Source organism: Pseudonaja textilis, chromosome Z (assembly GCF_049901715.1).
Source record: "Pseudonaja textilis isolate UNSWEBS1 chromosome Z, rPseTex1.2, whole genome shotgun sequence".
Classification (NCBI taxonomy): domain Eukaryota; kingdom Metazoa; phylum Chordata; class Lepidosauria; order Squamata; family Elapidae; genus Pseudonaja; species Pseudonaja textilis.
This window is the reverse complement of record NC_142008.1, coordinates 124,916,925-124,977,872: the sequence shown is the minus strand read 5'-3', so window position 1 is coordinate 124,977,872 and position 60,948 is coordinate 124,916,925. Positions and strand designations below refer to the sequence as shown.

General features: G+C 45.9%; 2 protein-coding genes across 4 annotated transcripts in view; both read left to right on the top strand.

Annotated features, from left to right (window-relative positions):
* Positions 1-3,048: 3,048 nt before the first annotated feature.
* Positions 3,049-19,426, top strand: SHBG (sex hormone binding globulin). The gene is made up of 9 exons (XM_087916433.1): positions 3,049-3,647; positions 3,852-4,022; positions 9,359-9,474; positions 12,299-12,488; positions 13,464-13,625; positions 15,854-16,022; positions 16,181-16,326; positions 17,698-17,920; positions 18,752-19,426. The coding sequence occupies exons 1-9, from the start codon at positions 3,564-3,566 to the stop codon at positions 18,916-18,918; spliced, it is 1,428 nt and encodes a 475-aa protein (XP_087772559.1). The 5' UTR covers positions 3,049-3,563; the 3' UTR covers positions 18,919-19,426.
* A 34,566-nt stretch (positions 19,427-53,992) lies between these two features.
* Positions 53,993-60,948, top strand: part of ATP1B2 (ATPase Na+/K+ transporting subunit beta 2) — a 9,318-nt gene continuing 2,362 nt past the window's right edge. The window contains exons 1-5 of one of the 3 annotated variants that reach the window (XM_087916438.1): positions 53,993-54,195; positions 55,437-55,493; positions 55,659-55,679; positions 57,192-57,221; positions 57,932-58,030. In XM_087916438.1, the coding sequence (XP_087772564.1) occupies positions 54,019-54,195; positions 55,437-55,493; positions 55,659-55,679; positions 57,192-57,221; positions 57,932-58,030 (384 nt within the window). In that variant the 5' untranslated portion in view covers positions 53,993-54,018. Of the gene's footprint in view, positions 54,196-55,436; positions 55,494-55,658; positions 55,680-57,188; positions 57,222-57,931; positions 58,031-60,948 lie in introns of all 3 variants that reach the window. The other 2 variants (XM_087916437.1, XM_087916439.1) reach the window with 2 other exon arrangements.

The following is a 60,948-nucleotide window of genomic DNA, read 5'->3' as shown; positions in this document are numbered from 1 at the left end:
AAACTGAATATCATGTATGTATGTATGTATGTATGTATGTATGTATGTATGTATGGTATTCAGCTTTGTTCGGGTATTTTCCCACGTCCTTGTATAATTTTAATAAATTTTATTGAAAATAAACATTTTAAAAGTCTTGAACGTGGTGGACTTTCTTTGACATACATACCTGTCTTTACATTATTATTCTAGAAAAAAAATCATTAAGCAATGTAAGCATTCATACACACACACACATATATATTATACACATATGTACATTTGATCTTTGTGTCATTTTATATCTTAATCATTGTGTTGCATTTCAATTACCTCTTAAATTCTAATTTACATTTTATAGACTTCCTTTCATATCCCTCCATTGTTCCATACTTTATAATATTCTGATACGTCTCGTTCTTTCAATTCTAATGTCAGACTGCCTAGTTCAGCACATTGAGAAATCTTGTCTATTATTGCTACGTCATTTGGAATTTCTTTTGACTTCCAAGTTTGGGCAAGTAATAATCTCGCTGCTGTAATTACATGGATAATTAGGTAGGTATCTGCTTTACTAAAATTTTCTTTTATTATTCCTAATGGGAACATCTCTGGTGCAAAGTTAATTTTTAAACCCCAACATTTCTTCCAGCCACGTCCGGATTTTGTGCCAAAATTCTTGTGTTTTCTTGCAGTCCTGCCACATGTGGTAATAGGTACCCCGTACTTTCAAACATTTCCAGCATGTGGGTGATTGAGAACCATACATTTTGGCTAGCCTAGCCGGTGGTAATATATCTTGGAAGTCAGGGAAGTGGTGGGGAAAAAAGGAAGGGGCTGGGGAATTCTGGGAATTGAAGTCCACAGGTCTTAATCAAGTTTGGAGACCCCTGATGTATAGAATCTAGTGGAATCACTGGAAAATGGCATCTTTTGGCACTGTTTTTTCCCCAAATGGTTTTCATTAACTTTATAGCAGGGTTTCCAACCTTGGCCACTTTGAAGACTTCAACTCCCAGAATTCCCCAGCAGCCAAAATTTTCCCAGGATTCAGCATGGATAGAGGACAAGAACAAGTGTGATTTAGACTACCTCTATCGCAATTTTGGATAATTTTCTTAATAGAGGGTGGGTATGCAATAAACATAATATATCTTGATGTTCAACAAAGTGAGAAAAAAAATAAAATAAGAAGACCCGGCTGGGGAATTCTAAGGTTGTCAAGTTTGGAGACTTGTGAAATGACAACCTGTGCTGGCATTATCTCTGCTTTGTGGGCAACGCAAAGTTGGGTTAACTTTGCGTTGCCCACAAAGCAGAGATAATGCCAAGTTGGCACGCCCATAATATATTGCGGGGGCCATGCAATGCCACGCAGGGCGTACCGCAACGCTACGAAGAACAGACAACTGCACAAAGATACTCTCGGCCACACCTGAGTTTCAGCATTGTTTCTGCAGTAGAGGCAGTCCTCGACTTACGACCGTTCATTGAGCGGCCGTTCAGACGAGTGGCGTGGTGGCCTAGAGGCGGCTCTCTTGTCTCGCGAACAGGAGGCTGTGAGTTTGAATCCTAAGTAAAAGCATTTCTCTCTCTGGGCACAATGAGAATTATATCTGCCAAACAAAAAACTCCGTACCGGCAACAGGAAGGGCATCCGGCCAGTAAAACACTCTGCTAACTCCGTTGCCCAGGCTCCACTCCACAAGGGATAATGGTGATGATTGAGGGGAAAAAGTCACTGAAAAAAGTGACTTACGACCTTTTTTCACACTTACAACCGTTACAGTATCCCCGTGGTCCCAATTCAGATGCTTGGGAACTGGCTCATATTTACGACCGTCGCAGTATCCCAGGGTCACAGAAGACGCCTGGCCGCCAAGAGCTTTGGATCCAGGTCTTAGGTGGCCCCAAAGAAGGTCCGCTCTAAGTGACTGGTTGTAAGTCGAGGACTAACCATAATGCCAGCAAAAAAACGCTTCGTGCTTCGTTATAGGTAGTCCTCAACTTACGGCTGTTCATTTAGTGACGGATGTTAAAAACGCCACCGAAAGGAAAAAAAAAAAAGCAATGTAGGATGGTTTTTTTCCACACAGGCTGCGGCCTTTTCCACGGTCCCGGAATCCAAATCCAAGACGCTTGGCGACTGACTCATATTTACGGCAGTCTCCTTGGGCGGCTGCCCGACGCGCAACGTCCACCCGGGAATCCGGATTCGTTAGAACAGCCTTGATACTCACTGAACAGCGGCAGCGATTCACTTAACAACGGGCAGCAAGGAAGGTCTTCGAAGCAGACGTTCGAAGTGCCCCCTCCTGACCCATGTCTGCCCAGGGGAAGGGGCCACCCTGAGGCACATAGACCACACCAGCTGTGCCCCCTGGCAGCCTTTCTCTCCCCCCTATATGACCTGGGCCCCCAGCTCCTCCTCCCCATCAGTTTCCTTAGCCCCCAACTATCCTGGGCCCTGGATGGACTCCAGTTTTGTTCAGGTTTTTTTTGGGGGGGGGGAGCTGTCACCCCAAAGCTTTGAATTGGGGAGCTGCTCAAAATCCCCCCCAATCTATAAGCTTGTGACTGGAATTGGAGGGTGTCAAGCTTTGCTGGGTGGGGGGCCAGCCACCCCAGCTGGTCACCAAATAGCTTTATTTAATTTCCTAGAGGAGATTTTTTTTGGGGGGGTGGTGTCAGAAATGGGGGAGGGGTTTAGGGTTAGGGATACGGCGGGGAGGACGTGGCAGCGGGCGATGGGGAAAAACGAAGCTAGGAAGTTTGCTGACGCAGAATGGCGGAAAAAACGGGGGCTTCACCCCCTCCGGTGGGCATTCTGCGGGGGGTCCCCGATCTGTGTGCCCACCTCCCCTCCCCCAAGGAAGGGGAGAATCGGGCCCTTCCCTGGCAGGATGAGGCTGCCCTTCCCGAAAGCTGCGCCTGGCTGCCAAATTACTTGCACAACATCTGCACATCCGCCAAAGACCTTTGCGGGGGGAGATTGGGGAGGGGAAAAGGGGGAGTAACTTCCTGCTTTTCCTCCTTAATTGGTGAGGAGGGATTTCTCCCAGCCGCTTCCCACGAGGCTGCTTGAGATTAGGGAGGATAAAAAAACCAACAGAAGGCGCTCGGGAGGTCATCTAGCCCAACCCCACGGTCCTGTTCCTCTTCCCCCGCCCCCTCCCTGGCTCCCACCAAACCCAGGCAAGGTTTTTAAACCATTCCCTGGCCTTGTTTGGGGAACAGCATTTTTTGGAATTAGCCAAAAAATAATAATAATAATAATCCTCAACTTTAGATCGTTGAGGGACGTATGACCGTTTCTCACACTTACGACCTTGGCAGCGTTTCCCCAGGGTGTTGTGGGAGCTTCCTCCGGCTTTCATGAAGAAGAGATTGGACCGCCATCTATCTGTTCAGAAAGGGTGTTGATAGGGTCTCGCGCTTGGGTGGGAGGGTGGGGGTTGGACTAGATGACCTCCAAGGTCCTTCCCAGCTCTGTCAATCGATGCTGAGCAACTAGTTCATATTTAACGACGGCGGCAACTGGGATCCCCTTTTTTGCGACCACCTGCACAAGCAGCGTTTGCTGGATGTCCGCCCTTACCCGCTTAACGACGGCAGCCATTCAACTCAAACAACTGTGGCGGAAGATGAAAAAAACAGAAATTTTGGTCGTAAGTCGAGTCAAACCTGGTGGGGAAGAAAAACATGGGTGGAAGCCTTGGGGGGGCAGGGGGTCTCCAGGGTGGGAGGGCGCTGGCCTGCAGCCTGGCCAGACTTGGGGGAGGGGGGGGAACAAGTCTGCCCCTGGCCATCTCTGTCTTGCTGCGGGGGAGGGAGGTGGGGGGCTTGACCTTTGGACAGTTTTATGCCAACAGTGTCCGAAAATTTGGATTTTGACCCGGGCCGCTTCCAGTCCTGTTCAGAGTTTCTCCACCAACCCAACCATGTTCCCAGTGGCTGCCTGGCTGGTTTTACTGGTGGTCCCTAACCCCGCCTGGGCCACGGGGAACCGGATCCAGGAGACAGCGGAGGTGGACCTTTCGAAGGTGAGTCAGGCCAGCAAAATTCCAGAGTGGGAAGGGGACCCACCCCCAGAGGTCATCTAGTCCAACCCTCTCCCCCCCCTTGAGGCGGAGTCCCTTTGCTATTACGGGTTGCAGGGGGCGGAGAAGCTTCAGGCCTCGGGGTTGCTTTTGGTGGAATAAAAAGCTTCGTGTGATCCAGTTTGTGCCAGATCCTGGTCCTCTCTGTTCTGGGCGCAGTTTAATACTCTAAAGCAGAAATCCCCAACCTCAGCCACTTTAAGACTTGTGGACTTCGACTCCCAGAATTCCCCATTCAACTAGTCTGTTTTTTTCACCTCCTGCTCCCTAGAGTGGAGAGATTGCAGAGGAAGGGATGACAAGAGAGTAAGCAGGCATAAAGAGTTGAAGTCTTAGCGAAGCTGGCGGGGGAATTGTGGGAGTTGGAGTCCACCAGTCATTAATCAGGAGTCTCCAACCTTGGCAACTTTAAGACTGGTAGACTTCAACTCCCAGAATTCCCCATTCATCCATGCCTGTTTTTTTTCTCTCCTAATTCCTAGAGTGGAGAGATTGCAGAGGAACGGATGACAAGAGAGTAAGCAGGCGGACTGCAGAGGAAGGGATGACAAGAGAGAAAGCAGGCAGATTGCAGAGGAAGGGATGACAAGAGAGAAAGCAGGCAGAATGCAGAGGAAGGGATGACAAGAGAGAAAGCCGGCAGATTGCAGAGGAAGGGATGACAAGAGAGAAAGCCGGCAGATTGCAGAGGAAGGGATGACAAGAGAGAAAGCAGGCAGATTGCAGAGGAAGGGATGACAAGAGAGAAAGCAGGCAGAATGCAGAGGAAGGGATGACAAGAGAGAAAGCCGGCAGATTGCAGAGGAAGGGATGACAAGAGAGAAAGCCAGCAGATTGCAGAGGAAGGGATGACAAGAGAGAAAGCAGGCAGAATGCAGAGGAAGGGATGACAAGAGAGAAAGCAGGCAGAATGCAGAGAAAGGGATGACAAGAGAGAAAGCAGGCATATTGCAGAGGAAGGGATGACAAGAGAGAAAGCAGGCAGAATGCAGAGGAAGGGATGACGAGAGAAAGTAGGCAGATTGTAGAGAAAGGGATGACAAGAGAGTAAGCAGGCAGATTGCAGAGGAACGGATGACAAGAGAGGAATCAGGCAGAATGCAGAGAAAGGGATGACGAGAGAAAGAAGGCAGATTGTAGAGAAAGGGATGACAAGAGAGTAAGCAGGCAGATTGAAGAGGAAGGGATGACAAGAGAGAAAGTGGGAAGATTGCAGAGGAAGGGATGACAAGAGAGAAAGCAGGCAGATTGTAGAGAAAGGGATGACAAGAGAGAAAGAAGGCAGATTGCAGAGAAAAGGATGACAAGAGAGAAAGCAGGCAGATTGCAGAGGAAGCGATGACAAGAGAGAAAGCAGGTAGAATGCAGAGAAAGGATGACAAGAGAGAAAGAAGGCAGATTGCAGAGGAAGGGATGACAAGAGAGTAAGCAGGCAGATTGCAGAGGAAGGGATGACAAGAGAGAAAGTGGGAAGATTGCAGAGGAAGGGATGACAAGAGAGAAAGCAGGCAGATTGTAGAGAAAGGGATGACAAGAGAGTAAGCAGGCAGATTGTAGAGAAAAGGATGATGAGAGAGTAAGCAGGCAGATTGCAGAGGAAGGGATGACAAGAGAGAAAGAAGGCAGAATGCAGAGGAAGGGATGACAAGAGAGAAAGTGGGAAGATTGCAGAGGAAGGGATGACAAGAGAGAAAGCAGGCAGATTGTAGAGAAAGGGATGACAAGAGAGTAAGCAGGCAGATTGCAGAGGAAGGGATGACAAGAGAGAAAGCAGGCAGAATGCAGAGGAAGGGATGACGAGAGAGAAAGAAGGCAGATTGCAGAGGAAGGGATGACAAGAGGAAGCAGGCAGATTGCAGAGAAAGGGATGACAAGAGAGAAAGCAGGCAGATTGCAGAGGAAGGGATGACAAGAGAGTAAGCAGGCAGAATGCAGAGGAAGGGATGACAAGAGAGAAAGTGGGAAGATTGCAGAGGAAGGGATGACAAGAGAGAAAGTGGGAAGATTGCAGAGGAAGGGATGACAAGAGAGGAAGCAGGCAGATTGCAGAGGAAGGGATGACAAGAGAGGAAGCAGGCAGAATGCAGAGGAAGGGATGACAAGAGAGAAAGTGGGAAGATTGTAGAGAAAGGGATGACAAGAGAGTAAGCAGGCAGATTGCAGAGGAAGGGATGACAAGAGAGAAAGCAGGCAGAATGCAGAGAAAGGGATGACAAGAGAGAAAGAAGGCAGATTGCAGAGGAAGGGATGACGAGAGACAAAGCAGGCAGATTGCAGAGGAAGGGATGACAAGAGAGTAAGCAGAAGGCAGATTGCAGAGAAAGGGATGACGAGAGAGTAAGCAGGCAGATTGCAGAGGAAGGGATGACAAGAGAGGAAGCAGGCAGAATGCAGAGGAAGGGATGAGAAGAGAGAAAGCAGGCATATTGCAGAGGAAGGGATGACAAGAGAGGAATCAGGCAGAATGCAGAGAAAGGGATGACAAGAGAGAAAGAAGGCAGATTGTAGAGAAAGGGATGACAAGAGAGTAAGCAGGCAGATTGCAGAGGAAGGGATGACAAGAGAGTAAGCAGGCAGATTGCAGAGGAAGGGATGACAAGAGAGGAAGCAGGCAGATTGCAGAGGAAGGGATGACAAGAGAGAAAGCAGGCAGAATGCAGAGAAAGGGATGACAAGAGAGAAAGAAGGCAGATTGCAGAGAAAAGGATGACAAGAGAGAAAGCAGGCAGATTGCAGAGGAAGCGATGACAAGAGAGAAAGCAGGTAGAATGCAGAGAAAGGGATGACAAGAGAGAAAGAAGGCAGATTGCAGAGGAAGGGATGACAAGAGAGTAAGCAGGCAGATTGCAGAGGAAGGGATGACAAGAGAGAAAGTGGGAAGATTGCAGAGGAAGGGATGACAAGAGAGAAAGCAGGCAGATTGTAGAGAAAGGGATGACAAGAGAGTAAGCAGGCAGATTGTAGAGAAAAGGATGATGAGAGAGTAAGCAGGCAGATTGCAGAGGAAGGGATGACAAGAGAGAAAGAAGGCAGAATGCAGAAGAAGGGATGACAAGAGAGAAAGTGGGAAGATTGCAGAGGAAGGGATGACAAGAGAGAAAGCAGGCAGTTTGTAGAGAAAGGGATGACAAGAGAGTAAGCAGGCAGATTGCAGAGGAAGGGATGACAAGAGAGAAAGCAGGCAGAATGCAGAGGAAGGGATGACGAGAGAGAAAGAAGGCAGATTGCAGAGGAAGGGATGACAAGAGGAAGCAGGCAGATTGCAGAGAAAGGGATGACAAGAGAGAAAGCAGGCAGATTGCAGAGGAAGGGATGACAAGAGAGTAAGCAGGCAGAATGCAGAGGAAGGGATGACAAGAGAGAAAGTGGGAAGATTGCAGAGGAAGGGATGACAAGAGAGAAAGCGGGCAGATTGCAGAGGAAGGGATGACAAGAGAGGAAGCAGGCAGATTGCAGAGGAAGGGATGACAAGAGAGGAAGCAGGCAGATTGCAGAGGAAGGGATGACAAGAGAGGAAGCAGGCAGAATGCAGAGAAAGGGATGACAAGAGAGAAAGCAGGCAGATTGCAGAGGAAGGGATGACGAGAGACAAAGCAGGCAGATTGCAGAGGAAGGGATGACAAGAGAGTAAGCAGAAGGCAGATTGCAGAGAAAGGGATGACGAGTGAGTAAGCAGGCAGATTGCAGAGGAAGGGATGACAAGAGAGGAAGCAGGCAGAATGCAGAGGAAGGGATGAGAAGAGAGAAAGCAGGCATATTGCAGAGGAAGGGATGACAAGAGAGGAATCAGGCAGAATGCAGAGAAAGGGATGACAAGAGAGAAAGAAGGCAGATTGTAGAGAAAGGGATGACAAGAGAGTAAGCAGGCAGATTGCAGAGGAAGGGATGACAAGAGAGTAAGCAGGCAGATTGCAGAGGAAGGGATGACAAGAGAGGAAGCAGGCAGAATGCAGAGGAAGGGATGACAAGAGAGGAAGCAGGCAGAATGCAGAGGAAGGGATGACAAGAGGAAGCAGGCAGATTGCAGAGGAAGGGATGACAAGAGAGGAATCAGGCAGATTGCAGAGGAAGGGATAACGAGAGAGAAAGAAGGCAGATTGCAGAGGAAGGGATGACAAGAGGAAGCAGGCAGATTGCAGATGAAGGGATGACAAGAGAGGAAGCAGGCAGAATGCAGAGGAAGGGATGAGGAGAGAAAGCAGGCAGATTGTAGAGAAAGGGATGACAAGAGAGTAAGCAGGCAGATTGTAGAGAAAGGGATGACAAGAGAGTAAGCAGGCAGATTGCAGAGGAAGGGATGACAAGAGAGAAAGTGGGAAGATTGCAGAGGAAGGGATGACAAGAGAGGAAGCAGGCAGAGAGAGTTGAAGTCTTAGCGAAGCTGGCTGGGGGAATTCTGGGAGTTGGAGTCCTCCAGGCTTAAGGGGGCCAAGTTTGGGGATCCCCTGCTCTAAAGAATGGCCAATGTTAACATTAGAAGTGCAGGCTGCAGTTCAACAGGGGAGGCCCGGAGGCACTGCAATGAGCTCTTAAGTCCCCGTTCGTGCCTGCAAAAGTGCTCTCATTGGTTTCGGTAACCATTTGTCTAACCGGGAATCGGGTCTCCTGCTGAAGCTAGAAAGAGGGGTGGACTAGATTAGAGGTCCTTCGAGGTCCTTCCACCCCCGTTCTTGTGTTAGTGGAAACGTTTGGTTCCAGGAGTTGTGGGAGGTTTTTAAGAAGAGGCTGGGCGGCCATTTTGTCTGAAGTGGTAGAGGGTCTCCTGTTTGGGCGGGGGTGGGGGTGGACTAGAAGACCTCCAGCAACTCGGCAGGCCTCAAACACCTGATGAGTTAAGTTCAGGGTCTCGCTGCGCGGGATCCAGGCAGCCGGGATTTTCCGAGGGGCGCGAAACCCCCCCTCCCCCTTTGCGCGCGCGTCTCCCTTGAGTCTCCACGGTTGCAAAGAAAGAAAGAAAGAAAGAAAGAAAACGGAGCCAGCGAGTCCTCCGCCCGGGGTTTGGGAGGATGGGAGGTCATCCAGTCGTTCCCCACGCCCGGTGTGTGGAAATTGCGGGCTTTCCCCCGCCCGCGAAGCAATGAATGCAAGGAAGCGCCGCTCCCTTTCCACGGAGCAAGGCTGCCCCCGCGTGGCTCAAAGCCTCTTCCCACCTGCGATTTTCCTGCCCCCGCCCCTAGCGGCGCGCTCGGGTACTGCTAGCTAGAGGGGTTTTGCTTGCTGCCCTCTGGCGGCCGTGCGAGGCTTGGTGGCTGGCGATCCTTTTCTTTCTCCTCCACCAGCTGGGCGCCTGTTTCCGAAGTTCTGCTGTGGAAACCGGGGGGCTGAACCTGGGGCAAAGGTGGGGAGACCCCTCCCCAACCGCCACGCTACTCATTGACTTGCGGACGGTAACCAGGTAAGGAAGATGGGGGTGGGGTGGACAGGGGGCGGAGCTCAGAGTCTTCTTTCCTCTTCCCCCCCTTCCAAGGAATCGCGCGAAGGCTTGCTAGGATGCCGCGCAAGGCTGCCAACCCGAGCTCGCGAGGCGAAAGGACACGAGTTTGTGCCGATGGGGGTCGCAGAGCAGCTGGGGGTGGGGGCGGTAGGGTCTCTAGAAGGGGTTGAAGAAGCCCCTGCAGGAGAGAAGCGGTGCGGCCGGGTGGGGGGTGGGGAGAGAAAGAGAGAGAAAAGGAGAGAAAATGGGAGGGAGGGAGAGAGAAAAAAGAAAGAAAGAGAAAGGGAGCCAGGGAGAAAAAGAGAGGAAGGGAAAAAGGGGAAGTTATGCAAGAGAAAGGGAAGGGGAGAGAGAGAAAGAAAGGGAAAGCGAGAAAGAGAAAGGGAGGGAGTGAAAGAGAGAAAGGAGGGGAGAGAAAAAGAAAGAGAGAAAAAGGAGGAAGAGAGAAAGAGAGAGAAAGGGAGGGAGAGAGAAAAAAGAAAGAAAGAGAAAGGGAGCCAGGGAGAAAAAGAGAGGAAGGGAAAAAGGGGAAGTTATGCAAGAGAAAGGGAAGGGGAGAGAGAGAAAGAAAGGGAAAGCGAGAAAGAGAAAGGGAGGGAGTGAAAGAGAGAAAGGGAGGGGAGAGAAAAAGAAAGAGAGAAAAAGGGAGGAAGAGAGAAAGAGAGAGAAAGGGAGGGAGAGAGAAAAAGAAAGAAAGAGAAAGGGAGCCAGGGAGAAAAAGAGAGGAAGGGAAAAAGGGAAGTATGCAAGAGAAAGGGAAGGGGAGAGAGAGAAAGAAAGGGAAAGCGAGAAAGAGAAAGGGAGGGAGTGAAAGAGAGAAAGGGAGGGGAGAGAAAAAGAAAGAGAGAAAAAGGGAGGAAGAGAGAAAGAGAGAGAAAGGGAGGGAGAGAGAAAAAGAAAAAGAGAAAGGGAGGCAAGGAGAAAAAGGAAGAGAAAAGGGGAGTTGATGAAAGAGAGAGAAAGGGAGAGGAAAAGAGAGAAAGGGAAAGCAAGAAAGAGAAGGGGGAGAGAAAGAAAGGAAGGAAGAGAGAGAAAGAGAAAAGAGAGGGGAAGAGAAAGGGAGATAGAGAATGGAGAGAAAGAGGGAGGGAGCAAAAGAGAAAGGGAGGGTGAAAGAGATTGAAAGAATGTGGAAGAGAAAGAAAGGGAGGGAGAAAAAGAGAGAAAGAGAGGGGAAGAGAAAGAAGGAAAGAGAGGAAGGGAAAGAGAAAAAGGGAAAGAGGGAGAGAAAAAGAAAGAGGAAGGAAAAAGAGAGGAAAAGAAAAAAGGGAGGGGGAGAGGGAGAAGGAAAGAGAAAGAAAAAAGAGGAAAAGAAAGAGAAAGAGAGGGAAAATGCTAGCATGGGGAATATAATGGTCAGACGAAGTGGAGCTATAAAGGGAATATGAGGCTCGCCCAGAACTGCAATCAGAGAAAGTGCCTCGCAGCCGACACCCTCCCTAGTCTGACCCAAATACAAGGAGGGGCACATTCAGACATACATGCGAGATCCCGCTGCAATCACCTTACAAGAAAAGTGGTTTTGAATGCGGCACTTTGCTTTCCAGATCTGGTCTACCTTGTGTGTTTTTTTCTGTCTGAGAAAAAAGAGAAAGAAAAGAGAGAAAAAGAAAGAAACAGAAAGAAAAGAGAAAGAGAAAGGAGGGAAAGAGAAAAAGAGACAGATAGACCAAAACAGAGGAAAAAGAGAAAGTCAGAAAGAAAGAAGAGAAAGAGAAAAGAAAAAGAGAGAAAGAAAAGAGAAAGGAGAGAAAGAGAAAAGAGACTGAAAGAAAAGAGAAAGAGAAAGGAGAGAAAGAGAAAAAGAGACAGATAGACAAAAACTGAGAAAAAGAGAGAGTCAGAAAGAAAGAAGAGAAAGAGAAAAAAAGAGAAAAGAGAAAGAGAAAGGAGAGAAAGAGAAAAAGAGACAGAAAGAAAAGAGGAAGAGAAAGGAGAGAAAGAGAAAAAGACAGACAAAAACAGAGAAAAAGAGTCAGAAAGAAAGAAGAGAAAGAGAAAAGAAAAAGACAGAAACAAAGACAGAGAAAGAGAAACAGAGAGAAAAAGAAAGAGAAAGAAAAAAGAGAAAAGGAGAAAAAGAAAATGCGAAAAAGAATGATAGAAGGAAAGAGAAAAAGAAAGCTAGATAAAAGGGAAAAGGAGAAAAAGAACAAGAAAAGAAAAAGAGACAGACAAAGATAGAGAAAAAGAGAAAGAGAGAGAGAGAAAAAGAGACAGAAAAAAGAAAGAAAGAAAAAGTGAAAAAGAATGATAGAAAGAAAAAGAGAAAAAGAAAGGGAGAGAGAGAAAGAGAAAAGAAAACACTGCACAGACACAGAAAAAGAGAAAGGTACAGAGAGAAAAAGAAAGAAAAGAAAGGGAGAAGGAAAAAGTGGAAAAATGATAGAGAGAAAGAGAAAGGGAGAGAAAGAGGAAAGAGAAAATAGAAAGAGACAGACAGACAAAGACAGAAAATGGGAAAGACGGAGAGAAAAAGAGAGAGACAGAGAAAAAGAGAAAGGGGGAGAAAGCAAAAGTGAAAAAGAGAAATGGAGAGAAAGAAAGAGTGAGAAAAGAGAGACAGACAAAGACACAGAAAAAGAGAAAGACATAGAGAGAAAAGGAAAGAGAAAGAGACAGAAAAAAAAAAGAGAAAAAGTGGAGAAAAAGAGAGAGGGAGGTGTGGATGGTGATCACCCTGCCCCAACCCCCTGTGCCGTGCCTTCCCCATCCAGGAGGGGTCTGCAGCAAGACTGCCCCACCGATTTCTCCCGCTGAGACCCTCCTGTTCCTCCCCACCCAGTGCAGCTTCCTCCTTCGACTTCCGGACCTTTGACCCAGAAGGGGTGATCTTCTATGGGGACACCAGTCCTGGCAATGACTGGTTCGTCCTCGCTTTGCGTCAGGGGAAACCGATCATGCAGATCCATAACACCCTCACCAACATCACCGTCTCCGGGGGGCGGCACCTCGATGATGGCCAGTGGCATCGGGTAAGATGGGGTGGCTGGGTGATAGGCGGTCCTCGGCTTACGGCCACCCTCGAGACCAGAATTGCCGTTGCTAAGCGAGGAAGGTCATTGAGCGACGTGGCGCCTTGTTTTTCACCCCTGTCGTTGATTGAGTAGCCGCCGGCGTTAAGTGAATCGTGCGGCCATTAAGCAGATCCATTGACCTTGCTTGTCGCAAAAGGGAATCCACGTGACCTCCGGGATACGGCGACTGTCATAAATGTGAGGCAGTTGCCAAGAGTCTGAATTTCAGCCACGTGATCCCAGGGATGCTGCAACGGTCGTAAGTGCAAAACATGATCGAAGTCTTTTTTTTTTCCCAGTGCCATTGTAGCTCACTAAAGGAAAGAAAGGAAGAGGAAGAGAAAAGGGGAGGGGGCAAAAGAGAAAGGGAGGGTGAGAGAGATTGAAAGAATGTGAGAGAGAGAAAGAAAGAGAAAGGGAGGGAGGGAAAGAGAGAGGAAAAAAGAGAGAGGAAGTGAGGGAGAGATAAAAAGAAAGGAAGGAAGGGAAATGAGAGAAAAAGAAAAAGGGAGGGAGCAAAAGAGAGAAAGGGAGGAGAGAGAAAGAGACAGAAAGAAAAGAGAGAAAGAGGAAGGGAGGGAGAGGAGGAGAAAAAGTGAGAGGAAAGAGAGATAGAAAGGGATGGAGATAAAAAGAAAGGGAGGAAGGGAAAAAGAGAAAAAGAAAAAACGTAACAGTCACTAAACGAACATCAGTCAAAAGCTATTCTCATATATTTGCTTGCATCTTGTGTCAGGGAGTTCCGCAGGCTGATGAGGCATTGAAATGGAGCTGGTCGTAAGTCGAGGACTACCTATCAGCTAAAGGAGAGCGCCCCCTGCCCCACCTCTATGTTGGCCACGTCCTCTTGTTGGCGGGGGGTATCCCCCGGTTCTTTCTGACCTTCCTGTTCCTCTATTCCCGTACACGATTTCTCTTGTGACCTCCGGACAGATCACGGTGAAGAATGAAGGACACTTTGTGATGTTGTTGGTCGACGGAGACGACCAACTCACCCTAAGCCACGTCTCCCACCCGATCGCGAACCAGCCCACCCCTCAGATGCGCATCGGAGTAGGCGGCTTGTTCATCTTGCCAAACGAATTGCTGGTCCCGGTAAGACGGATTCGTCTCCTTCTCCTGGTAGCCGTGCCCCAAGACCGAACAACGGCCTAAGATCCCCGGTGGATTCCTTCTCCCGTGGTTTCATCAACCCGCTCTTTCCTCTAAACCGGTGTATCTCGAGCTTGGGAGCCTTTTAAGAAGGGTGGACTTCAACTCCCAGAATTCTCCAACCAGCCACGCCTGGTTTCTTTTCCCCTCTTATCCTTTAAAAAGCAGAGAGATTGCAGAGAAAAGGATTATAAAAGAGTCAACAGGCCACCTCAAAAGGGATGCATTAGTGCCAGGAAACTCTGGGAGTCGAAATCTACACTTCTTAAAGCTTCCAAAATTGAGGAAACACTACTCTAAAGTAATCTGAAACACTTAATTTTCACCCTCTCTCGGTTTTATTCGCACAACAGCCCTGCAAGGTAGGAGAGGGAGAATAAGAATAACAGAAAAGGAGGATTTGAATTTGGGCCCGGCTCAGTCGAAACATGTAGCTTGAGAAATAGGCCCATCTAAAGCTTTGGGGTAGGGGTATTTGAATCATGGCTTGTTTGAGCCGTGGTTTGAGCCATTCAACCTGGTCACCGGACATAAAGCATCATTCATGAGCCACGGTGTCTGGATTTGTCCCATTGTGCTATACTAGAATTTACTTGCAACTAATAGAAGAGGGGAGAGGAGAGGATAATAAACCACAGAATAGAATGAAAGAGAATAGAACAGAACAATAAAATCCAGAATAGTAACAGAACAAAATAGAATAATAAACAGAACAGAATAGAATAGAATAAGAGAGAAGAGAAGATAATAATAAAATCCAGAATAGAATAGAATAGAATAGAATAGAATAGAATAGAATAGAATAGAATAGAATAGAATAGAATAATAAAATACAGAGTAGAATAGAATCGTGATGATCCGGGGCATAGCACAAAGGCAACACAGTCAAATTAGCAATAAGAGTCCCTTTACTATCTCCAATTTTGCCCCCAATGTCCAGGTTACGTTCGGCTGGAGAACAAACTCTCCCAGGAACAGCCTTTGGCTGCAGAAAATTAAGTCCAAAAACAAAGTACATACAAACCGTAACTAAAAATCCCCACAAACCACGCTGCAGTAATTAACTGGACAAGAATAGAATACAACAGAACAGAATAGAATAATAAAATACTGAATAGGAATAGAATACAACGGAACAGAATAATAAAATACAGAACAGAATAATAAAATACAGAACAGAATAAAATACAGAATAGGAATAAAATACAAGAGAACAGAACAGAATAATAAAATACAGAACAGAACAGAATAATAAAATACAGAATAGGAATAAAATACAACAGAACAGAATAATAAAATACAGAACAGAATAATAAAATACAGAATAGGAATAAAATACAACAACAGAATAATAAAATACAGAACAGAATAATAAAATACAGAATAGGAATAAAATACAACAGAACAGAATAATAAAATACAGAATAGGAATAAAATACAACAGAACAGAATAATAAAATACAGAACCGAATAATAAAATACTGAATAGGAATAGAATGCAACGGAACAGAATAATAAAATACAGAACAAAATAAAATACAGAATAGGAATAAAATACAACAGAACAGAACAGAATAATAAAATACAGAACAGAACAGAATAATAAAATACAGAATAGGAATAAAATACACAACAGAACAGAATAATAAAATACAGAACAGAATAATAAAATACAGAATAGGAATAAAATACAACAGAACAGAATAATAAAATACAGAATAGGAATAAAATACAACAGAACAGAATAATAAAATACAGAACAGAATAATAAAATACTGAATAGGAATAAAATACAACAGAACAGAACAGATCCTCATCTTGCAACTGGCCTTGACTTACAATTGCTCAAAGTGACAACAAGCCACAAAAATCACAGTTGTAGAATGGGGCTCGGTCCCACGATTGGCCCGTTTTATGACTATCGTGACTTATGACCACGACTGGCAGGCTCTCTTGCCTTATGGCCGTAAACCAAGGACCCCCTGTCGAACCACGATTAATCATCTAACCACAGCGCCAGGATCTCCCTGCCACCCGTTCCCTCCCCCAAATGCCACCCCACCCCCAATTTCAACAAGTCTTTTTGTCTTTCCGCTTGCTGTCCCCCTCCCCTCCCCCACGGTCCTGCCACCCCCACACACACCCCCACCGGCGACTGACGGGCGCTGCAGCTGAACCCGGCCCTGGACGGCTGCATCAGGCGCTGGGACTGGCTGAACACGAGCCAAGAGTGGCAAGAAGGGGCATCCGTGCACGACCGCGACGCCAAGGCCTGTTTCACCACTGTCCAGCGCGGCAGCTTCTTCCGTGGCAATGGAGTGGCCGTCTTTGCGCTGTCAGGTACGGGGGTGGGCACCGCAGGCCGCAGAGTCCCTAGATCGGGAGGGCAGGGTCCCTCGACGCCCGGTGAGGGCGATGCCCCTATCCCACCGAGGGGTCGGCAATCGGTTTGCCGCAGCCGCCCCAAAAGGTGCCCGCCACGCCCTCCTGTCTTGCAGGCCTGCCCAGCGGTCTCAGCCCCACTGATGGCAGTTGGCTGCTCTCCGTGCAGCTACGGATCAGGGCCGGCCCCCAGCTGAGTTCCCTGGTGGCCGTTTTGGGGTTCAAAGAGCGCCTGGTCCTGCGCCTGGCACTACAGCACACGGTGAGAAGGGATGGGGCAGAGACATCCTCGTCTGAGATGGCTGAGACCAGGAACACACACGGATACAACACACACACACACACACACACACACCTACCTTTGCTGGGTGGTGGTGGAGGGGAGGCCTGGATGGCTATTGGGGTGCCCGCCAGATGGGTTGGCCCAGGAATGTCTGCCAGGAGAGGCGAAAAAGTCAAGATGGCAGCCGCAACCTGGTCGGGAAAGCTCCCGGCCTTCTCTGCCTTTAGAAGAAAGGGAGGGATGGAAAAATGGATGGAAGGATGGATAAACGGATGGAGGGATGGAAGGAAGGATGGATGGACGGATGGATGGACGGATGGAAGGATAAAACAAAGGATGGAATGAAGGAAGGAAAGAAAGAAAAAGAGAAAGAAAAGGAAAGATAAATGGAAGTTTGGAATGGATGGATGAAAGTGGAAGGAAGGATAGAAGGAGAGATGGATGAAGCGATGGATGGAAGGATGGAAAGATGGATGGATGGAAGGAAGGAAGAAAAGAAAGAAAAAGAAAGATGGATGAAAGGTTGGATGAATAAATGGAAGAACGGATGGATGGAAGGGGAAGGAAGGGCAGAAAGATAGATGAAAGATGGATGGATGGAAGGATGGAATGAAGGAAGGAAAGAAAGAAAAAGATGAATGAAAGGTTGGAGGGATAAATGGAAGAATGGATGGATGGAAGTGGAAGGAAGGATAGAAGGAGAGATGGATGGAGCGATGGAAGGATGGATGGATGGAAGGAAGGAAGGATAGATGGATGGATGGATGGAATGAAGGATAGATGGAAGGAAGGAAGGAAAGATGAATGAAAAGGTTGAATGAATAAATGGAACAACGGATGGATGGAAGGGGAAGGAAGGGCAGAAAGACAGATGAAAGGAAAGATGGAAGGATGAAATGAAGGATGGAATGAAGGAAGGAAAGAAAGAAAAAAGATGAATGAAAGGTTGGAGGAATAAATGGAAGAATGAATGGATGGAAGTGGAAGGAAGGATAGAAGGAGAGATGGATGGATGAAATGAAGGATGGATGGGTGGAAGGAAGGAAGGAAGGAAAGATGAATGAAAATGGAAGAACAGATGGAAGGGGAAGGAAGGACAGAAAGATAGATGAATGGAAGAGATGGATGGAATGATGGAAGGAAAAATGAATGTATGGAAGGATAGAAGGAAGGAGGAAAGGATGGGATGATGGAGGGATGGATGCTTGAGACAATCCTCAGCCAAGGTCTGAGTGCAGGGCATCATGGACCTGGGAGTACCAAGGACCCCTTCCTGAGAGGGGGGAGCCATAGAAGATGCACTCACCCCCTCACCTCCTAACCTGGTTTGTGGTTTCTCCTCCCATCCAGGATCTGAAGGCCGAGCTAAGTAACCAGACCACCCTCCTTCTCCCTCTCCCTGAAGGGGGCTGCCTGGACAGCCCCCTCCTCCTCCACCTCACCCCTTCCTCCTTCACGCTGCGCCTGGGCGACACCGAGATCTCCAAGCCCACCCCCAAGGCTGAGTTCGAGAGCCTGAAACAGCTCTGGCTGAGCAACATGGGAAAGCTGGTCATTGGGGAGAATCTGGTACGTCTCGCCTGGAGGTGGTGATGGGGGTTAGCCTGACCTTAATAACACCTGCTTTTAAAAAAAGGGGGGTGTAGGTAGGGCACCCCGAGTGGCTTGAATACAGAGGTGGTATTCAGGCGGTTTGGAGCGGTTCGTACGATCCGGTAGTGGAAATTTTGACTGGTTTGGACAACCGGCAAATACCGCTTCTGGCTGGCCCCTCCTTCCAGGAGCCCCTCCCGCACCCCGTTTTGGCTCCCAGGTAAAGTGCAGGGAGGCCTACTAGGCCCAAATCAAGGCGTGGCATGTTTTTGCTCTCGGGAGGCCTATAGTCTACTCCTAAATCATCTTAAATAGTGATCTGCGGTAAAAGATAATCTCACCCTGCCTCTCTCCGATCTTGTGGCGTGGACTTCCCCAGGCTGACGATGGCATTGACGTTTACCCTCGGGTAGGTTTCGAATACAGGTCGTCGGAGGGATACGGCTCAGGCCAACGTTTCCGAGGCTAGGCGAGACCGTCGTTAAGCGAAGTTTGGTCCCCTTTTATGGCCTTTCTTGCCACTGTTGTTAAGTGAATCGCTGCCGTGGTGAAGTTGGTTACCGCGGTCGCTGAATGAATCTGGCTTCCCCGCTGACGTCGCTTTGTCAGAAGTGTCGCAAATAAAAGGGATGGAGGTGACCCCGGGACCGTTATAAATAGGAAGCAGTTGCACGCACGCATTTGAATTTTGGTAGCATCTTGTGGCTGGGAGTTCCACAGGCGAACGAGGCATTGAAATGCAGCCGGATTTATATTCGAGTGGGTGTCTATTATTCCTGACTCCTTTTTTAAACGTCTTTTATTTCAGGAGAGGAAAAATCTCAGGAGGGTCATTTCTTCCAGGGCTGCCTCAGCGCGATCCGGGTTCAAGGCCACGAACTGGACTTCGATGAGGCTCAGTACCGGAGCGATTCCATCTCAGCGCACAGCTGCCCCGGAAGCGTGGAAGGCAAAGTCGATGGAGACGATGGGCACTAAAAGGAGGGCGGTGCTACTGCATGTTCGCACACACCTGGGCACCTGTGTCCTTCATCTCCCAGAATCCCCCAGCCAGCATATCAGTTTCCCATTGAATTCTAATATATCAGTTTTCTGTTTAATTGTCACACCGTCTAGCTTACTTTCAATTTGTTATTAATTTAGCTTGTTGTGGGTTATTTTTTTCCACTTTTCTGATGTCATGGTATATCACATCGACCGCATTCTTACCGTCTATTCAGAAAGCGATCCAATCAGCTTGAAAATGGGTGGACTTCAACTCCCAGAATCCCCCAGCCCCCCTATCAGTTTCCCATTGAATTCTAATATATCAGTTTTCTGTTTAATTGTCACACCATCTAGCTTACTTTCAATTTGTTATTAATTTAGCTTGCCGTGGGTTATTTTTTTTCCGTTTTTCTGAAGTCAACGTATAGTACGTCGACTGCATTCCCCCCATCTATGAAGAAAGCTACCCAATCAAAAAATACAAAATGGTCCAGCCACATTTATTCTTGTCCTATCCGTGCTGTGTTCTGGGGAACGCTGGCAGTTGATATCCACCTGTCTTAAGTTTTCCACGGCTGAGAAATCTTAGTTCAAGCTGATCCGGGTTTGAAGGCCTGCCACCAAGCTGGTGTGAGTAGATTTCTCGTAACCTGTAGTAGCACCGTCTGCATTCACGTTTCCTGGAAAAGATATATATCATCATCGTAATAAGTGCAGAGAAAGTCGCAGACTTTGTTGCAACTAATAAAAACCCTTTAAAAAAATTATATGGAAAGCACAATTTGTAAAGGATAGATGAGGAAAAGGATGGATGGATGAATAGTTGAGGTGGATAGGTGGAGGGAGGAAAGGATGATTAGATAGATGATTGGATGGATGGATGGATGGATATAGATGACAGACGGATGATGATAGATGAGGAATGGGTGGATGGATGGGTAGATGAGATAGATGGATAGATAGATAGAGGATGGATAGATAGATGGCAGACAGAGACAGATAGAGGTACAGATTAACAGTTGGAAGGGACCTTGTAGGTCATCTAGTCCAACCCCCCCCGCCCAAGCAGATAGATAGATGGATGGATGGATGGATGGATAGATAGATAGATAGATAGATAGATAGATAGATAGATAGATAGATAGATAGATAGAGGATGGATAGATAGATGGCAGACAGAGACAGATAGAGGTACAGATTAACAGTTGGAAGGGTCCTTGTAGGTCATCTAGTCCAACCTCCCCCTGCCCAAGCAGAGATAGATAGATAGATAGATAGATAGATAGATAGATAGATAGATAGATAGATAGATAGATGGCAGACAGAGACAGATAGAGGTACAGATTAACAGTTGGAAGGGACCTTGTAGATCATCTAGCCCAACCCCCTGCCCAAGAGATAGATAGATAGAGAGAGAGATCGTAGAATCCTAGGGCTGGAAGGCACGTTGGTGGTCATCTAGTCCAACCCCTTGTCCAAGGCAACAGTCCTTATGCCATTCTGGACAAATGCTCATCCAATCCTTTTGACAGAGCACCCGCCGTTCTAGGAGCCAAGCCGTTCCACTGGTTTCCCCATTAATTTTTATTTTTTTTACCCCAGAAGAGAAACCTCCCTTTGTGAGGATCTTAAACCAGGGCTGGAGCAGGGGGGGGGGGTGGGGGATTTTGCGTCACTCACTCAGCCTCCTTCCCTGCGTCAAGAGAGGGCTCCCACGTGGCCTCCCCCTCCCCACCTCTCTCCTTCCCTGCTCTTAACCAGAAGTGACTTGGCCTGATTTGCAGGATATACGAATACCAACGCACACACACACACACACACACACACACACACAAAGAAGGTGCAGTGAGGGATGAAGTCACAAGCTCTTTAAGGACACGAGACTAGAAGTGCGCTAGCCTGCTCTAAAATAATCCATGTCCTCGCGTAGAAGAAGAGGAGGGGGAAAGCGGTGGCCAGCCCTAGAGATGGCATACCCCAGGCCGTGGCCTCTTGCACATTTGCGCGTCCTGGGAAGTGTCCAGTATGTGCTACCTCGCCTCTGCCCACGGCCCCGTCTTGTGGGCCCAGCCTGGCAGAGACAACGACACACCATCAGTGCTGAAAAGCATCCCAGGCAGGCTTGAATTTCTCCCTTCGTTGTGGGGCGGGGGGAGGGGGGGGAACAAACGCACACACCCAATTTTGGTGCATGAAACCTGGTTTCAAACCCAAGACAGCAGCACCACCTTTTAATGTTTCACGTATGAATCCTAAAAGGCTGCTTCCAACTAATTAGCTCCGACAAGAAAGAGCCTTGCCAAGTTTTGGCGAGGCTGCCCAAAAACAACAGATAAGAAATAGTTCACAACACAAAAGAGAGTCTTCAAATACCAACTGGAATGTCCACGAGGCTGAGTTTCAAAACGTCTTTGCTTCCTGCAAAGAAGGTTCGCTTCACAGCTGGCTTTTATCTTCGTGAAGGAGGGGCCATTACCTTGCAGCCTTACTCCCGAGTTGCCTGTGCTGTTGTAGCTGCTCTTTCCTGCAAGCAACCCTGCACGCACTTGGCACAGGCTCCTCGGGAACCTCCTCATCACTGCTGCCAGCCCCCACAATCTCTGAAGGCAGCAGTCCACTCCCTGGTGGTCCTGGCCCCTCACCTGAGTCTTCGCTCTCCTCAGCCGTCTGCACCTGCTGCCAGCTAACCACACCAGTGCAAGAGATTTTGTGCCAGAGGCCAGTTGTTCCTTGCACACTCCTGCAAACGTGACCAGGCCGTCGTGTGAAAAAGCCTTATTCCATCCAATGGGGGGTGGGGGAAATATTTTTAGATAACACCCTGCAGATTGGAGAGAATTCAATTTTGGAACCAGCCGGCTGATCTTATCCATCTTTTTAAAACCGCTCGGTTCCTTTAAACACAAACAAATAAATAAACAAACAAAGTGGATTATGTTTCTTTGCAACCTAAAAATCGAGGAAAGCTAGAAAGTTTCTTTGCAATGTAAAAATAGAGGAAAGCTAGAAAAAAAATCAGGAAGAAAAAGTAATAAAGGGAGAGACGAATTTATTATTATTATTTTTTCATTTGTTGGTTCAACAAATTTATTATTATTATTTTTTCATTTGTTGGTTCAATTTATATGCCATCTATCTTGCCAAGAGGCGACTCTAGGCAGCTTACATAGTAGTCCTCCCCATTTAGTGGCTCTTCAAAGTTACAACGGCAGTGAAAACGACTATTGCTGCGTTTCAACAGGGAAGCCAGATTCACTTAACAACCGGGTGACTAACTTAACGTTGGTTCGTTAAAAAACTATGTGGTTGGGCTTAGTTTTTGAGGAGAAAAATAAGAAGGAAAAATTCTGCCTCTCAGCTCTGGCTAGTGTCCTGTCAGTGTGTGAGAGAGTTGAGGGCTGTTTGGAAACCGAAACAGTATTTGCTGTGTAAGCAAGAAGGAGACAGCAAGGAGCCCAGGCGTGGCTTAGCTCAACTGTTCTGGACTAAAGCTGGTTGGCTGCTGTGAAACTGAAACTCCTCTGCTTGTGTTTTGCATTTGGAAGAGATTTCTTTCCAGGTGGAGAAGGGGAGTAGAACTCCTTAGCATCAGAGCGCGTTAATACTGTTAATAATATAGGAGGGTCATTTTGAAGAATTCTTTCTTAGGGAGCCCCTAGAAGCCAAGCGGAACATACATGCCAAATTTCAAATTTGTAGGTTTGATGGTTCTGGAGATCTCGTGATGATGCGTGAGGGGCATTTCGCTTTTATTTAGATATATCTGAATTCCTACTAGGATAAATTCATTTTTCCATCCAGGTTTCAAAAGAAAAATTTGCATCCTGGTTCTTTAAGCCAGTGGTCGTCAACCAGTGCGACAAATTTCACAAAGACTCACTTCTGGCAGAGTTTGGGAGAGAGAAAAAGAAAGAATTGTGCGGCTTCTGCTGCTTTCCTTGCATGAAGCCAAAAGTCTCTCTCTCTCTCTCCCTCCCCCTGAGAATGGAGACGGTATCCTGCGATCCCAAATAAAGAATGATTAATCACTAGGAAAACGGGGTGGGGAATTTTCCTGCAGAGCTTTTTTGGGGGAATTTTCCCAGGGTCTCTGGTCTTCAGGATTTAAAATGATGAGTTTGGTGGTCCCTGAGGTCCAAAAGGTTGGTGACCCCTGCTTTAAGTGACTAAATAATATATATATGTATTAATCAGTCTATTGGATTCATTATTAACTGCATTTAGAGAAATGCAAACATTTGGCTATCTTACCAAGAAGTAATTGCAATTTATTTATTAGGTTAATTATATTGGTATATATTAATTATATTGGTATATATTGTCTGAGCAGGGGGTTGGACTAGAAGATCTCAAAGGTCCCTTCCAACTCTGTTATGCTATGTTTTTTGTTTGATGTTCTACGTCAGTTGCTCCTGCTGGATTCCATGAATTTGGGTGAGGGCCAACCAAGGAATCCCCGCCAGCTGCCCGTCCTTTCATCTATTTTTCATGTTAGTGGCTAGAAAAAGGTGATTGTATGTCGCCTCCCTTTTCAAGGTGGAAATCTAACATCTGCGATTTCCCAACTGTGACTGTGTAACCAGAATCCGGAACCTGGTAAATATTTGATGGCTCATCTCTATAAGAGAGACGTAAGGAGAGCGACTGGATTATTTTCATCAATGACAAGAAAGGTTGGAAAGGAAATGAATAGAATGGAATAGAATAGAATAGAATAGAATAGAATAGAATAGAATAGAATAGAATAGAATAGAATAGAATAGAATAGAATAATGGATTGGAATAGAGTATAATTAGAATGGAATGGGATGGGATGGAATAGAATAGGAAGAACAGAACAGAATAGAATAGAATAGAATATAGAATATAGAATGGAATAGAATAGAATATACAGTAGAATAGAATAGAATTAATATGGAATAAATAGAATAGAACAGAACAGAACAGAATATAGAATAGAAATGAGTATTGAATAGAATAGAATAATGGATTGGAATAGAATATAATTAGAATGGAATGGGATGGAATGGAATAAAATAGGAAGAATAGAATAGAATAGAATAGAATAGAATATACAGTAGAGTAGAATAGAATTAATATGGAATGAATAGAATAGAATAGAACAGAACAGAATAGAATATAGAATAGAATAGAATATAGAATAAAATAGAATTAATATGGAATAGAATATAGAATATAATAATAGAATAGAACAGAACTAATATGAAATAGAATAGAATATAGAATAGAAATATGGAATAGAATAGAACATTACAATAGAATAGAAATAATACGGAATAGACTTAATGTGGAATAGAATAAAATATAGAATAGAATATAGAATAGAATATAGAATAGAATATAAATAATATGGAAAAGAATAGAATATAGAATAGAATAGAAATAATATGGAATAGAGTAGCATAGAACAGAACAGAATAGAATTATAATTTTACTGTCACTTTGAATCAAGTTATTATTCTATTCTATTCCATTCCCCTCCCAGTCTTGCCTTGACAAATACCTGACTCTGTGAACGATCCTCCTGTTTCTTCCCAATACAGCTAGTCCTTGACTTATGGCCACAATTGAGACCAACGTTTATGTTGCTTAAGTGAGACATTTGTTAAATGGTTTGGGGCTTGGGGGGGGTTGCCCCATTTTATGACCGTTTTTGCCACCGTTGCTAAGTGAATCACTGCAGTTTCGAAGTTAGTAACATGGTCGTTAAGCAAATTCGGCTTCCCCCCCTTGACTTTGCTTGTCAGAAGGTCTCAAAAGGGGATCAGGTGACCACTGGGATGCTGTGACCATCATAAATCTGAGTTGGCGGCCAAGTGACTGAATTTTGATCAGGTACTGTGGGGATGTTGCAACGGTTTTGTGAAAAATTGTCATAAATCACTTTTTTCGCTGCTGTTGCAACTTTGAACGGTCACTAAATGAGCCATTGTAAGTCGAGAACGACCTGTATTCCTTTTTTTTTTGCTTAATTCTTCTTTGGGTGCTTGCGCAGGGGGTTGGACTAGATGACCTACAAAGTCCCTTCCGATTATCTGTTATCTGTTACACTAGATTAATGTAGTGAAATACCACCTGCCGCCACCAGGTGGCGGAGAGAGCTCACAGTGTTTCTCCCCCTGCTCAGCTTGAAGACTGGTGGACTTCAACTCCCAGCATTCCCCAGCTAGCGTGGGCTTCCTCCTCAGCTATGATAATTAAAGGCCTGTCTTGACCCTGGTTAAAGCCTCTTCCTAGGCCCAGGCACTCCGAACATGCTCAGGAAACCCTCAACCCTTCACAGGGGATCAGGCTGAGGGTGCAACTCCCAGAATTCCAGTCGGCAAGCTAGGGATTCTGGGAACGAATCTTCCCACACACTTACAGATTAGGAAAATTAGAGCAATTGTCTGGTTGACTTTGGCTGGGGAATTCTGGGAATTGAAGTCCACCGCTCTTTAACAGATAACAGATCGTCAGAGTTGGAAGGGACCTTATAGGTCATCTAGTCCAACCCCCCGCCCAAGCGGGAGACCCTACGCCGTTTCTGACAAATAGCAGCCCAATCTCTTCTTGAAGGTCTCAAGTGATGAAGCTTCCTTCATTTTGCCTTGTTTGAAAAACGTAGATCTAGAAAACTACAGAGTTCCCAATTTTGGCCTATATGAGGGCCCGAGATGCCCAGCACAGTGAGGGAATTCTGGGGGTTCAAGTCCCCCCACACCCCTTCTCCAAATGACGAAGGGTGACAAAAACCCCACTCTACAGTGGCGTTTGAGAAAGCCATGGGGTGGGAGAAGACAATGCAGGTGAGGGAATAATCTCCGAGCCGAACCTCTCTTCCCTGTGAAGAGGTGGCATGAGGTCAGACCTCATTGAGGAAGAGAAAGCTTTTTTTTTTTTGTCTTCGTAAAGAAATCCAAGCTCAGTTACAAAGGAACAGGGCAGGGCTGCTGACTTTCCCCTTGCCCTTCCATCACACACACACACACACACACACACACACACACCTTTCCCCCTGCAGCAACAAACCACGATTTGCAAGCCAGAGAAAACCGGTCTGGGGTCTTTCTCCCCCCCCCCCCACCTTCCAAACCCCCTGGATTCCTGCCCAGCAGGTTTGGGTCAGTCAGTCGCCCGGGGGCGGGGGGGGGGAAATGCAAAGAAGCCCACAAAAGGACGAGAAAATCTCCATTCTTGCAAGGCTGACACGCACTTCTGTGTGTTTGTGTGTTGCGTGGGTGTGTTTTTTGTGTCTGTGAGTGTGTGTGTGTGCGTGCATTCATCACCTTCCCTGCAGAATTGACCTCTGGCACCGCCATCGGGCGCTAGCGCTGCCTGCTTTGTTGATTCGTGTCAGACACATCCCAAATTCAAATACAACTAGTTCTCTAGTTACGATGGTTCGTTTAGTGACCATCCGGAGCCCCAAAGGCCTGGGGAAAAGGGACCATGAAACATGGACCATGTTTCACACTTAACAGCTGTTGCAGCGTCCCCGTCAGTCCTGTGATTCAGACGCGTGGCGACCGACTCGTTATTTATGTCGGTCGCAGCGTCCCCAGCGGAGTGTGTGTGTGTGTCACAGAATCCCAATTTGGCTGGTGGGGGCGGGGAACATGGGGGATGCCAGATTCACTTAATGACCATTGTCGCTGACTGAACAACGGTAGCAATTCCCATCATCGCTTCACAATGGGCCTGGCACCTGAAATTTGAACCCCGCTGCAACGGTCACTAAGTGGGAAAACGTGGCCCTAATTCCCTTTATTCCAGCGGCTGCAACAGTCACTAAACTGTATCTGAATAAATATAATTAAATTTGGAAATATTCTGCTGTCAAAGAGAAGATGGAGCCCCGTTGAGGAGGGGGGGAAAAACAGGTTTCTTTTTTCCCCGCCTGTTCGGAATCCGAAGGGATTAACCTCATTTCCCCAGGGAAGGGAGGGTGGAAAGAAACCCAAGGATCCCGGGTTCAAATTCCTTCTGGGGGCGATTTCTGCTTTCCTGCCCCAGTCGTCATCATCTGCCTGGCATTTAACCCAGATTAATCCAGGAAGAGGAAAGAAACCTGGGTAACAAGGCCAGCCAAAGAGAGCGGAGAATGTGGGTCAGGGATTTCGGGCCCTGCCTGCTTGGCAAGAAAAAAAGGGGGGGGAGGGGGGGCTGAGTCTTTTCTAGCCAACTCATGACCCCCCCAAAAAAAAAAATTGGGGGAGGGGGCAGTGCCCCCCAATTCTAGGGCACTTGGCACACCCCCAGACCCCTCCTGGGGTGCCATCTTGAAAGCAGCTCTGTTGAGGTGAATGAGGTCATGGCTGCCCAATGCTGGACTACGTTTCCCAGAATCCCCCATTCTTTTCGCAAGGCACTGTGGGAGTTGTAGTCCCCCCCCCAAATCTAGAAGGCTCAGATTTGCCCATTCAGCCCCCCTGCCCCTCTTTTCAGGGACCCTCTTCCAATTCCTTGACTTTTTAATGCAAAGTTGAGTCCATGGTGGTGGTGGGGAAATAGATTCACTTAACGACCATCTGATTCCTATAAAGCACAGCAGGAATTTGCTTAACAATGAACTGATTCACTTAACGGCTGCAGGGGTTCATTTATCCGCCATGGCAAAAAAAAAAACCACAAACCAGTCATAATGTTTGGGTAATTAAGAACTGCCTTGTTTAGCAATGGAAATTCTGGCTCCGATTGTGGTCGTAAGCTGGGGACATAGTGGCTGGAGAATTCTGGGAGTTGAAGTCCACAAGTGGCCAAGGTTGGAAACCCCTGTCCTAGAACAGCATTTTCTAAAATTGACAACTTTTAAGATGTGCAGACTTCAACTCCCAGAATTCCCTAGTCAAGATGACTGGCTGGTGCATTCTGGGAGTTGAAGTCATAAAACCACTAAGTTGGATACCCTTGTCCTAGAACAGCGTTTTTCAATCTTGGCAACTTCAAGATGGTTGGCTAGGAGATTCTGGGAGTTGAAGTCCACCGGTCAGGAAGTCTCTATCATGAAACTGACTGGGGAATTCTGGGAGTTGGTCCATACGTCTTAATACCACTAAGATTGGATACCCTTGTCCTAGAACAGCGTTTTTCAATCCTGGCAACTTCAAAATGGCTGGCTGGGGGGCATTCCGGGAGTTGAATTCCACCGGTCAGGAAGTCTCTATCATGAAACTGACTGGGGAATTCTGGGAGTTGGTCCATACGTCTTAATACCACTAAGATTGGATACCCTTGTCCTAGAACAGCATTTTTCAATCCTGGCAACTTCAAAATGGCTGGCTGGGGGGCATTCTGGGAGTTGAAGTCCACTGGTCAGGAAGTCTCTATCATAAAACTGACTGGGGAATTCTGGGAGTTGGTCCATACGTCTTAATACCACTAAGATTGGATACCCTTGTCCTAGAACAGCGTTTTTCAATCCTGGCAACTTCAAAATGGCTGGCTGGGGGCATTCCGGGAGTTGAAGTCCACGGTCAGGAAGTCTCTATCATGAAACTGACTGGGGAATTCTGGGAGTTGGTCCATACGTCTTAATACCACTAAGATTGGATACCCTCGTCCTAGAACAGCGTTTTCAATCCTGGCAACTTCAAAATGGCTGGCTGGGGGCATTCCGGGAGTTGAAGTCCACCGGTCAGGAAGTCTCTATCATGAAACTGACTGGGGAATTCTGGGAGTTGGTCCATACATCTTAATACCACTAAGATTGGATACCCTCGTCCTAGAACAGCGTTTTTCAATCCTGGCAACTTCAAAATGGCTGGCTGGGGGGCATTCCGGGAGTTGAAGTCCACCGGTCAGGAAGTCTCTATCATGAAACTGACTGGGGAATTCTGGGAGTTGGTCCATACATCTTAATACCACTAAGATTGGATACCCTTGTCCTAGAACAGTGTTTTTCAATCCTGGCAACTTCAAAATGGCTGGCTGGGGGGCATTCCGGGAGTTGAAGTCCACCGGTCAGGAAGTCTCTATCATGAAACTGACTGGGGAATTCTGGGAGTTGGTCCATACATCTTAATACCACTAAGATTGGATACCCTCGTCCTAGAACAGCGTTTTCAATCCTGGCAACTTCAAAATGGCTGGCTGGGGGCATTCCGGGAGTTGAAGTCCACCGGTCAGGAAGTCTCTATCATGAAACTGACTGGGGAATTCTGGGAGTTGGTCCATACATCTTAATACCACTAAGATTGGATACCCTTGTCCTAGAACAGTGTTTTTCAATCCTGGCAACTTCAAAATGGCTGGCTGGGGGCATTCCGGGAGTTGAAGTCCACCGGTCAGGAAGTCTCTATCATGAAACTGACTGGGGAATTCTGGGAGTTGGTCCATACATCTTAATACCACTAAGATTGGATACCCTCGTCCTAGAACAGCGTTTTTCAATCCTGGCAACTTCAAAATGGCTGGCTGGGGGCATTCCGGGAGTTGAAGTCCACGGTCAGGAAGTCTCTATCATGAAACTGACTGGGGAATTCTGGGAGTTGGTCCATACATCTTAATACCACTAAGATTGGATACCCTTGTCCTAGAACAGTGTTTTTCAATCCTGGCAACTTCAAAATGGCTGGCTGGGGGGCATTCCGGGAGTTGAAGTCCACTGGTCTTCAAGTTCCCCAGGCAAGCTAGTCCTTCTTATTCTCTCATTGCAACTCTCGGTGCAGGAATGTGTGACCCCAATTTTGTTGGGGTGCCCCTGAAACCTGGGTGCAAGGGCAGGGTCCTGTTTGACTTGGGCAGGGGGTTGGACTAGATGACCTACCCAGGTCCCTTCCAACTCTGATTTATCTGTTAATCTGACTGACCTGGGCTACTTCCTGTCCCGCAGGTGATGGAGACACCATAGAGAGGGAATGCGAAAGAGGAATGCTGGTATTCAAATCGGGTGTCTAAATTCTCGGGGTGTCACCGCCTGCCCTGTCCTTGCGCAGGCCAGGCGCAGCTCAAGGAAAAGGAAGAAAGACAAGGAGGTATCGTTGTGTCTCAACACTTAATTAACAATAACAACAACAACCACAGGTGTGGTTTGTCTTTCGGGTTTCTACCTGGCTGTCGGAGGAATAAGGAGGTAGCAGGAATTGGGGCCAGGAGGTCAAGGAGTGCCGTCCTCAGACTTACGGCCACCAGGAAAGCCGGCGCTGAGTGAGACGGCCGTGAAGTGGACTTTGCCCCATTTGGCGACCTTCCTTGCCCCCACCCCCCGTTGTGAAGTGAATTGCGGACGCTTCAAATCGGGTCGTTGAGTGAGTCTGTCTTCCTTCCCTTGACTTAGTTTACGTCATTCCTCCCCGTCGTCATCAATATGAGTCAGTGGGCCAAGCCTCCAGATTTTGATCACGCGATTATAAGGATAGTGCAAAATGGTCATTAAAGGTGGGGGAAAAAAAAATCTCTCCTGTCACTTTTTTCAGTGTAACTTTGGTCACTAAGTGAACTGTCATAAATTGAGGACTGTCTCTCAGGAAAGAGAGGAAGATTCTGGCTGCAAGAGGATTCATTCATGTCGGCTGAGGCATTCAGTGCAAACTTTGCTCGTGTCTATATTCCAGTTTACACATAGTCCTCGACTTACAGCCGAAACACGGGCTAGAATTTCCAGTCCCTAAGTGATACAATCCGTTAAGGAAGTCCTTTACGTGACTGGTCTCGATTTTGCAAATAGTTTTCTATTTTATTTTTAACCACGGTGACAAAGTGAATCACAGATTTGTTAAGCGAATCTTGTTTGAGAAAGGCATTACAGAGTTGTTAAGTGAATCTGACGGTCGTTAAATGAATCCAGACTCCCTGATTGGTCAGATGCCAGCTGGGAAGGTTTCATTCGTGTGGCTGCAGGAACGGGGCAACCGTTGTAAATCTGACTCCATATGACTTCATATGACTCCAGAAGTGGGTCAACGGTCATAACTCTGAGGAATGTTTTTTCCCCCAGCTTTGTCATTAAATGAATCATCATAAATCAAGGACTACCTGAAGTTATTAGGAAGAGATTATCCAATAGAAAGCAGGATATGCTGGCCAGAGTTACTCAACATAGGCAGTCCTCAGCTTACAACGATTCGTTTAGTGACTGTTCGAAGTTACAACGGCAATGAAAAAAGGGACTTATGACTGTGTTTCACAGACATTGCAGCCTTCCCCATAGTCACGTGATTTACACACTCCGATGCATGACAACTGATTCGCAATTACAACGGTGGTGGTGTCCTGGGGCAGGAAGGTGTCGTGTAATTCCCTTTTTTCGACCGTCGGACGTGCAAAATCCAACGGAAAACCAGGTTCACTTAACAACCGTGTTACTCATTTAACCACAGCGGAAATTCACTTAACAACGGTGGCAAAGCAAAGTCGTAAAACGGGGCAGCTTAACCAAATGACATCCATTTGGGGCTCCAAAATTGCAGTTGTAAGTTGAGGACGGCTTGTAACGAGATGGGGAAACCCACATTCATTAAATCGACAAAATAAGTCAAAAAAAAATTTATTCTGAGAAAAACGTTGGATTAAACCTCAAAAGTTTGCCCATTCCTCCTTCAACTGGCTCATTGTGGGTTCAAATCCCACCCAAGCCCAGCTGTCAGGATTCCAGCAATCGCCCCGATTAAATCATGATCCTCGAGCCAAACTTCAAAAAACTTCAAAGGATTTATTAGAGGCAAACATACTGGCACTACCCTCTATGAAAGCAAATCTTCCCCCCTTCCATCTCGAACGCCGTCCTTGTGCGGATCACTGCAAGGAAGGAGATTACGCAGAATCGAATCGAACGCAGATGAAATGCGGGGACGATGAGATCCTTTTTGCGGATTTAATCGGGATTAGTCGGCTGGCCAAACAGAGTATTTTAAGAGCATTTGCTCAGCGCTTAGCAGATCGGGAATACTGCTGGAATCGACGTCATCCTTGCAGCTTGAATCGGGGTGGGGTTTAGCCGGTCTGGACCGGTTAGGACGAACCAGCTATAAAGTTTTCATCCGGCTATGAATCCAGATAGCAATAGCACTTATATACTGCTTTAGAGTGCTTTACAGGCAAGCTGGTCGTAAGATGAGGACCTACATCCTTTCCCCCGGATCTTCTCCAAATCTTCTTGCAATCCATCCCCCACCCAATTCCATCTGCGGATTTGGGTAAGTGGGCAAAAGAGCGAGTGGATTCCGAAAGTATTTTCTTTCTGGGCTATAGAAAGTAACTTGGGACCACTTAATGATGGGCGGACTTCAACTCCCAGAATTCCCAAGTTCAAGATGGCTGGCTGGTGCATTCTGGGACTTGAAGTCCACATATCTTTAAACCACTAAGACCCTTGTCCTAGAACAGCGCTTTTCAATCTTGGCAAATTCAAGATGGCCGTCTGGAGGGATTCTGGGAGTTGAAGTCCCACAGGTCTTAAAACCACAAAGGTTGGACTGACTGGGGAATTCTGGGAGTTGAAGTCCACTGGTCTGGAAGTCACCATCATTGAACTGACTGGGGAATTCTGGGAGTTGAAGTCCACACATCTTAAAATCCCTACGGCTGGAGACCCTCGTCCTAGAACACCGTTTTTCAATCTTGACAACTTTCAAGATGGCTGGCTGGAGGATTCTGGGAAGTGAAGTCCACACATCTTAAAATTACAAAGGTTCGATTGATTTGGGGGATTCTGGGACTTGAAGTCCACCGGTCTGGAAGTCGCTATCGTTGAACTGACAGGGAAGTGGTTTTCAACTCCCAGAATTCCCCCCCAAAATTGGATAAGATGTTTTTTTTAAATAGACGGTGGGAATGTGGTAGATGTAATATATCTTAATTTCAGCAAAATGAAAAAAAATAATAATCCATGACGGGAAACTCTGCTGACTAAGGGATTCTGGGAGTTGAAGTCCACCCGTCTTCAAGTTGCTGAGATTGAAAAACACTTACAAACCTTGATCTGACCTCACAGCCCAACATACTAGATTTAAAATAAGACAAGAACAAATATGATCCTACAGTTATCCCATTTTTTAAAAATTGATTAACCTTCTTAATAGACGGTGGGAATGTGCTAGACATAATATATCTTGACTTCAGCAAAATGGAAAAAAATAACCCAGGGCAAATGAATAAATGAATAAATAGGTTAAAAGTGGGCTTGGTGCCATGACAATTAAACGGGAAACTGGTCTGCTGGCTGGGGGGATTCTGTGAGTTCAAGTCCATCCAATTTCAAGCTATTAAGGTTAAAAATCTCTGTACCAAACCATGATCTGATCTCATGACCCATGACAAATAAGAACAAATGTGGTTAGACAAGGGTTATCACGTATTTTGATTAGGGTAATTTAATAGACGGTGGGAATGCAGTAGATGTAATATACCTTGACTTCAGAAAAGCGGAGGGGGAAAAATAATCCACTTCAAGTTAAATTATTTTTTTTTCTAACCTTTATTATTATTTTTTTAATTTAAAAATATGATAATGACGTATTTAAAAAAAAAAAAACCTGACAAGCTAAATTAATAAACAAGTTAAAAAGTGGCATAAAAATTAAACAGGAACTAATCTGCTGACTGGGGGATTCTGGGAATTGAAGTCCACCCGTCTTCAAGCTGCCAAGGTGGAAAACAGGCTACCCAAAACCTCCATCTGATCTCACAGCCCAACATTTAAAAATAGGACAAGAACAAACGCAGCTAAATGGCTTTATCACATTTTCTTTGTTTTTTTTGGATTGAGTAATTTCTTTATAGACGGTTAGGATGCAACATATCTGGACTTCAGCAAAGTGGAAAGAGCGGAATAAACAACCCCCCCAAATAATATTTTTTTTTTTGGTAAAGTTTACTTATTTATTTTTTAAAATCGAAAAAGATGATAATGGTGCATTGTTTTTTTAAAAAAATTAATAAACTAAATTAATAAACAGGTTAAAAGCAGGCTGGATGGCATATTGACGAAGTGGAAAACCTTGATGTGCTGACTGTGAAAATCAGGGAGTTGAAGTCCATCCATCTTCACAGCTGTCCAGGTTGCAGGAAATTATGCCAAAGGGGGGGCAGGCCAGGGGGCCCCTCCCACCCACCCCACACCCCTCCAGGGAAAACAGATTTTGCAAAACAAAACAAAAAAACCTGATAGGGAAATAGCTCCACCAAGAGACCAAGATAAGACCTCAAAGGTTTCTTTTCAATTTTCATTCCCTTCCCCCCAGGAATTGGAAATTAGGGGAGGAGGGGGAATATTTTAATGGGGTGGAGGTCTGGGCACCTCACTTTTCAAAAGCCCCTAAGGGAGAAGATGATGGGAGCGGAGATAATTTCAAATATTTTGCAAGTGGGGGGAGGAGCAGGGAAGCGGAAGGGACTGGCGTGAGAGAGTGGTGTGTATGAAGCGTAATGGAATAAATAAAAGTTGGAAGGGACCTTGTAGGTCCTCTAGTCCAACCCCTTCTCTCTCCGTCCATCTGTCTGTCTCTCTCTCTCACACACACACACACAAACACATATACACACCAGGTTTAAAGGCCAGGCCAGTAGCTCTGGCCATTTACAGCCCAAGAAATGGGAAACTGCTGGGTTCAAGAAAGGCCGCCATTTATGTTTGAAAAGCTAAGCAGGGTCTGGGCTGGTGAGGGCTTGGAGGGGCAGATTGGATAAGGGAAAGAGCTCTCCGGAGAGGCAAAATAATAACAAATGCAAATATTGCCACAGGGTGTGTGTGTGTGACACAGGCTTGTCTCGCCGGAGTGACAATTTCTCAAGCTTGATGACTTTTGATGATGTGTGGACTTCAACTCCCGGAATTCCCCAGCCAGCCATGCACCCAAGATGCCTGTCACCACTGTAATAGTCTTGGCTTATTTTTGCCAGTTGTGTTATTTCTGTTTGCAGGTCTTTCTTGGTTGTGTTATTATTGTTGTTATTGTTATTATTGTTACATTTATTTTGCCTGCCCACTCTAGTTGACTCGGGGTCCCTTACACAATTTTCTTTCTTTCTTTCTTTCTTTCTTTCTTTCTTTCTTTCTTTCTTTCTTTCTTTCTTTCTTTTTCTTTTCCTTTCTCTTTCTCTTCCTTTCCTCCTCCCTCCCCATCTTCTCTCTCTTTCTTTCACTTTCTTTCTTTCCTCTTTTCCTCCCCTTTCCTTCTTTCCTCCTTTCCTTCCTTTTTTCTTTCTTTTTCTTTCATTCTCTTTCACTTTCACTTTCTTCCCTCCTCCCGCCCTGTCTTCTCTCTCTCTCTCTTTCCTCTTTTCCTCCCTTCTTCTTCTTTTTTCCTTTCCTTTTCCCATTTTTCTGTTTCTCTCTCTCTCCTCTTTTTCTTCTATTTCTCTCGTTTTCCCTCTTTCTCTTTCTTTTTGCTCTTCCTTCCTTCTGCCTCTCAACCTTCCTTCCTTTCTTCTTTCATTTTTCTCTCTTTTTCTTTCTCATTTTCCTTCCTTCCATCCTCCCCTCCCTCCCTCCTTCCTTTCCTTCCTCCCTCCCTCCCTCCTTTCATCCTTCCTCCCTCCCTCCCTCCTTCCTCCCTCCCTCCCTCCTCCCTCCCTCCTTCCTTCCTTTCTTCCTTCCTTCCTCCCTCCCTCCTTCCTCCCTCCCTCCTTCCTTCCTCCTTCCTTTCTTCCTTCCTCCCTCCCTCCCTCCCTCCCTCCTTCCTCCCTCCCTCCCTCCCTCCCTCCTTCCTGCCTCCCTCCTTCCTTCCTTCCTCCCTCCCTCCCTCCTTTCATCCTTCCTCCCTCCCTCCCTCCTTCCTCCCTCCCTCCCTCCCTCCTTCCTTCCTCCCTCCCTCCTCCCTCTCCCTCCTTCCTTCCTTTCTTCCTTCCTTCCTCCCTCCCTCCTTCCTCCCTCCCTCCTTCCTTCCTCCTTCCTTTCTTCCTTCCTCCCTCCCTCCCTCCCTCCTTCCTCCCTCCCTCCCTCCCTCCCTCCTTCCTGCCTCCCTCCTTCCTTCCTTCCTTCCTTCCTTCCTTCCTCCTTCCTTCCTCCCTCCCTCCCTCCCTCCTCCTTCCCTCCCTCCTTCCTTCCTCCCTCCCTCCTTCCTTCCTCCTTCCTTTCTTCCTTCCTTCCTTCCTCCTCCCTCCCTCCCTCCCTCCCCTTCCTTCCTTCCTTCCTCCCTCCCTCCCTCCCTCCTTCCTCCCTCCCTCCCTCCCTTCCTTCCCTCCTTCCTTCCCTCCTTCCTTCCTTCCCTTCCTTCCCTTCCCTTTAGCCTCTGAGGCAAGGAGAATTTTAACTGTGGCCGTCCTAGTCAGATGAGTGGACAGAGGTGGCTGGACTAGTTCCCACGGGCATGAATGTCCTTCCTGTGCAGCTGACCAAGATATTTTTCCTTTTATCAGAAAAATCTTTCCACACCTATCTATTAAAACGTTCCGTCCTCCCTTTTTCTTTTTCCTTTGTAGTATCCAAATTCAAGGACACAGTGCGGGGGAGGGGGGGTGCGGGGGGGGGGAGCCTTTGGTGGGCATTTGAAGGGGAGCTTGGGCACCGCTGACCACAGGCCCTGCGGGCAACCTCTGAAGCTCCGCTGGGGCAGCTCAGCTGTTGACATCAAAGCAGCGGCAACTTTCCTCAACCCTTGGAGGAAACCTGGGTTTTTTTTTTCAACTTTGACAACTTTAAGACTCCTGGACTTCAACTCCCAGAATTCCCCAGGGGGATCATTTGTCCCCACTTTGCAGAACTCAAGATATATTACGCTTCCTTATCTATTTCTATCTATCTATCTACCTATCTATCTATCTATGCATCTATCTATGCATCTATCTATCTACCATCTATCTCTATCATCTATCTATCTATCTCAATCTATCTATCTACCTACCTACCTACCTACCTATCTCTATTTATCTATCTCTATCTATCTATCATCTATCTCTATCTATCTATCTCTATCATCTATCCCAATCTATCTATTTGTCTATCTCAATCTATCATCTATCTCTATCTATCTATTATCTATCTATCTATCTATCTATCTCAATCTATCTATCTCTATCCATCTCTCCCTCCCTATCTTTTATATATATCTGTCTGTTTATCTGTCTGTTTGTCTATCTATCCATCCATCCATCTCTCTCTCTCTCCCTCCCTATCTTTTATCTATCTATCTATCTATCTCTCTCTCTCTCTCTCTCTCTCTCTCTCCCTTTTATCTATATCTACCTACCTACCTACCTACCTACCTATCTTTATCTGTCTGTCTATATCTTGTCTATCTATCTCCATCTCTCTCTCTCTACCTTTTATCTCTACCTACCTACCTACCTACCTACCTACCTATCATTTATCTATCTCTATATGTATCCATCTATCGATGTCTACATGTATATATTTATCTCTCTCTCTCTCTCTCCACAAACAAAATGGCTCCATCCTCCTTCAAGCCAGCGCCCTCCAAGGGATGTTTTGGAGGCTGCTTCTCCGAGCTGGGTTGGGGTCCCTAGAAGAACCACCTTCTGGCACCGGTGAGGAAAAAAAATGTCTTTGGGGGGTCCAGAGGGGGTGTTTCTTCTTTTCCCACGCCATCCTGGCCCCCACAACTGTCTTGCAGGGCAGGCAGACCCCCTTCCGCCCACCCCCACCCTGTCTCAGTGTGTCCCCCCTCCCCCAATTGCGAGGACTGTCCCCTTCCTCTTTCTCCACCAGGTCAATCGTAGGAGCGCAGCCCACCAGGGCGCGCGAAAAAAAAAAAGGCTGCTGGAGTGAGATTCCCCCCCCCCCGTCAGCCCCCCCCCCTCAACCCAGACTGCAAGAAACCAGCTGGGAAAGTGGGGGGAGGGGTCGCAGGTTGGCCTGAGCGGCGCCCGATTTGCATATGGATGAAGGGGCGGGGCCCGAGGGAGAGATTAAAGCGGCGGGCGCCTTCGCCCGGCAGCCCTCTTTGCCTTCGGTAGCATCTTCGTCTGCGCTCACCTTTGCTCCGGCTCCGGCTGCGGCTCCAGAACCGGGCGGCTTACCAGTTTCGCCTCGTCTCTTTCTTCTTCTTCTTCTTCTTCTTTCGCAACCCCGAGCCCCGCCATGGCCGTGGAGAAGGAGAAGAAATCCTGCGGGCAGGTGATGCACGAGTGGAAGGAGTTCATCTGGAACCCTCGCACCCACCAGTTTATGGGGTGCACCAGCAGCAGCTGGGGTGAGGCTCGCGGCGGTGGCCGATGGGTTTTTTAGGGAGACCCAGATCTGCCCTTCCTGCCCCCCCCACGTCTCTCCGGGCGGAGAATCCCGTCTCTGCCTCTCTAGTGGTGGAGGGGAAGGGGCTGCTGAGCCCGGGGAGTGGGGGGGGGCGCCTCTTTTCCAAGGGGAGCCTACGCCCACCCCCGACCTTAAGAAAAGACGCGCCCTGGGGCTAGGAGGCTAGGAAAAGCCTCTTTGAGGAGGGGAGGGGGCTTCAAAGGTTGAGTAATGGGAGGAAGAAGAAGGCTCCGTTTAATGGCGCGTGGGGGGGTGTCGGCGGGCGGCGGCGGCTTAAAAAAGGGCTCTTCCTTTTCCAGGGATCTCCCGTTGGGGAGGGGGCGTCCTTAGCATTCTCATGAGCCGATTCTCATATCCCCTTTTTTTCCCCCCAAACCAACCCCCCGGTTTCGACTGGGGAGGAGGGTGCTTCCCCCCCCCCATAAGCTCCCTCCGGCACATCTTGTGTGGGGGGAAGGGTCTCTCTCGCAACCCCTCCCCACATCCAATCCCACCTGTCTCGGTCCTCTTTAGTTTCCTCCGGACGCGGGTTTAAGGGAAAACGGGGAAGGGAAGGGAAGGGGGGGGGAGGAAAAAGCGAAGGCTGGGAATGTGACCTTTGTGATGTTCCTGAAGACGACTTAAAAGGTGTGTGTGTGTGTGTGTGGGGAGGGGGTGTCAACGGGGTGGGGGGAGTGCAAAGCTTCAAAGGAACTTGATAAAAAAAAAATCCCCCCAGCGCTTCGCCGGCGATTGCGACAAAAAAAACCAACAACTTTTAAATCCATCGCGCTCCAAGAGTACAAGGAGCTTTTTTTTTATTTTTTGACGTTCAATGGGGGGCGTTTATTCCTCTCCCCCCACACCTTTTTAAATAAACCCTGGGGCGGGGGGGGGGGAAAGAGGGAAGAAAAACTGCAGGGGGAAAATATAATTACACTTTAATTTAAAAGGGCGAAAGCCAAGCAGATGAATGCGGCACGAAAACCCGAATTATTTGTGTGGCGTTTTTTTGTGTGTTGAGGACTTTTAAAACGGGTGGGGGTTTCCAGCGAGATCTGGCTATTTTATAAAAATTTAAAAGAGGGGGTGGGATGGACCAGGAAAAGGATGGGAGCGCAATCTTGAGGTTTTTGGAGCGGCCGGCTTAAAGATATTTTGAGTAAGGGGCTCAAGAAAGAAGCATTCATGGGGCGGGAAAGGGGGAGGCACAGAGGAGGAAGGGGGGGCCGCTGCGTTTTTTCTAAGTATTTTGGGTGGGGGTGGCGGTGGGGGGAGGAGAACATCTCCTTTCTCTTCACTCTTTCACAAACCTCCCCTCCTCACCCTTTCTGTGAAGGATGCCTGAGGCAACCCAGGGCCTGTAGAGGAGGAGGAGGAGGAGGAGAAGAAGAAGAAATAGGTCACACGCATTTCCCTTCTGCTAAAAGGGGAGTGGGCTTGGCTGCCCGGGCCCCCTCCCCTCCTCCCCACCCCCCCAATGGCTGCCCAATCTGTCCAAGGGGCTCGGAAGGGAGGGTGGGGTGAGGGGCTTCTCCTTTCTCCCTGGCCTCCCCTCTCTCATTTCTGCCTCTCATTGAATATAAGGCGGGTGCCTTTTTTTCCCCTCCTTCCTGTCTAAAAAGACTGCAGTTGGCACTCGGCTGGCATCTGGGTTGGCATCAACGTTTGAATTGAGGTGGGGGGAGAGAGAGAGAGAGAGAGAGAGCTCCCTAAATATCCAAAACTGGCAATATGTGCCTTCTTCCCCCGTTAGAGGAGGCCTACGCAACCCTCTCCCAGATATTTTTTTTGCATTTTTGCCTCGTCCCCCCAGCCCCCCCCCAAAAAGCCAAAATTAAAAATAAATAAATGAAATTTAAAAATTAAAATGTGTTAACTCTTGGAAGCTTCTTCCCTGGCTGTTGAGATGAGAGGAGTTTCTTGGAAAGGAAAGGAATAGATTTCCTGGCGATACATTTGGCACTAGAGTTGGGGTGGCTTGGCTCCCCCAGGACAATCTCAGGGAGGGTGGGGTTGAGGGTTGAGAGTGAAAGAAGTGTGTGTATGGGGGGTGTTTTTGGGGGGAAGGGGGAGGGCAGGATTTCCAGGCAGGGAGCAGCCCCCCCTGAATGTGGAGTGGGAGGTGGTCTTTTAATGAATTGGCCTCTTTAAAAATACCTTTTTATTAGTCTCTGCCTTTCTTTTCTTTTTTCTCTTCCTTTTTCCTTTCTCCCTTCCTCCTCCTTTCTTTTCTCTTTTTCCCTTTCTTTTTTTTCTCTTTTTCCGCCTCTTTTTCTTTCTTTCCTTCTTTTCCTCTCTTTCCTTCTTCCCACTCTTTCCTTTCTGTCTTCCTTTCTTCCCTTTTTCCTTCCTTCCTTCCTTTCCTTTTCTACCTTCTTTCCTTTCTTTTTTCCTTCCCACCCTTTTTCTCTTTCTTCCTTTCCATCTTTCCCTCCTTCCTTCTTTTCCCCTTTCTTTCCTTCTTTTCCTTTCTTTCCTTCTTCCCACTCTTTCCTTTCTGTCTTCCTTTCTTCCCTTTTTCTCTCCTTCCTTCCTTTCTTTCCTTTTCTACCTTCTTTCCTTTCTTTCCTTTCTTTTTTCCTTCCCACCCTTTTTCTCTTTCTTCCTCTTCCTTTCCTTTCCTTTCCTTTCCTTTCCTTTCCTTTCCTTTCCTTCTTCCTTCCTTTTTGCTTTCTGCCTCTCTTTCTCTTCCTTTCATTTCTCTTCCTCTTTCTGCCCTTCCTTCCTTCTTCCCCACCAACCTGACCTCCTTTCTCCTCCCTCCCTGCTAATTTCCTCTCCCCTCCCTCGCCTTCCAACTCAATACAGCCAGTCCTTCCTTTGCAAAGATTCTTGCAGTCTTCTTGACAAGGGCTAAAAAAAAATACTGCATTATTCTTAGACTTTCCAACCCTTGGAAGGAGGGAGGGAGGGGCTGTTGGTCTCACAGCTGAGCTGTTCCAATCCCTTTGAAAACCCGGCTCTGCTTTTCTCAAGATTCCCCCGCCCCTTTCTCTCTCTCTCTCTCTCTCTCTCTCTCTCTCTCTCTCTCTCTCTCTCTCTGCCATCCCACCCACCCACCCCAAATTATCTCTGCCTTGGTGTTTGATTTGCAGTCAGAAGGAAGGACTGGGATTTGCCAGTAAAACCAAACTAGGAACTTTTGTTTGTGGGGGATGCAACTGAGGTTTAAAAAACAGGGTTGTGTATTCCACTTGACCTTTGCTCCCCCGTGGCTTTTTGGGGGGGCGTGATTCTGGGTGAATGTCCTCCTGTGGGCATTATCAGTGGTTCGGTGGGGTTATTTTTATGCGCTGCCCAGCCCATGCAAAACGGGGTAGGTTGCAAGCATTGCGGATAAAAGATACCAAATTATATTCACAATAAATCCTGTGGAATGAGCTTAGATTGGCCATAAATATCGTAAAATCAAAGATACCAGCTTCTTTTTTGGCCAGAAATATTTCAGACAAACTGCAGTAAATATTACAAACCAAAGATACCAAACTCGTATTTTCAATAAAGATTGCAAATTAACTTATATTGGCAATAAATATTGTAAACCAAAGATACTTCTATTTGCCAAAAACGTTGCAGGAAAACTCATATCTGCAGTAAATATTACAAATAAAAGATACCAATTAATATTTGCAATAAATGCTGCAAATGAACATATTGGCCCTAAATATGGCAAATCAAAGATACTTCTATTTTCCAAACATATTGAAGGTAATCTCATATCTGCAATAAATATTGCAAATCAAAGGTACCAATTAATATTTGCAATAAATACTGCAAATGAATATACTGGCCCTAAATACTGCAAATCAAAGATACTTCTATTTGCCAAACATATTGAAAGTAATCTCATCTCTGCAATAAATATTACAAATCAAAGGTACCAATTAATATTTGCAATAAATACTGCAAATGAATATACTGGCCCTAAATATTGCAAATGAAAGATACTTCTATTTTCCAAACATATTGAAGGTAATCTCATCTCTGCAATAAATATTGCAAATCAAAGGTACCAATTAATATTTGCAATAAATACTGCAAATGAATATACTGGCCCTAAATACTGCAAATCAAAGATACTTCTATTTGCCAAAAATGTTGCAGGAAAACTCATCTCTGCAATAAATATTGCAAATCAAAGGTACCAATTAATATTTGCAATAAATACTGCAGATGAATATACTGGCTCTAAATATTGCAAATCAAAGATAGTTACATTTGCCAAAAATATTGCAGATAAGCCTATATCTGCAATATATCATGGAAATAAAAGATACCAACAAAATATAACATTGCAAGCTGGCTCGTTTTGGGGAAAAAAAGGCGTATTATCCAGGCCCCAAATGCAGCCAGGCCCCAAATTGGGGTTGGCCAAGTTCTGCCCTAGCTTTTTGGGGGAGTGGAGCCCCATTTTTGGAAGGGAGGTGGGTGGGTGGGCAAGATAAGCTAAGGATTCTTGTGTGGAGAAAGCCACTTCCTGCAGCGGTGGGGAAAGGAGGAAGAATAGGGATGAAAAGAGGAAGAAATTAGGTTTGTTGCTCAGTTGGCGTTGTCGGGGAGGGGTGGTGTGTGAATTCTGCTTCTTCTGCGGAGAAAGACGGGGAGTTCGTGCAGGCTGGAAGGTGGGGGGCGGGGAGCTGGTGCAGTGTGCTGGCCCATTTTTTCTGCAACTGGCAGAGGGACCTGCAAGGAGGAGGAGGAGGAGGAGGAGGAGGAGGTGGAGAAAGACTGGGAAAAAATATATATCTTTGAATAGAAGGAGGACTATTATTTATTTCATTATTTATTCGATATCTGTGGCCATCCATCCGAACGAGGGACGCTGGGGGGGGGCGAAACGAAACGTGTCAGAGATAGGGTGCCAGAGTAACTGAGTCGGAAGGGACCTTGGAGGTCATCTAGCCCAACCCCCCTGCTCAAGCAGGGAAACCCGACACCATTTCAGCCACCCACCGTTTCTGGATGCGAGCCGTTCCACTAACAGGAGAACAGACTTGGGAAGGGACCTTTGAGGTCTTCTAGTCCAACCCCCCTGCTTAGACAAGAGACCCTACGCGATGTCAGACAGATGGTGGTCCAGTCGCTTCTTAAAAACTTCCAGCGATGGAGCGCCCACACACAACTTCTGGTGGCAAGCAGTTCCACTGAATAGTTGAATAAGAGAGTCGCGAGGGACCTCGGAGGCCATCTAGCCCAGCCTTCCGCTCAGACAGGAGATCCTACTACACCATTTGCACCAAGACAAATTCCTTGTGTGTCCAACCACGTTTGGCCGATAAAGAATTCCAATTCTATTCATTCGTGCCAAATCGTTTGCTCAATCTCTTTCTTTTAAAAAAAACCCCAGTGTTGAAGCACCCACAACTGCTCCACTTATTAATTAATGGAATAACAAGAGTTGGAAAAGGGACCTTGGAGGTCATCTACTCCAACCCCTTCTCCAGCAGACAAAGGGTTGTCCAATTTATTTATTTTTTTGGAAAATCTCCGGTGTCTAATGTCTTCCTTTAAAAGTGTCGTCTTCTCCAGCTTTTAGGGCAAACTCTTCTTAAAGATTGTACTTTGCTCGCTCTCAGAAAAGCGAGCCAGATTTCCCGAGCAGGAGGTGGGTTTTTACACCTGGACGGAAAGGTGGGTCAGTGGTTTGGATATTATTTAACTCCAGGAGGTTAGAGTTCGCCAGGAGAAGCCGCAGAGATTATCCAAGGTTTATTCCTCTGTTCTCTGCTGGCCGATTAAGGTAGATTATGGTGATGCAATTTGACATATATCACCGATGTATCATCATCGCCTTTTGCAAGACGTTTCCAAAACTCTTTTTAAATGGGCGGTTGTTGGGTTGTCCCAAATTAATTTCTGGTTGGGCAACTTGTGCTGTGTGTCTGTGTGTGTGTGTGTGTGTGTGTGTGTGTGTCTATAAAAACCTGGATTAGGTAGGTTAGCTCGGTAAGTCACAGATTCTTTGGGCGTCCTCTTGGCCTCGATCTTCCCTTCTGTAAAATGGGAATCATGTCCTAATTATTGGCTTTTAGAGGGGAAGGTGTTTTTTTTTTCCCCGTCTCTGACCCAGTTTCAGAATCCTTTCCGCCTATTGGGACAATTCCATGGCTGTTCCCCTTTTGGGGTTCGTGAACGAGGTAGAAAGGGAGGCACTTGGAGGTAATAAGCAATCCAGGTGTAAAGCAGGGGTAGATTCTTAAGAAATAAAGAGAGAAGGAAGAGAGAGGGAGAAAGAAAAGAGAAAGAAAAAGAAAGGAAGAAGAGAAGGAAACAGAAAGGAAAGAAAGAAAGAAAGAAAGAAAGAAAGAAAGAAAGAAAGAAAGAAAGAAAGAAAGAAAGAAAGAAAGAAAGGACAGAGACAGACTTATCTGAAATGGTATATATAGGTTCTCCTGTTTAGCAGGGGGCTGGACTAGATGATCTCCAAGGTCCCTTCCAGCTTCTATTCTTATTCTTTTTCTATTCTATTTTCTATTCTACTCTAAAGAAACAAAGAAAAAGGAAGGAATGAAAGGAGATAGAGAAGGAAGGAATAGGAGGGAGGGAGAAAGGAAGGGGAAGGGAGGAAAAGTAGGAAGGAAGGAAGGAAGGAAGGAAGGAAGGAAGGAAGGAAGGAAGGAAGACAGACAGACAGACACTTATCTGAAATGATATAGGTTCTCCTGCTTTAGCAGGGGGGCTAGACTAGAAGACCTCCAAGGTCCCTTCTATTCCATTCTATTCTAAAGAAAGGAGGGATGGAGGGAGGAAAAAAGAAGGAAGAAAGAAAGAGAAGGAAGGAGGTATGGAGGGAGGAAAAAAGAAGGAAGAAAGAAAGAAAAATGGAGAAAGAAAGAGAAGGAAGGAGGGATGGAGGGAGGAAAAAAAGGAAGAAAAAAAGAGAAGGAGGGAGGGAGGAAGAAGGATAGCTAGAAAGAAAGAAAAAAAAAAACTTGCTTTAAGCTACCGAAGGTTTGAAACTGGAGATAAGCAACTCCTAAATCAGAATTTACGAGGCATAATTATTATTTTTTTTAAAAAAGAAGCTGTCTGACAATTAGTTAAATGCTCCAATGAACCTTTTCCAAATTTTGAGACTGTTTTGAAGAAGTGTCTTTTCTTCTGGTCGCCTTCTCCATTTTAAATCTTTTCCCTCCTGAAGATGGATGGGGCTGGTTTAATGGAGCTGGTTTTAAAATTCTGCTCTGACTTAACCTATTTTTTTTCCCCCAAAAGGCTTTCAGCTTTTCTTTTCTTTTCTTCTTATTTTTTTTTCCACGATTCTTTTTTTTTTTTTTTTTTGCAGGTCAGAGTTTGATTAAAATTCAAATAAAGGCCTGGATAAATTGCCTTTTATTCTGTTGGGGTTAGAGGAAGAAAAAAAAACGACGCATTGTGGGGGAAAAAAAACAGCATTTAGGAAGCAATTGAGATGGATGGATAGATGGACGGATGGACAGACAGATAGATAAATGGATGGAGAGATAGAGAGATATTGATATAGATATATGTAGATATGTGTGTGTGTGCGTAATATATACACACACACACACATGGAACGGAAATGTGGGGCTCAATTAATTAAAAAATAATTAAAATTAAAAAGATTCTGGATAATCATTTTGTCTGAAGTGGTGTGGGGTTTCCTGCCTAAGCAGGGGGTTGGACTAGAAGACCTCCAAGGTCCCTTCCAATTCTGATTCTATCCTATCCTAATTTCTATTCTATTCTGTTCTGTTCTATTCTATTCTATTCTATTCTATTCTATTCTGTTCTATTCTATTCTATTCTATTCTAATTGTGGCTGTAAGTCGAGGACGATGTCTTATTTTCTTGCAGAAATTTAGATTTTTGCATTTGGCTCCCAAAATTCATGAAATACAAAATCTAAATTTCTGCAAGGAAATAGACGTCGTCCTTGACTTACAGCCACAGCTGAGCCCCACATTTCTGTTGCTAAGTGGAACCGTTGTTAAGTGAATTTTGCCCCCTTTTACAACCCTTCTTGCACACCGCTGTTAAGCAAATCTCAACCAGCTGATGGTGACTTCCTGACCAACACCGTCAGGGGGAAGCCAGATTCGCTTAACAACTGGGTGACTGGCTTCAAAAGCTACCACCGATCCGCTTAACGACAGCTGCAGAAAAGGTCGTAAAATGGGTCGAGACACGCGGAACAAATGTTTCGCTTCTCTACAGAAATGTTGGGCTCCATTGTGGTTGCAACTCGAGGACTACCTGCCTCACGACTTGGGTGGGGTGGGAGGATGGAGGGATCCTTACTCTCTGGAGCAACTTGTGAGAAACAGGACTGGGACGTGACGATGGAGGGCAATCGATAGATCCCTTTATACAGCTAGTCCTTGACTTACAACGATCCACTTAGTGGCCATTCAGAGTTTACAACAGCGCTGAAAAAAAGTGACTTATGGCCATTTCCCACGCTTACGACCATTGAAGCATCCCCACATGATCCCAATTCAGCTGCTTAGTAACTGACTCATATTTATGATGGTCGCAGCGACAGGGGGGAAGAGTATGTCACGTTATCCTCTTTTGCAACCTTCTGGTGAGTGCCGTCGTTGAGGGAAGCCGGATTCACGTAATGACCGTCAAAATAACAGAACCCCTGCAGCGATTCCCTTAACGATGGGGAGGAAGAAAACGAGGGGAGAAGAAACTCCCCGATTGAACATCTCGTTTAACGACAGAAATGTGTGTGGGGGGGTCCATTTTGGTCGTAAGTCGAGGATGGCCTGCAGACTTGGCAGGGGGAGAAACTGTTCCGATTCCAAGGAGAGCGGCCATGCGGCCGTGGTTTCTCTCTTTATTAATTTTCTATTAATTACCGTGCTTCTACCGAAAATAAGACCCTGTCTTATATATATTTTTTGCCACCAAAAAAGGGCACCAGGTCTTATTTTTTGGGGGGGATGTCCTCCACGGACTAACCTCACTTGCGTGCGTCGCCACTGGCCTCCTTCCGGAAGTCCTTCTCCTGCGGCTGGCAAGGCTTTCCTGAAGGCCTCTGCAGCCGATAACAGAGTTCTGGATCGATCCGGAGCTTTTTTTACCAGCTCCAGAGGCCTTCAGGAGAGCCTTTGCGAGCCTTGCTGGCTGCAGAAGAAACAGGCTGGCAAGGCAGGTGTCGGGGTGCGCAAGGCCTAGCTACAACTTTCCAAAGGTAAGTAGTAGGGCAGCTCCACCCACTCCCATCCTCACCCTAGCTTAATTTTTACCTGTCCATTCTGGAGTAGGTGGGATCTTCATCAGGGCTTATTTTGGGGGAGGGGGAGGGCTTACATTGGGTGCATGTGTAAAAAAAAACCCAAGCTAGGTCTTACTTTCAGGGTAGGTAGGTCGTATTTTCGGGGAAACAGGCTACATTTCTTAGTGCTTCATAAACATCGTGTTGTCTGGATCAATTTCGATTTGCTTGAAGATCCATTCGTGGTTTCTCCAGTTCTCTGACCGTGATTTGCAGGAGCGGGAGGGCAACTTGGTTTTCCCCAAACCAGAGGGTCTGTAGCCCTGGCAGATTTGGGGAAGGGGTGTTTTTCAAAGATCCCATCCCCAAAGGACAGAGCCTAGAGCTTTTTGGGAGGGAGTGCAGGAGACGACAAGATATCTTGGCTTCCATTTAATTTATTAATTGTCCTTTTCTACGTGAGAAGTTCTGCCTCGGCCCACCCTCAAACTCTGAGGATCTCCCCCAGGGGAGAGGGTGACCTGTTTTTTGGGGAGGGGGCACGCTTTAGGAGTGCCACATCCAGAATTCCCAACAGAGGGGCTGACGGGGGCATTCTGGACATTGCAGAGCCTGGGCATCTAAATCAGGGGTCTCCAAACTCAGCCTTTTAAGACTGGTGGACTCCAACTCCCAGAATTCCCCCATTCAGCTTCGCTAAGACTTCCACTCTCTCTGCTTGCTTCCTCTCTTGTCATCCCTTCCTCTGCAATCTCTCCGCTCTAGGGAGGAGGTGGTATGGGTGGAATGGGGGATTCTCTCTTTCTGTCATCTTTCTTTCTCTTTTTCTTTCTTTCTTCTCTCTCTTTCTCTTGCTTGCTTTCTGCCTCTCATTTATCTTTCTCTGTTTCTTTCTTTTTCTCACTCCGCCTCTCTTCTTTCTTTCTTTCTTTCTTTCTCTTTCCTTCTTTCTTTCTTTCTCTTTCTTTTTCTTTCTCTTTCTTTTTTCTTCTTTCGCTTTCTGCCTGTCACCTCTTTCTCCTTCTCACTTTCTTTCTGCCTCTCATTTATCTTTCTCTGTTTCTTTCTTTTTCTCACTCCGCCTCTCTTCTTTCTTTCTTTCTTTCTTTCTTTCTTTCTTTCTTTCTTTCTTTCTTTTTCTTTCTTTCTTTCTTTCTTTCTTTCTTTCCTTCCTTCCTTCCTTCCTTCTTTCTTTCTCTTTTTCTTTCTCTTTCTTTTTTATTCTCTCGCTTTCTGCCTGTCACCTCTTTCTCCTTCTCACTTTCTTTCTGCCTCTCATTTATCTTGTTGTTTCTTTCTTTTTCTCACTCTGCCTCTCTTCTTTCTTTCTTTCTTTCTTTCTTTCTTTCTTTCTTTCTTTCTTTCTTTCTTTCTTTCTTTTTCCTTTTTCTTTTTCTTTCTCTTTCTTTTTCTTCTCTCGCTTTCTGCCTGTCACCTCTTTCTCCTTCTCACTTTCTTTCTGCCTCTGATTTCTCTATCGCCTTTTTCTTTCTTTCTTCTCTCTCAGTCTTTTTTTCTTTCTTTCTTTTTTCCTTCTTTCCCTTCCATTTCTTTCCCCTTGCTTTCTCTTACATTCTTTCTTCCGCCTGTCACCTTTCTCTCTCTCTCTCTCCTGCTCTCTCACTCTCTCCCCCGCCCCAGTGCCAATATGGACCCCCCCGCACTGCAGGGGTCCCTCAAATAAGCTGTGTGTGTGTGTGTCTGTGTGTGGCTTTCTGCTTGCTCTTTTAATTTCCTGCCCCCATACTGGAGGAAAGGCGCTGCTGACGCTATCTTCCCACCCACCAAAGACCTTGGGTTAAGCAGGAGGTGGTGACACGCCAGGCAAGGGGTTCTCAGGTTTCCTGGTCGGCCATCATCTAATTAAATTGGCACAGAGCCTGGGGTTGAGCCAGGGGACACCTGGGAGTCCTGGCAGAGGCAGGTAAAGGAGGATGGGGGGCGTGGCTGGGCATCCTTGGGGGAGGGGCCTCACCTGTGGATATTAAACCCACCCAGAAATCCAAGTAGTGGGTTTGATAGAGAAGAACGGATGTTTGTGTACAGTGGGCCAGTTTTTCTCAAACTTGGTAATCTTGGACGGTGGGTAGATTTCCATACCCAGAATTCCCCAGCCAGAAAAAAGAGAGAAGGAAAGAAAAAGAAAGAAAGAAAGAATAAAAGAAAAGAACAAAATAAAAATTCAACTTCTGGGAGCTGAAGTCCTTCCATCTTCAAGTTGCCAAGGAAGAAAGAGAAAGAGTGAAAGAGGAAGGAAGGAAGGAAAGGGAAGGGAAGAAAGGAAGGAAAAAAGAAAAGGAAGGAAATGAAAGAAGGAGGGAGGGAGGAAGAAAGGAAGGGAGGAAGTTAAGGAATGAAAGTAAGTAATGTAAGAAAAGAAGAAAGAAGGGAAATAGCTAAAGAGAGAGAGAGAGAGAGAAGGAAAAGGAAGGAAGGGAAGCAGGAAAAAAGGGAGGAAAGGGAAGACAAAGAAGAGAAAGAAGGGAAGGAATAAAGACAGGAAAGAAACTGAAGAAAAAGAGAGAGGAAGAAAAGAAAGGAAAGAAAAGAGGGAGGGAGAGAGAGAAAGGAAAGAAAGAAAGAAAGAAAGAAAGAAAGAAAGAAAGAAAGAAAGAAAGAAAGAAAGAAAGAAAGAATGAATTCTGGGAGTTGAAGTCCATCCACTTTCCAGCTGCCACAGAGGGAGAGAGAGAGAGAGAGAAAGGAAAGAAAAGAAAGAAAGAAAGAAAGAAAGAAAGAAAGAAAGAAAGAAAGAAAGAAAGAAAGAAAGAAAGAAAGAATGAATTCTGGGACTTGAAGTTCATCCACCTTCCAGCTGCCAAGGTGGAGAAAAACTGCTTAAATCTGTGCAAATAAAATTAATAACCATAACAACTTGGGGGAGGGGTTTCCTTAAAACATGTCACTAACCTGGCCGCCTGTGTCTCCCCCCGCCACCTCATGTCTTCCCCCCACCCCCGTTCAGCCCTCATCCTGCTCTTCTACTTGGTCTTCTACAGCTTCCTGACCGCCCTCTTCACTCTTACCATGTGGGTTATGCTGCAAACTGTGGATTCCTTCATCCCCAAGTATCAGGATCACCTCTCCATCCCAGGTGAGTCTCAGGCCAGGTAGGAGAAGAGAAACTTGGGGGCCCCCTTCCCTTCCGGTCTTGCCCTGCAGCCTTGGTTAAGATGCTTGCGGGAGCGCCAACCCCGGAGGCTTTCAAGAAGAGACTGGGCTGCCATTTTGTCAGAAATGGTGTGGAGTCCCCTGCTTGGGGGGTTGGGGTTGGGGTTGGACTAGATGACCTCCAGGGATCCCTTCCAACTCTGATGATCTGTTATCTGTTATTATTTATTATTTTATCTTTATTTTATTTTGAGTTTTGCATTCTCTTTTGTCTTTCATTTGTCTTTTTTTAATCATTTCGTTTACAACGACATGCATTCTCTTTTATCTTTTACGGGTCCTGTTTTTTTGTAATGTCATTTCCTTTTTAATTTTGATTTCACATTACATTTTATATTGTATTTTATCGTTATCATTTCACTCTTCTTTTTCATTTTGTATTTGAGTTATATGTCTTTTATTTTGATGATTTGATTTTCTCTTTTTGGGTTTTCAACGATTTTGTTTTTGTCTCTTATTTGTTTTTTATTAAAAATTTTATTTTATATTTATGACAAGTCCATGTTTCATTTAAACAGTGTGTCGACTGGGTACATATATCTTGTGCTAGCAATTATAATTAACATACTTTCCTTGCCAAAATTTTAGTAATCACATTTTCTTTACAAACCGTTGTTGCTTAGGTATTTTATCTTTATAAGCAATCTTAACTTACTTCTCTGTACATTCATCTACTCCATTTTAACTTATTACTTTATTTTCCAACCGTTGATAAAATAGATCCCATGCCATATAGTATTTAGTTTCTTTTTTCTTTAATTGCCAATGTTAATTTATTCATCTCTTTTATTTTTAATTGATTTTCTCTCTCTTTCTCTCTATTTTTGGTTTTGAGTTATTTTGCTTTGTTGCTTTTATTTTTAATGTTTCGATTTTCTCTTTTTTTTTATTATTCCGGAATGATTTCATGTTATCCGTTTTTAATTTTAGTTGGATTTTAGATTTATTTTTCTCCTCCTTTAATGGCAGGCATGATGATCCGTCCCCAAACAGAAAGTCTGGAAATTAGTTACAACTTAAGCAAAAGCGGAGTCTTGGGACAGCTTCGTGAAAAAGCTCAATACCTTTTTGGAAGGTGAGTGAGGGAAGGGAGTCAAATTCACCGTTGAAGGTGAATAACAGAATAAGACAGCTTGGAAGGGACCCTGGGGGGGTCATCTAGTCCAGCCCTCTGCTCAAGCAGGAGCCCCTATATCATTTCAGACAAGTCCAATCTATTTCTTAAAAAGTGGAAAAGTGGAAAACAGGAGAAGAAGAGAAGGAAGAAAGAGAAGGAAAAGGAAAATGAGGAGAAGGGGGGAAGGAAGGGGAGGGAGGAGAAAAAGAGGGGAGGAGAGAAGAGTGGGAGCAAGTGAAGGGAGGAAAGGAAGGAAGGAAGGAAGGAAGGAAGGAAGGAAGGAAGGAAAAAAAGTGCTTTAGAGAAATTACTATGAAATTCATTTGGGCAAGCAAGAAGTCAAGAATTAAGAAAATTTATTTACAAGACAGTAAAAGCAGAGGCGGCTTTGGTCTCCCTGCCTGGGAGACATATTATAAAGCAGCGATGTTAATGTGGATAAAGGATTGGATTAAATTGGAAAACAAAAGAATTCTAACATTAGAAGGATATGACTTACAAATAGGGTGGCATGCCTTCTTGTGGAACCCGAGTAGTAAAAATCACTCATACTTTCAGAGACATACTTTACACAAATCTTTGATTAAAAACCTGGTCTAATATTAGGAAAAACCATTACAGGAAAGTTCCGTTATAGTTGTCAACTATGGAGGCAATGTTCCACCCTAATACAATGGACATTAGTAAGAAGTTCAAATATCACCAGATTTTAGACAAAGAAGGAAAGCTCAAATCGACCCAAGAATTAGAAAAAACCAAAAAAATAATGATTGATCGTTGGTCCTATTTCCAAATAGCAATAAGACATGAGAAAGTTTTAAAAGAATTCGGAATAGAATCAAAAGAGCAATAAATTTGATAAGATACTTTGGGGCCCAGATAAAAATGTGATATCTAAATTATATAATTATCTATTGGAATATGAATTAGCTGAGGAAATTGTGAAAGGACCAATGATAGCGTGGGCAAGAAATTTCGGCTATAATATAGACTTAGAAGACTGGGAAGAAATCTGGCAGAGAAATCTTACAATAACTAAATCTGTGTCTTATAAAGAGAACTTAAATTAAAAGGAAACGAGGAGGCAGAATTTTACTCGATCTGGAATAGGTGGTGCGATTGGCTAGAACGTAAAAAAAAAAACGAAAAGAGAAATCAAGGGGGGAAAACGAATTTATGAAACAGATTATGATACATACAATAACAAACAGGAATTGTTAATGTTAGTCTTAGACTCCCTCGTCCTTTAAACAATTAATAGAAGGAATTCACCGGTAAAAATAGATAAGTATAATCCAACAACAAACATTAATAACAAAACATTATGTTTGATAAAACACAAATAACAGAGAACCTATAGGAATCAAGAAATAACTGCCACAGAATATAATCTAGGAAATATTTAACTCACTGTCAAATGTGTCAAAGGAAAGCTTGATTAGTTTTAGCACAGAGATTATTGTGATGTTTGTCTGTAGGAATCTTTGCCTTTTGAGTTTGTATATTTGTATATTTTAACTTTTTCTATTTAATAAAGTTTATTTTTTTAAAAAAAAAAGTGCTTTAGGGAAAGGAAACTTTTATATGTCCACCCAACTGTAGCGACTATGGGCAGTTCACAAAATTGAATCTCAATAAAACGAATCAAGAACAGCAATTAAAAAATACTCATACAGCAACAGTTGAGGAAACCATGGTTTGTGGCCTAGCAAATGCCCCTCTGTCCTAACCCAACCCACCCTTAGCCAAACCACGGCGCAGCCTGGCCCGTTTGCTATGGGGCTCATTGACCCTGATTTTGAAGAGAAAGGAAAGAAAGGATAGGAGAAAAGGGAAAGGAGAAAAAGGAAAGGAAAGGGAAAGAGAAAAAGAAAGAAGGAGGAGAGGAGAGGAAAGAAAGGGGAAGAAAAGGAAATGAGAAAAAGGAAAGGAAATGAGAAAAAGGAAAGGAAATGAGAAAAAGGAAAAGAAATGAAGAAGGGAGGAGAAAGAAAGAAAAGGAACGAAAGGGGAAGGGTAGGAGGAAAAGGAAAGGAAAGAAAGAAGGGAAGGAGAGAAAGGAAAGGGAAAGAGAAAAAGAGAAGGAAGAGAGGAAAGGAAAAAGGGGAAGAGAAGGAAAGGAGAAAAAGGAAAGAAGGGAAGGAGAAAAGGAAAGGAAATGAAGAAGGAAGGAAAGGAAGAAGGGAAGAAAAGGAAAAGAAAGGAAGAAGGAAGAGAAGGGAAGGAAGAAAAGGAAGGGAAAGGGAAAAAGAAACAAGGAGATGAAAGGAAAGGAAAGGAAGAAGGGAAGGGGAAGGAAAGGAGAAAAAGGAAAGGAAAGGAAAAGAAGGGAAGAGAAGAGAAGGAAAAGAAGGGAAAAAAGGAAAAAGGAAACCTCAAAGAAGCTACCTGGATCTTCACCACCACCAAATCTCCCCTCCTCTCTCTCTCTCTCTCTTTCTCTCTTTCTCTCTGCCAGCCTACAATGATTCTCGGCAAGTGGCCATGAACGAATTCTGCCAGCCTGGCCGTTACAACGAACAACCGGACAACGGAGTGTTGAACTACCCCAAGAGGGCCTGCCAGTTCAACCGCACGATGTTGAGAGACTGTTCGGGACTCAACGACTCGACTTACGGCTACCAGGAGGGACAGCCCTGCGTCTTGGTCAAAATGAACCGGGTGGGTTGAGGGAGAATGGGGAGAGGGTCTCCATAAGAGCGGAGGAGTAGGGAGGAGACGAAAGAAGCAATTGGGGTTGGGGACATTGCAAAAGGGGCTTCTTAAAATGGCTTCCTGGCCAATTCAGGTAGTCCTCGATTTGCGACCAAAATTGAACCACAACTTAATGTCGCCAAGCCAGGCATCTTACGGCCGTTCTTGCCTCGCTGGCCCAGTGGAATCTTACTTTAGTAACACCGTCGTTAAGTGAATCTGGTTTTCTCCCGTTGACTTTGCTTGTCAGAAGGATCGCGTGACCTCGGGATGCTCCGACCGCCATAAATACGAGTCAGTTGCCAGTTTTGATCAGGGGTGCTGCAATGTCCATTAAGTGTAAAAATCCACCGAGAACCAAGTGGCGATCCTAAACCAAAGTTTGTGGCCCCTAGAGGATGGGTGGACTTCAACTCCCAACTCCCAGCAAGGATTGACTAGAATTCAGCCCGGATAGGACAAAAAGAACAAAAATATCGCCGTTTTTTGTTTTGTTTTTGTTTTTAATGTGGATAACTTTCTTAGTAGATAGTGGGAATGCGGTCGACGTAAAATAACCTGACTTCAGCAAAGTGGGGGAAAATGACAAGGTAAATGACGAAGTAAACGAATAAACGAGTTTAAAAGTTGGCTAAATGGCATGATGATTAAATAGGAAACTGATCTGCCAGCTGGGGGATTATGGGAGTTGGAGTCAGGGGTGGGCTCCAAAAAAAATTTTTTAGCAGCCGGCTTTCTGCTCGGTTGCTGGGTGGGTGTGGCCTAGTGGCTTCCTGCACCGTGGCAGGGTGTGGTGTGTGTTGTTTTCACCCTCCCCAGGCTGTGGAGGCTTTCTTGGAGCCTCCAGGAAGGTGAAAACAGCCTCCCCGGGCTCCGGAGGCCAGAATTGGGTTCGTTTCCAGCCTTCCGGAGCCTGCAGGAGGCCCATTTTTCGCCCTCTCCAAGCCACTGAGCAGGCCCTGTATTTACCTGGCATCGAAAATGGGCCATTTGGGGAGGGGGTGGATAGGGTGAGAGAGGAGGGGTGGGCGGGGCCGGCCAGGGGTGGAATTTATGGGTTTGCCAAAGCGGCAATTAAAATGGATTTTTAAAAAAATTTAACAACCGGTTCGCTCTAACCAGTGTGAACCGTTTTGCAGCCCGCCCATCCTCCATCCATCCGCCGAGTTTGAGAAACGTTGTCCTAAATAACTTCCTTTCCTTTGTAGATCATCAACTTCTACGCAGGGAACAACCTGCCCATGAACATCTCCTGCACGGCCAAGGTAAAAAAGACCCCACCCACCCCGTCCCCGGTCCCCCTCCCCAATTTCTCTGTCTTCTACTCCATCTCTTGTCGGTTTTGTTCTTGGTGCTCACACCTTTTATCTACTCACTCTGTGCGCCTCTCCTGGTCTGTCTCCTGCAAAACCCTTATTCTCTGCGGACAGAGACCGAAGTCCGCGCGGGAGGTAAGAGCTACCTTGGAGGATCGTAAGATGGCCACTTCTTCCTCGCCCACTAGTAGTTGGCTTAATAGTTGCTTTTTAGGATGGTCATAATATAGACTGTGCCTTGCTTCAGGAGGCAGCCATAGAACAGAGGACCCAGGCTCTAGGAAAGGAGAACGCTGCGCTGATGACGTTACCTAGTTGGGTCGCGAAACGTCTGCAAGAAAATAACCCAGTTCAGAGAGCACCAAGGATCCCTCGATCCTGCACTTCCTTCTCTTCTTCCTCTTCCTCCTTCTCCTGCGCCTCCTCCCTCTCCACAATCCCTCCTCCCTTCTAGCACTGATGATGTTACCTAGTTGGGTCATGAAACGTCTGCAACAACCCATCTCACAGAGTACCAAGGACCCTCAGTCTTCCTCTTCCCCCTCCTCCTCTCCACAACCTCTCCTCCCTTCTAGCACTGATGATGTTTCCTAGTTTGATCATGAAACGTCTGCAAGAAAACAACCAAACATAGAAGGCCCCAACGATCCCCCTCCCTCCTCCTCCTCCTCCTCCCTCCTCTTCTCCTCAAATGCTCCTCCCTTCTAGCACTGAGGATGTTACCTAGTTGGGTCATGAAACATCTGCAAGAAAATCCCCCAAGCTCAGAGCAAACAAGGACCTCCACAATCCATCCTTCCTTCCTTCCTTCCTTCCTTCCTTCCTTCCTTCCTTCCTTCCTTCCTTCCTTCCTTCCCTTTATTCCTTCTCCTTTCTCTTCCTCCTCCTCCTCCTCTCCCCAAACCCTCCTCCCTTCTAGCACTGATGATATTACCTAGTTGGGCCACGAAACGTCTGCAAGAAAACTGCCCAACTCAGAGACCACCGAGGACCCCCTCCTGTCCAGTCTCTCTCCTAGTTCTTTGCCCTGTTAGCCCCCCCTTCTTCTTCTCCCTCGCACCCCAACACGTTTCCTTTTCCTTCCTGCCGAGTCCGTCTTCTCACGAGCATCTTCCTTCCTTTGGGGGAGACCAAGTCGCCTGCTTGGGCAGGGGGTTGGACTAGATGACCTATAAGGTCCCTTCTGATTCTCATTAATCTGAACCTGAATCTGAAATAAGGGTGAATCCTGCACAAACCTTTCTCTTTGGCTGTCTTCTGAAGTGGCCCCTGCAGCTTCCGCGCCTGCTTCTTTGAAGGGGTCGGGGGGAACAGGAATTCTGCTTGACATTTGACCCTCCTCCCCACGGCCACAAATGTCTCATAGCTTCCCGCGCCCACATGAGCTGCCTCTTTCAAAATCTAGAATCTCCATCTTCAGCCAAACTTTGCAACAGTTTTTTCCCTCCGCTCGCACCCCAAACTGTACAGGGGAGCACCCCTCCATAAATCAGACCTTACTCATTTCTCTTTCTTTATTAACCCGCTCCTTTGTTTGATCAACTCATCCGTCCGTCTGTCCATCGCTCGCGCCTGTCCCTTCCGCCTGGTTTGCATGTTTGCGTCCTGTCGTGTCTTTTTTCTTCGCCGTTTTCCCACCGTCAGAAGAAGGAAAGGAGCCACGAAGATGAAATCGTTGTAAGAATCCCAGAGGGAGGGAAAGGCAGGGGGCTTCATTTGGGCGGGGGGTGGCATTGTAGGAGAATCTAAGGTCTGTTGGGCCGGTGTTGGGAGTTTAAAAGATGCAAGCCTCCAGGAACGAGAAGAAGTTGAAAAACTTACAATCTATGGTAGTTTGTTTGGGGTATGTGCAGGCAATATGCATTTATAAGCAGAGGTGGGTTTCAAAAACTTTTAACAACCGGTTCTCTGCCCGGCTGCTGGGTGGGCATGGACTAACCTGCCTCCTGTACCATGATGGGGGGATTTTTTCCCTCCCCAGACTCCGGAGGCTTTCCTCAAGCCTCAGGGAGGGCGAAAACGGGCTGTCCGGACTCCGGAGGCTCTCTGGAAGCCGGAAACAGGCCCGTTTTCCAGGAGACCCGTTTTTGCCCTCGCCAAGCTTCTGTGCGCGCCCTGCACTTACGTGGCATCCAAAATGGGCCACGTGGAGATTTCTGGGAGGGGCGAAGTGGGATGATATTTGCTGGTTAGCCGAACGGGCCATAAAATTAACAACCAGGTCAGATGAACCGGTGTGAACCAGTAGCAGCCTCATTCCTGCCTTTCAGGTAAATAAAAAATAATTGAAGATGCACGGGCTTTTTTTTATTTTATTTTTTTGGCCGGGGAGGGGCAAAGTTTGGGCTATCCTTTGATACACCCTCCCTCCTTTTTCACCTTCCCAGAAAGAGGAAGACATACAGAAGTTGGGAGAAATGGCCATGTTCCCTGCTGACGGGAACATCGATCTCATGTACTTCCCGTATTACGGAAAAAAGGTGCACGTGAGTATCGATTCTTTCCCGGCGAGGTGCAATGCTGGGAAATTCCCAGGTTTTTGCTTCACGGGAGGCTGTGCGCAGAGGTGTTTTATTTTACCCAGGTTAATAATTTTGCCATCCTGGTTTGTTTTTCTTCTTTTCAACCCAGTTCATTCTTTGCAGCCACCGCGGATTAACCCCCCTCCCTCGGAGAAAGAGATTGGATAAGGAGAAAAAAAAAATACAATGTAGATTTGGACAAAAGGCTTGAAATGGACGCAGAACAGAGCTGTTTTAATTCTGTGAAGTTCAAAACTTTTTTCAGAGGCTTTAGCGTCCTCTTGAGCTGCATTCAGCAATTTTTTTTACAGGTTTCAGACAAAGTTTGGCCGATTTCTTCTTAAAAAAATCTCCATGGACTTCAAATCCCAGAATTCCCCAGCTAAATTTCCCTCTTTTTTTGGACTCTAGATAGTGAAAAAAAAGACTTTCTCAAAATCAGAAAACTTTTAAGATAGGTGGAATCCCCCAAACAGCAGATCAAATTTCCATTTAATTCTCATGCCATCTAGTTCACATTTAACTCATTGGTTAAGTTATCATGGTTTTTTTGTTCGCTTTTCTGCAGTCAAGGTATGTCAACTGCATTCCCACCATCTATTCAGAAAATTTACCCTACCCACAAAATTGAGGAAGGTAGTCTATCCACATTTGTTCCTATTTTAAATTCTAATCCCTTATTTTAAATCCAGGATGTTGTGGGTGTGGGATTAGATCAAGGTTTGGTGTAACGCTTTTCAACCTTGGATGGACTTCCAATTCCTAGAATTCCCCAGCCCACAGATCAATTTTCCATTTAATTGTCATTGTCAGGATTCCGGCAGTTACCCCTCAATTAAATCATGAGTCTCGAGTTCGAAAGGATTTATTGAGAGTTAACATGCAGGCACTGCCTGGGTGTAGCCGACTCTGAGGCACAGAATTCATTGTCACCCTTGACCCTGGTTCCATCCCCCCCCCGGGTGTATCATAATTCATATTCTCCAATTGGACACCTCCATAGCCCAGAGTCATCAATCACGCACTCCAATTAGAATTTTGCCCTGGAAGAAACTTCAGTCTCCTAGTTACTATCTTTGAAAACTATTTATGGAATGCGCTTTCAGTTTCCAAGTGGCCGCACTGCTCATTCAAACCCCTCCCGCCCCTTCCCTTTCTGTTGGCAACTTTAAAAAGACCAGATAAATATTTTATGAATTGACAGTCATGCCATCTAGCTCGCATTTAACTCGTTGGTTAAGTTATCACGGGGTTAGTTCGTTTTTTTACTTTGCTGAAGTCAAGGTATATTACATGGCCTACATTCCCACCGTCTATTAAGAAAGTCATTCAGTTTTGGGGAGGAATTCTGGGAGTTGGAAGTCCATGTGTCTTAACATTGACAAGATTGGGAAACCTTGATCTTCAGTCTCTTGAGTTCAATCTACAACATGGTGAATCCAGAGGTAGAGAAGGATGTAGGATAAAAATTTCATCCAAAGGAAACAAGTAATGAGCCCTTCAACTCCTTACATATAAATGTACAAATGAAACAAAGGCCATTTTTAAAAAGCTGCCTATACATTTGGCACAGAAAAGGCCCGTGATTTATAATAATAACGGAACAGAATAATGGAGCCGGAAGGAACCTTGGAGGTCTTCTAGTCCAACCCCCTGCTCAAACAGGAAGGCCCTATACCATTTCAGACAAAATGGCCGCCCGATCTCTTCTTCAAAACCTCCTGTGATGGAGCCCACACAACTTCCGGTGGAAAGCAGTTCCACTGGTGAATTGTCCTCCCTGTTAGGAAGTTTCTCCTGAATTCCAGGTTGCTTCTCTCCTGGATTAGTTTCCATGGAAACTCTGCAAGGAAAGAAACAACCTGGAATTAAGGGGAAATTTATGGTGCTTTTCCCTCAAATATTGGAAGACTGCTGCCACGGCACCCCAGTCCTTCTTTTCATTAAAGTGGACATACCGGATTCCTGCAAATTCCATACCATTCTTCCTATGTTTTAGTCTTTTTTGCTGCCTGTGGAGAAGAGAACAAGAGTTGGAAGGGACCTTGTAGGTCATCTAGTCCAGCCCCCTGCTCAGGCACGAGACCCTATCCCATTCCAGACAAATGGGTGTCCAGTCTCTTCTTGAAAACTTCCACTGTTGGAGCACCCACAACTTCTGTTCCACTGATTAATTAAAAGAATAACAGAGTTGGGAACAGGGATCTTGGAGGTCATCTAGTCCAACCCCCTTCTCCAGCAGGAAAGCATGCACTACCCCAAACAAAGGGTTGTCCAATATTCTTTTGGGGGGCGGGGGGATCTCCACAACTTCTGAGGGCAAGTTGTTCCTCTGGTGAATTCTCCTAAGAGGAAGTTTCTCCTTAGTTACTTCTCTCCTTGATGAGTTTCCGCCTGTTCTTTCTTCTCCCGCCTTCTTCGGGTGTTTTGGAGAATCAGTGGACTCCACTCTTGTTTGAGGGAAGCCCCACACAGAGATTGGACTCCCATCTGTCAGAAATGGTGTAGGGTCTCCTGCTTGGGCAGGCGGGTTGGACTAGATGACCTACAAGGTCCCTTCCAACTCTGTTAATCTGTTGAGGATGGATCTTGTTGTTGATGGAGATTGTGGGAGCTTCATCCCTGGAGGCTTTCAAGAAGAGATTGGACTCCCATCTGTCCGAAATGGTGTAGGGTCTCCTGCTTGGGCAGGGGGGTTGGACTAGATGACCTACAAGATCCCTTCCAACTCTGTTAATCTATTTTGAGGATGGATCTTGTTGTTGATGGAGATTGTGGGAGCTTCATCCCTGGTTGCTTTCAAGAAGAAACCAAACTGCCATCTGTCAGAAATGGAGTGCGGTCTCCTGCTTGGGCGGGGCGTTGGACTAGATGACCTCCAA

Bases quoted from the DNA above. Each gene is read 5' to 3' on its own strand.
- SHBG (XM_087916433.1), top strand. From the start codon at position 3,564: ATGTCCGCCCTTACCCGCTTAACGACGGCAGCCATTCAACTCAAACAA. The intron at 4,023-9,358 runs GTGAGTCAGGCC...CTCCTCCACCAG, and splicing joins CGGAGGTGGACCTTTCGAAG to CTGGGCGCCTGTTTCCGAAG. The intron at 12,489-13,463 runs GTAAGATGGGGT...ACCTCCGGACAG, and splicing joins ATGATGGCCAGTGGCATCGG to ATCACGGTGAAGAATGAAGG.